Genomic DNA, 63,658 nt, shown 5'->3' on the forward strand with positions numbered 1-63,658 from the left:
ATTTTTAAATAGGAAAATGACTGGGAGCAAAGAGTTAAAAAGCCACCCCCCTCTGAATTTCCCTCTCTTCTCGAAATAACAACCCCAGTAAGAATATTTTGGAAAGTGTTTTATAATAATCAGGAAATTATAGATCACATATATTCCATTGTGCTGGAAAGTTGCAGAAAGAGACCCAGACCTATTTTAAATCACTATATGTGATGATGAGAGATGTTCCAAACTCTCTGTAGCTTTGCTTCTTTTACCTCTTCCTCATAATCTCAGCTTTTGATATTTGTTTCCTAAACGCTATCATCCTCAGCAGCTTCAGGGCCTCATGCTGCACAATCTTATATGTGTCTACTCAGATGTAAGTTCCACTATGTTTAGTGGAGCTCTCTGAAGATAGTGGAACTTACTCCCGAGAAAGGGTGCATAGGACCGAAGCCTTTCTCCCTTACATTCCTCTCTTTGATTTATATGACTGTACATGAGCTAGTGTGGTATTGTGTTTCGACTGGAGTAGGATTGGGGAAACACAGCTTCACATCCCCCACTTTGCCATGGAGCCTTGCTGGGTGACTTTGGGCCAGTCACACATACTCCCAGCCTAACCTACCTTGTAGGGTTGTTGTGAGGATGAAACGGACAAGAGGAGAATGGTGCAAGCAGCTTTGGGTTCCCGTTGAGGAGAAATGTGGAGTATAAATGAAGTTAAATAAAGCCATTCTCCTTGACAACCTCTTATGCCTGAAACTCCCTCCTAGAATTCTCTTGTGGGACGTCTCCTTCTTCCTCCTAATCTGTCCTGAAAAAGCCCATAAGTACAGTGTCATGATTAAATATCAGACCAGGATTGGTGAGAACCAAGTTTAAATTGCAACTTGCCATGGAAGTTTGCTGGGTGACCTTGGCCCAGTTATTATCTCCTAACAACCTATTTTACAAGTTTGTTGTGAGGATAAAACGGAGAGTGGAAGAAATATGTACATCCTTCTGAGCTCCTCCATGGAAGGGCAGGTTATCAATGTACTAAATACAAACATCTTTTCCATAAAGCCATTGGCTTAATCTTTCAGTCTTCATTGTCTACAGAAACTAAGCCAAAACACAAGCACAGTCATGCAGACTCATCACCTGTTGCCATTATTTCTCTTCTGCCCTCTTTTCTGCCTGTTGATGGAAGCATCCTAGTAGCAGAAGCTACATTCCCCATAAAGTACTGTGTACATTGGGATAGTCCTGCAGAAATAATCATTAGCAGTTGTCTTCCTAGGCAGTCAAAGTCTCAAAACATTTTCTGGGGGTGGGCAGGTAGAGCCAAATGAGCTCTTTCAGGTTTGACCCATCCTCCCCTTCAAGCTTATCCTTGGCACCCTTTTGTTAGTGCTGCAGTCACTGCCTTTTATTTATCATCTTTTTAGCACTTTCCAAGGTGCCAAGTGCTCTATAGTAATTGCCTGTCTGATCTTCACACTAACAGGTCATTCATATTGTCTGTTTTCGAGATGAGGGACTGAAGCTGAAAAAGAAAATGAGAGCAGCTTGCCCAAAGCATATGCCAAACAGTCATTGCTTCAGCAGAAGCATCAACCCAGTTGCTCTGATACCCGTTAGCCTTCTCCAGCTTCCTTCTGCTCCCTGCATCCTGGGTCTAGAACTGCAAACAGAATGTAGAAATCCTAGGCATTGTGTTGATATACAGGAAATATCCAAAGCAAGAACAGGGCACGGTAATACCTTTATTCAGATTCGTTAAAATATCACAAATCAGTGAACATGCTTTTGCAAGAACTATACATCCTGCTGAATCAAAGGTGAAAAAGAAAGGGAGGGTTTATGCAGCACAACTCTACAGATCATCACTGCAGTCCTAAACAGAGTTACACCCTTCTAAATCCATTGCCTTCAATGATATTAGAATCGTGTAACTCTATTTAGGATCACACATTGGAAGTCTTAAAAGCAAAGCACAGGAAATGTTATGCAGGTTTATAGGTTAGGTTGGGACAGATGCAAAACAAGGGCTGAGATTACACAAATTACAAATTACTACTGGAGAAAAGAAAGCCAGCAATAATTTGGAACTGTCTCTAAAATGAATCATGAGGCAATAACACAGAAGAAAGTGGGGGGGGGGGGGAGCCGTGAAAATCCAGAATCTAGAAGAGTCTAGAAACACAATCTAGGCACCCTGGGGCTGGTTCCCACAGCCTCTGATAACTGTACAGTAGTTTCTGGTGTGCCAAACTGGTACCAGATATATGATTTCAGGGCTAATTACATGTTACAGCAACCACATAGCGGCCATTTAAATTGCTGCCCTTGGTGGCTCCTGTAATGGCACAACCTCCTCCAGCTTCCTTCTGCTCTCTGCATCCTGGGTCTAGACCTGCAAGCAGAATCCAGAAATCCTAGGCACTGTGTGGAACAGTTCACCATATGGTATGACAGGTTTTTTCCCTGATCCTGCAAAAACCCTAAGAAAGGTATTTGCACTGGCAAGGAGAAAACCACTGCCAGCCACATGGTAACTCTCTTTAAAAACCTGCTGTGTGATGACAACGGCAGCCCCAGTGGAAAGCAACCTTCCCAAGTGGCAAGCTTATCATAAACCAAAGAGAATTCCCATCAGCTGATTGGACAAACAGCTCCTGAGGTTCCTCTTGCTCCATCTCAAGCAGCACGGGAAAAGAACTATACTAATAGCAAGAGTAAGGTTTTATTTTTTGCTTGTCTCTGGCTTCAGCACTTCCTGTTGATGAAGGATCATGTCTCCCAGGGTTAATGTTTCTCTCCCCCCACCAGCTCCATTAGTTGATAAGAGCCATAGGGGTTTGCAGAAAGGGGCTGTAAATTTGATTACCCAGCTTCTGTGCTACATTTGCCCTGATGGGGCACATCTCCACCATCAGCCTTATCAGGATATTACCTATAATTTCTATAGTAGTCTTAGTGCTTTACAATGCTTTGTCTTAATCATCCTCATAAACTCTTCCTAAATAGGCCATTCCTATTCCAAATATCAGTCACTAATAGCAGGTGCGGGGGGGGGATAGAAAGTGAACCATAAATAATTGAATAATACGTGGTGAACAATTTTAACCACTGAAATTATTATTGCTTGAAGTGTCCATGCAGTAAACTGCATTTCAGTGCCTCTTTGTCATTCTCTTAAAGCCCCCACCTCTATTTAAAGCTGCAGAAAGAGGTACTTTCAGTTCCTCTTCCACAGTGGTGTAATACTTGTCTCTCTGGAGGTTTGCCAGAGTCCCAGCCTAAGCATATTTTACAAACTGTACAACAGCTTTTCATCTTTGCAAGGTTTGAAAGTCCAAATATATTTTCATCACACCTACAACTCCTCAGTGTACCACATTCTTTGTCATTTTTAATGTGAATTGAAATGTCCCAGAGTTGTCTTTATGTCTAATAATGTGTCCATTGTGTAATTCAGTGCCAGCACAGAATCTGGTACTGGACAAAGAACCAACAGCCTGAGAGAAAGCAGCAAGTTCCTAGACTTTGTGGCTGTGCCGCTCTGTTGATGATGTTGCTGTAAGTGTGCAGACAAACACCTGGTGAAATTTCAGAAGCCAAAAGAGCAGCTGTGTAAGAAGCTTCTTCAGTGGTCTGAGGCTGGAGCGTCACCATCCTGCAGACTCCTGACTCTTCAAGACAAGCATAAAGAGATTAAATTAAGCAAGGCAAGCAAATATAGGCAAATTTGCTTCACATTTCAATTTATACACGTAATGCTGCTCAATTTTCCTGGCACAGAATTTGGGCATTTCTCAGTGCAGTGTGCATGCAGCATTGCCTGCAGATGAACAGAGGTTTGGGCTTTGGCTCTGCAAAGCCACAGCCATGGATGCCTTCTGCAACACACTTGCCTTGTACAAAATAAGCAGTTCTCAAAAGTTCCAGCTTGCCCAGTTCTGCTCTCAGCCTGGGAGGCCTCATGAAAGGAGGCATCTGTATTTTCCAAAACTATCAACTGTCCCTGGCATTAATTAGCCCAGATATTGGCAGTCTCAGTAGGTGGTAAAGAACTGGACAACCCTTCAGGCAGTATCCTCTCTGTGCTCCTTTGGCAGGTGGGTAGATTATACTAGGATCTACTTTGCACTGTGCCAGGGGATTTCTAGCACCTCACTTCTTTTATCAGCAAAGCAGTACTAGACACAGATCTGTCTAATCCTTCTCACTGGATCTAAAATAATTCACTGTAGGGGAATCCACATGCATTCATGACAATGGCTTGGGTTCACTGGAAATGGAAGGGATTTCTGCTTGCATAGTGCAGCATTTTGATCTCCCTTCTCCTGAACCCTGAAATGCTGCTCCAGAGGCACTGGGGAACCCCAGGAACAGGATGAGGGGGGAGTTGGAGGGCAGCTGCAAGAGGGGCAAACTGCCGAAGTCCTCCATGGGATCTAAGCCAAAGACTGCAGCATTGATTTGTGCCTTCCAGGCTTCAAAGAGTTTAGTAAAGAGAGTGTGATCATGACCCCTCAGCACATAACGTTTTTCAATGGCAGCAGTTCACAAGTTCAGCTGAGAGTCAGTCATTGACCAGCCATTGCTGGAGGACATCTCGAGTGACGTGCATGCTTGTGTGAAATAAAAGCTCTCTGAATATTTTGGAAAGACGAGAAAGGGCTGTGACAGAACCTTGTGTGATGCTCGCTGAAGCAGAGGGTCACTGTCCAAGGATGACATACCCAGAGCAGTCCTGCTGTCTAAGTTCGACTTCACACACTGTAATTTCTCTGAATGGAATGGACTCCTCAAAAGGAAAATGAATGAAACTTGCATGTAATCTTGACATGTGCACTTGCAGAAAATAGCGTGGATTTAAGATTTTCATACATTTTGGTCCTTACATGGAATGTGTGCATTTTCCTACACTGAAGTGCTTTTCTGTGCAGGAAGATCTCCACAATGCTCCAATACAGGTGTCTAGGTTGGCAGTGGTGGGCGCTTGGGTGGCATGAGATCCTTCTACCTCAGAGCACAAGGTAGAAGGATGTAGGAGTGGAATGAGGCATAGTAGCCAGGCAAGAACTCCTGGGCATTCAATTAAATTGCTGAACAGTCGGGTTTGAACGGATAAAAGGAAGTACTTCTTCACCTAAAGGGTGATTAACATGTGGAATTCACTGCCACAGGAGATGGTGGTGGCTGCAAGCATAGACAGCTTCAAGAGGGGATTGGATAAACATATGGAGCAGAGTCCATCAGTGGCTATTAGCCACAGGGTATTGATGGAACTCTCTGATTGGGGCAAGTGATGCTCTGTATTCTTGATGCTTATGGGGGGGAGGGGACAGTGGGAGGGCTTCTAGTGTCCTGGCCACACTGATGGATCTCCTGATGGCACCTGGCTTTTTTGGCCACTGTGTGACACAGAGTGTTGGACTGGATGGGCCATTGGCCTGATCCAACATGGCTTCTCTTATGTTCTTATCTATGTATCAGGTGTGACCAGACTGTTTTGCCACATGATGTAGCTCCTGAGGCAGAAAGAGAAGAGTTCCAGATAGCCAGGTTTGCTCTTGTTCCTGCTCTCCTTTTTCCACCCACATCCTTCAACTAAGGAAGTCTGGGAAAACTTCCCAGAGGTGGCAATGCTGCCAACACAACTTCAGATGAATTATTTGGAGGACTGGGGAGGAAGACAGCTAACTACATGGAGGCTAGAAACTGGAAGACAAAGGGAAATGTAGCAGTTCAGGTGCTGGACTTGGAACCAGACAGATGCAGATTCAAACACCTGCTCAGCATTGAAACCCACTCCGAGATAGTCAGTCTCTTTTGGACTCACCTACCCCACAAGGCTGTTGTGAGGATAAAATGGAAAAGGGAATTTGTAGAAGATGGAAAAGGCAGAGCCTGTGAGGAAAGTCTAAAGAATCTGTGGCTTTTTAATTTAGAGAAAAGATTACAAAGGAGAGAACATGACAGAGGTTTATAAAATGTTGTGAGATGGAGATAATGGATAGACAAAACTTTTTCTTTCTCTACTGTAATACCAGAGTTTGGGGGATATCCAATTAAGTTGACGGGCACTAGATTCAGGGAGTACTGGTTCACTCATCAAGTGGCTTTAAGTACATTGTGGAATTCACTGCTAGTCAATGGCAAAGATGTCTTTAAAAGGGGACTAGCCAAGTTCATGAGGGATAGGTCTATCAGTGGCTACTTGCCATGCTGACTAAAGGGAATCTCCTTATCCAAAGGTAGAAAACCTCTGAATACCATGCTAGGTGGCAACATCAGGGAAAGGCCTTAGCTTTTATGCCCTGTTTATTGACCCTCCAGGGTAGCTGGCTGGCTACTGAGAGAAACAGGATGCTAAGACTAGAAGGACCACGAGTCTGATCCAGTAGGGTCACTCTCATATCCTTAACTATGCATACCACAATGAGTTCCTTGGAGGAAGGGTGGGGCAAAAATAGGATAGGGCAGTAAGGATGGGACACTGCCATGGTGGGGGGAGGTGATATTTGCAGGGAAATGCAGCAATATGAGCAGCAGCTTGGGAATAACAGTACCTTTTATACAGTATTTTCAGAGTTCAAAGCAATTCCAGTATATTTTCACAGTAATCATTACAATTGCCCTGTAAAGTAGACCAATACTACTGTCCCCAGAAAGAGATGAAAGATTGAGTTTGTGTATAGCTGAGATTTGAATCAGCAGCTTTCCAGCCACAACTCATTCTCTATGCTGCACCAGTGGGTTTATTGGAAAGGAAGATTCAGGGCAGAGTGAGAAATGGTTGGAGCAGATACAAGTCATAGTAGCCTTCAGCCAAAAATGTCACCATGCAGCTCTTTAGCATAGAAAAACAGAGTGGTGGTTACACTAAGTTATGTATCTGGACTATAGAACTAACTATGATGCAACAAACACATCTGAAAAAGAGATGGTGGTGAAAAATGCCATCAAGTTGCAGCCAATTTATGGCAACCCTGTAGGTTTTTCAAGGCAAGAGATGTTCAGAGGTTTGCTCTCGCCTGCCTCTGCATAGTCCCCCCAAAGCTCCTTGGTGGTCTCCCATCCATGTACCAACCAGAGGAGAGAGAGAGGGAGGGAGAGGGAGAGAGAGAGAGAGGGAGAGGGGGGGAGAGGGAGAGAGAGAGGGGGGGAGGGAGAGAGAGAGAGGGAGAGAGAGAGATATGCCCTCCAAAGCATATGAGGAGATGAGCAGGTGCCAAGAGGCACAGCCACATAACTGAGTCGCCTTCTGCATCAGTCAGTGGGTGGGATGCAGCACCAGGGAAGCGTGTGGATATTGTATGTGATATACAGCATATCATAAATGTGCATTTGTTTGGGGTATTTAGTAGTGAGTTTCACTATGGATATTGCCATGACTTGCATATTATGCTTGTGCATGCATGCTAGGTGGCAACATCAGGATGCCTTGCACTGCAGTTTGGACAATTTCTTTCCTGGCTGAACCCCTAGATTCTGCAAACTAGGCAACAATGGCAAAAGCAAAGGGCTGAGAGGCAGCAGAATACCTGGGTTCTCTCTCTCTCTCTCTCCCCCCCCCTTAGTACCTCAGTATTCTTTCTTAGGCTGGGATATGCCATATCCCATTCAAGGAAAGAAAAGCACCATATCTGACGCAGAACAATTTACCAATACATTTTTAAAAATACATGCGTTTCTCCCTTTTGCTAAATGTGTTCCGAGCTCCATTTTTTATTAAAAAAAGAAAAACAAAAAAGGAGGGGGGGGCTTCTTCTTTCTCGGGTGCAATGGGGAGATCTAGCAGAGCCGCCCCCCAAACCTCTAGATCTCCTAACCTATCCAACCACCACGTTCTGCCCTCACTCCAACCGAGTGAGATCCAACCATCGGCCGATGGAAAACGACCCCACAGAACAGCACAACCCTCAGGCTCTCAAGCGCCGCTCCATCCAACAAGATGGAGGGTGGCTGGCTGCTGGGCACCTTGGTTAAGGCCAGGGTAGGCCTCCCTCCCCTTTTCTCTCCTCTCCTCCCCCTCCCCGGAGCATCTTCTCCCGGCGCGCTGGCTTGGGTGGTTCCCTTTCCCCCTTCCTCCGACTGGGCTGCAATGCGGGGCTCTGGGCCGCGTCCAAGAGAGGAGGAGCCTGCCTGTGACCCCCCCTCCCTCTCGCCCCAACTTGGGCGCCTATAAAGCCGCCTCGCCCGGAGCCGGCGCCTTCTTCTCCCGCCAGAAACTTCTGCTGCCCCCCTTGTGTCTTGCGCTACTCGCTCTCGCCTCTCTCTTTCTCGCTCTCTCTCTCTCTCTCTCGGGCGCCGCAGCCATGAGCCATTCGAGCGGCCTGCGCGCCACCTCGTACCGCCGCACCTTCGGGCCTCCCCCCATGCTGTCGCCGGTGTCGTATCCGTCGTCCCGCTTCGCCTCCTCGTCTTCGGCCACGCGGCTGCTGAGCACGCCTTCGACCGGCGGCGGCGCCTCCTTGCGCTCCTACCGCAGCGGCGCCTCCCTGCTGCGCTCCAGCACCCCGGCCCCGCCGCGGATCGTCTACAGCTCCGAGAAGCTGGACTTCTCCGTGGCCGAGGCGCTGAACCAGGAGTTCCTGGCCACGCGGAGCAACGAGAAGCAGGAGCTGCAGGAGCTCAACGACCGCTTCGCCAGCTTCATCGAGAAAGTGCGCTACTTGGAGACGCAGAACGCCGCCCTGCTGGCCGAGCTGGGCCAGGCCCGCTCCAAGGAGCCCACCCGCGCCGCCGACCTCTTCCAGGACGAGCTCCGCGAGCTCCGCCGCCAGGTGGACGCCCTGGGCAAGGACCGCGACCGCCTCCAGGTCGACAGGGACAACCTGGCCGAGGACTCGGCCGCTCTCAAGCAGAGGTGAGGGGGCGGGGCCGTTAGCCGCAGCAACGCCTGGGCTCCCCGTGCGGGGGTGGGGGTGGGGGGCGATAGGGAGGACAGCCACCCGGGGCGAGCAATGAGTCTGCAACTTTGGTTTCTGCGGTCGATCTGAAGTGCTGGGTGGAGGGGTCATAGGTTCATAGCGGCCAGAGGCTGGCTGGATCCTGACAGATTTGGGTGGGGGGAGTGGGCGGGGAGTTAGAAAAGTCCGTCTGAGCCAGGCTCGGCCCTGTTTAAGCTGAATGCCAAAGTTCCCAGCTCCTGGGAATAAGTGAAACAACCAGGAAGAGGGTATCTCTGAGCATATGCTGAGTGCATTGCAGCATGGATGGACCACTAAACTCGGATCCATTTGGCAGTAGGGAAAAGGACTTCCGGATAAGCTTGAATGCTGGTAATTTTTAGAGACTTGACTAGGATTCTGTCATCTGGAGAAGACTTTTAGCTGATCACAGCGGAGCATGAAGGCTCCTGAGTTGCGGAGAGAGTTGGATCTAAAGGGTTAATGCAGGGTATAGATTTGGGTCCTGGGATTTCAGAGCTGGGGACTGGTGGAAAAATTGGTTCTCTTATTTCAACAACCTTTTGTCCCTTTACATTGTTTAAAGTATTTGAATTTGCCAATGCCTAGTAGCTTCTAGATTTTAGCAGCTGGCAGAGAGAATTTAGGTCAGGGAGAGAGCATAGGGAAAATTCCTTTACAGGGACTGAACCCCACAAGAGGAATGCATATGACTGGCTGATACAGCAGGCCATTTGAGCCCATGTGAGTTCTCTCTCTAATCTAGAAGAGTGTAGAAGGATTGGTCTACTCTTGGGCACAGTAGGAGAGTGCAACATATTCTGAGCTGTAAACAGCTTTTGTTTCTTTATTTGTAGCTTTCTCCAGAATCAAAGCAGAAATTAAGCAAAAAAATCATCATTTCTATCAAATCAAAGGTCCAGAGGTACCTTAAAGATGAACAATGTTGATTCCAGCATAAGGTTTTACAGCTCACTTCATAAGGTGTCTGGAGTGGGCAGTTATATTTATACTTAAAGTTACTAGCATCAGAAAGGCAGGAGTGGGGAGATACCAGTTTGAAACAAGAACCAATGGAAGAGTTCAGACCACTGAAGAGGTGGGGGGGGCCACTCCCAACTGTTGCTAGGTGGACAGAGCAGGGAAGAAGAGATTAAAGCAGATCTAATAAAGGAAGGTGCAATGGAAGACGTGATCAGCAGATCTAATTAGGTCCATTCTACAAAGATAAAGCTGGACTAATTAACAAATGGTGGCTTATGTGGAGCTATTAACTATTTGTTAGTCTATTTTTAATATTGCAGCCCCAGGCTAACATGGCAACTCCTCTGGAATTAGCTACATATGATGACATTTTTAGAAAATCAGAACCAATTTTCTCTTCTTCATTGGGTAAATATTCCAAATGGGTCTAATACAAGTAATGTATTGCTGCTTAGCTATCAGAACAGTTTTTCTTTTGTATTTGAGGCTTAACTTAAATGGGGATGGTGGGAATTTGATGGTGTGGGCTGGGGAGCCTGTTTGTATCCCCAGTTCTGAGAAAGCGTTTAATGGTTGCAAGCACAGAATCTGGGTCTCCTTGTCTCTACCCCCAATGCTGAAAAAGACCTTTAATGTGCGCCTGGGATTCCAGGCATTTATTCCAAATTTTGGAGACTTGAGTTGAAGGCTGGAGGCTCAAGGTTAGGATAGCTGAGACAGCATTTGTGAAACTCATACCCAGACTGCAGAGGTAATTCAGTAGCTTATTTCTGGTCCAAGCTCTGGATGAAAACTGTGGACAGGCAGAAAGGACGAATGGGAATCGTCTGTTGGCGAGCCAGTGGAGGGGTGTCTCATATTTGAAACAGGGAAGCTACTTTGTTTGTAGCACAATACTCAATGAAAGAAGATGACTTTTGGAATTTGAGGAAGGCTGATAGGCATAGCAAAAAAGTAGATTTGCCAATGGATTCTTCAGGGACCAGTGAGAGGGGGAAAAAACTATAGGGGGGACCAATGTTCCCTCTAAGCTGCAGAGTCTTGCGAGCAAAAATTCTACTTTGTGAGCTACTGGCATTAAAGTTGTGAGCTACTGCATAAATTAGTGTATTCTGGGGTCATCCTTCCTGAGCTAAGACAAAAATCTGTGAGTTAGCTCACGTTAACTCAGCTTAGAGGGAACACTGGTGGGGACTGATGTCCACCAATGGAACACCATGTATGTATAAGAGTGGCGTTCTAGAGCCAGCATTTGGATGTAGGAAGGCATGGGACTCTAGTGTCTAAGAATGGGGAATAGTGGCTGGACTGAACCACCAGAAGATAGCAGGAAATGATCAGAGGGATGGTCATCTGGTGATGTTAGGACCCTCCTATAGTTTTGTTATAGCCATGAGATATTGGGGTGGGGCAAGGAGAACAGAGTAACTATGTGAGTTGGTAGTAGAGGAGCAATAGGAGAATGCCATACCAATAATTCCTTCTGTGGAAGGACTATATATCGTGCTGGTAGCACAGTGGTATGACAAAACTGGTGTGAACTAGCAAACATAGGCATGAAGTGGATGTCAAATGGATGCTGCTGGTGTGATGGGGCAGCTGCATTGGCCTCCCTGGGTTGTGTGTGGCGGGGTCCAATTTAGCTTATAATGGAACCATGGTGATGCATGCATCACTACTACTCCAATGCTTTTAGAAAGGAACAAAGTAACAGAAGAGAAAAATGGAGACTGCATTCCCCAAGGCTCTGTGGGGTGGGGTTTGAGTTTCCGCATCCTGGCGTAGCTTATGCTATGGCAGATGGGGGTGGGGGAAGAGAAGAAGGACAAGACACAGACAAGCGTGAGGTCTGAAATCTGGAAGAGAAATGGGCGTGGTCCTTTATGCCTGCACCATGACAGAGCAGCCTCTTCTCCATCCTTTCCTTCTGCATTGGCCAGGGGAGGACTGATGGACAGAAGGTGATGGGAGAAAAAAGGTGTGGCTAAAGGCCATTGTGAAAACATCTTTCTCTAAAAGAATAGAGTATACTAACCCTCCCTGCTCAATAGAAGGCTTTTAATGCAACTGAATTCTGCGAAGTGCTTCCAGCAAAGCCTTTCCAAAATTGCCTTAATTTCTCTGCATTTCCTCTACAAACCAAGTTGTCCAAACTCCATTTATTTTTCTTACTGGTGATTCTCTTAATTTCCACAACACTCATTTTGCTGACAATCTAATATCAGCAACTCCTCTAGGTAGGGGTTTCCATCATCCCTAGTATATATAGGGATGGCCAAACTGTGGCTCTGGAGCCACATGTGGCTCTTTCATACAGATTGTGCAGCTCTGAAAGCACCCACTGCCCCATTGGCCAGCTTGAAGAAGGCATTTTTCTCTTTCAATCACTTCTCCAAGCCAAGTCAGCCAGAAGCTTGGAGAATGCATTTGAAGTTGCTTTCCTTCTACCCACCCCTCCCTTCCATCCTGTGGCTCTCGAACATATGGCACTTATTCTATGTGGCTCTTACATTAAGCAAGTTTGGCCACCCTGGGTATATAGTATGCAGTAAATAAATGCTAGGGAGCTGGATAAGTTTATCTGACATAGTGACCATCTGCTAGGAATTAGGCATGATGCAGGCTAGCAGGGAAAGGCGCCAGCAGGAGTTTCCATCTATGTAACCTGTTTGACTGGTTGTTTCTTCTGGTACAGCTCTTGCAGTCAGAGGGGGATAGAAACAGATCACCTCTCTCTGGCACAGAAAAGGGGGCATTGGAGTGTGCGTGAAAGGCCAGAGCATAATCATAGACAGATGGGGTTACAGCTGGGTCAATGTAGTCAATATGACAGTGAGCTATAATTAGCCCCTACTAGCCCTCTGCTGCTCTCTGCCTCCTGCAGGCTGGACGAGGAGATGCACAAACGGGAAGAAGCTGAAAATAACCTGGTTCTGTTCCGCAAGGTAAGCATACCTGCTGATGGAGCAAAGCAATAGAAGTAGCACTGCTTGGCTCTGTTGTGCTCCCTTCGTGCTTGTGAACATTTTGGCTCCCCAGGCATTCATGCTGCATTGGTGTTTGCAGATGTGCAAGCTCAACAGATGATCTCCAGTTTGTATCCTCTGTCAGTGTTCATGGATAGGCTTTTTGGTGCCATCCTGAGGAATTCTCAAGTCCACCTCTCCAGTGCCATTTTAGGCAATGTATGAGCTGTCCATTGTGCTGAATTAAGGTCCCATCCTCCACCTGCCACTGTGCTGCCTGCTTTCCCTTATTACACATTAAAGGGGAAAGAGAAGGGGTGCTTCTTGTGTTTTTGATTCTGGTTCTATTTCTTCCCCTTCCCATGGCGTTTTAGGATGTGGATGATGCTACTCTTTTCCGCCTGGAGCTGGAGCGCAAGATTGAGTCCCTCATGGATGAGATTGAATTCCTCAAGAAACTTCATGAAGAAGTAAGGAAATACAGGCATGGTCATCATGGCCGAGGGTGGGTGATTGCCTTTCCCATTTATGATTAGAGAGATCCTCCTTTGCCTTGTTGGTGATTCTTGAGAATCCAGCAGAACCCTCTAAAGTTAACCTATCCCACAGGACAGGTGGGACACGTCTCCTGGTTCTTGCTGCCTCATTAAATTGCTTGGGGCTAGGGACTATCTCCGCCATCAGCATCAACTAGAAGAGTGTCAAGGATAGCGTCATAAAATGTTTTAGTTAATTGTTTTAATTCAGGCTTTTAAGGTTAGTTTAATGTTAATTTAATGTTTCTAGTGTAACTGTTTTATTGTTGGTGCACCATTGGTCACCGTATTGTTAGCCGCCCTGAGCCTGCTTCGGCGGGGGAGGGTGGGGTACAAATAAAATTTATTATTATTATTATTATTATTATCTCCTGTACTCACTTAGCAATTACATTTCCCCAATCCAGTGGCTAGTCACTATGACTCTATGTTCCCAGAGGAGCTGTGCGGGGAGAGAGAAGGGTTCTAGAAGAGGCAACAGAATTGGGCACACATTAGAAGTGATGTGGTTGAGTTTGATAGGGAGGGAGGGACTGTGGTGTTTAGATCCCATCCAGAGCTCTTTAATATTCATGAGCCTAAGCCATGTTGCTTGTTTTCCATCTAGTGGTGAAAAATAGTACTGTAGCTACAGCCCCAGCCCCACCCTTGGTCGCAGGAGCAAATTTTATAGGCAGCATTATCATGGTAGGTTTGCAAGCCTGATCCAGCAGAGAAACCTTTTACATGGAGCCAGTTGTCCCTTACATCCATCTGTCTGTTTGATGGTAGGCATGTGCCTTGTGAAGCTGCTGTTTTGACTCTTATGAGCTACTGTAACCACAATGCATAATATCCTTGTATTTATGCATAGTTGGTATACATGCACTTGTGGATATGCTTCTTTGTGTTTTATGCGCCTTGTTTTGTGGGTGTGCTGTTGCAGGTGTGATTGTCACCATGTACATTCATGTTGCTTTGTGGGACTGATGTATTCTTGAACATGTCTGACTTTTCTTGATGGCTGTCTCAACACATGCAGGAGCTGCACGACATGCAAGTGAGCATGCACAGCCAGCAGCAGGTCCAAGTGGAGGTGGAGCAGGCCAAACCGGACCTGACAGCTGCTCTGCGAGATATCCGGACCCAGTACGAGAGCATCGCCGTCAAGAATCTGCAGGAGTCTGAAGAGTGGTACAAATCCAAGGTGCCTGAACTGGGTGCAACGAGACGGGCAGGAGGGTGGGATGGTGCACGTATTCACAGAGAACCAAGATAGTGCAATGGAGAGTGCTGGGTGTGGACCAGAAAGCCTTGGATTTGAATCTATGTGGAACTGAGAAATATACTTGGTGCAACAGAATCTATCTGCTACACAGGATTATTGAAAGGATAACTTGGGGGGTGATCTCATCTACATCTCTCTGCACTCTTTGGAGGAAGGGGAGGATACAAATGTGATAGAAAGGGAGACAGTGCAAGGGTGGACACAGTCAAAGAAATGGGGAGTGGTTTCACCCCAATCCCAGTATTGCAGGGTTATATCTCTGCTGCAGCCCCCCAGAACTCCTACCTCATTCTTCCATTGGACCCACAGTCATTTAGAAGCTTTATGTCAGTATTCAGGAGCTTGTAACCTTTTCCTCTGTTGCTGATACTGGGCAGTCTGCCTTTAAGGGCCATTAAATACATTACTTTTGGGGGGGGTGGGGGGTAGGGAGAACACATAAAAGGTTTCCATGTGCACACCTAAAAGAGTGAATGCAACAAACATGCATTTGAGAGCCCAGCTGATCTACCTGTCAGGGAGACAGGAGTGGCTACAGCCCCCAGTTGAGTCTATATGTTGTGTGCTGGAAGGCAAGAGCAGGCCAGTGGATCTGAGTGGTAGCAGGCAGAAAACTGGGCACCAGAGTCCTGAACGTCTCTCCTGGGAAGCCAGGCACTGTTGTCAGGTGCCTTTACTCACCAGATGAGGGTTTCCTTGTCCTCAAGGGAGCTCCTGGTGGCCAGCTCTTGCGGAAGCTCCACTATCTGGATGGTGAACCTGGATGCTGAGTTGGAGGAAAGTCCTCTGTCTCGTACACACACGTTTGCTTTCTTGTAGAACCGCAGTCACTCTGCACATATCCAAATGGAAAGGTCTGTTATGCAGAAATGAATTAGTAGGGGAACAAGGAGCTGCTACCTAAAACATCTCAGCATGTGTCTTTGTATCACAGATGATCAAAAGTAGAAAACCACATGTTACAAGCATGTGCGTATGTGTATTTATATATGCACATGAGCATGTGTGTGCACCTGGAAGTCACGGCAAGCTCTAGTGACCGACCTCTACTGGGGGCTTGGAGGATATTCATGAAGTTGGGTGATGAAAGCCATCCTCTCGACTGCTGCTATTCCAAGGAGGCCTCCCATCCAAGTACTTGCCAGAGTTGACCCTGCTTAGCTTCTGAGATCTGATGAGACTGGGTTTGCCTGGACTATCCAGGTCAGGGTGTGGTCTTCACATTTTGTTTGCTAAATGAAAAATGGTCTTGGGCAGCTGTGCTTTTGAGCAGAGAAGCAGTGGAAGGGAAGCTGTCGCTTTGCCCATTGACTGCTTCCCAAAAGCAGCTGAGAGGGATATTTTGAATAGAAAAAATGGCTGGCAGAAATTATACAGAGCAGTCCCATGAACACATGAAGGTTCATTATACTGAGTCAGTATGTTGGCCATTGGTCTATCAAGGTCAACATTTTCCATTCTGACTGACAGCAGCTCTGCAGAGTGTCGGGCGTTGTCCCACCACTTATCTGGTTTCAATTGCAGCCTTTCTAGGCTGTTGTTCATTTAACAACAACGTCTAACTGCTCCATTGTATGCATTTGCACATCACAGGGAATTTGCCCTTTTGAGGCTGCTGAGGACTAAATCCAAAGAGGCAGCCTTGTAGGCATCAGACAGGAGGAGGAGGAGGAAGTCTGTTTCAGTGATACACACAGATTTTTACATTCAACTGAGGCAGGAGAGCTCCATAACAGAAGACTGTCAGTGCCATCCTAAACAGAGTTACACCCTTTGAAACCTGTTCCATTGACTTCATTGAACTTAGAAGGGCACAACTCTGCTTAGGATTACACTGTGTGCTGGTCCCCTACTTCCATGAATACATGAAGCTGCTTTATACTCAGAGCCTTGATCCATCAAGGTCATTATTGTCTATTTAGGCTGGCAGCGGCTCTCGAGGGTCTCAGGCAAAGGTCTTTACATTACCTACTGCCTGGTCCTTTAAACTGGAGATGCCAGGGATTGAACCTGGGACCTTCTGCATGCAAAGCAGGTGCTCTGCCACTGAGCCACAGACCCTCCCTCACAAATGATTTAACCCTCCGGTTTCTTGCAGTTTGCTGATTTGTCAGATGCAGCCAATCGGAACCATGAGGCACTTCGCCAGGCCAAGCAGGAGATGAATGAATCTCGGCGCCAAATCCAGAGCCTCACCTGCGAAGTGGATGGACTCAAGGGAACAGTGAGTAGGCCCCAGGTCCTATCCTGAACTTCTTGCCTGGGGCAGCCATGCTTCTTCCTCTTTGTACTAAGCTCCCTGATTTGTATTTCAGGGGACACCATGGGAGCACGCAGGAGCTTTATATAAGTGGTGCAATTAGGGATGCCAGTTTTTAGACTGGTCCGTCTGCTGTTAGACTGTTCCTTTAATATCAGTTTGATCTGTCATTTAGCTCAGAGGCCCCCAACCTTTTTTTCCCTAGGGACCAACCTCAGGGCTGGTTGGCCCACCCCAGCCCCAGAGCCAGTGGCTGTCCCCCACCCTTCCCCGCGGTGCCTCCTCCTCCCCCCGTTTCCTCCTCCCTCCCCTGCCCACCCCCCGCAGCCTTGCCGCCAGCTCCCATGCAGCCTCACCACCTCCTGTTTTTACCACTTTAAGGCCAGGGAAGGGGAAGCACCTTCCAGACTGATCTTCCCCCTTCCCCCGCCAATCAGCTGATCCAATCCGCCAGGAAAACCATGGCAGTGCAGCTGTTTCAGTGGTTGATTGCTGCTGCTGCCACAGTTTCCCCTGCTGATTGGATCAGCTGATCAGCAGGGAGCGGGGGGGGGGGGGGGAGGTCGGCCTGGAAAGCGTTTCATGGTACCTTCCCTGGCCTTAAAGTGGTATAAACAGGGGATGGCGAGGCTGTGCGGGGTGGAGGGGGGGTGGCGGCTGCACGGCCCACCTGGAAACAGGGTATGGACCGGTACTGCTCTGGGGTTTGGGGACCCCTGATTTAGCTCATGCCATGAAAAGCTTCAGCTGCAGATTTCTGTATATCAAACCTCTACTAAAAGAAGAGAACATTTTATTCCTGGCCTGTTGGCAACTAGGGTTACCAGGCCAGTTGGATTAGCAGGCAGGGAGTGGGGCTTACCTTTCCGGGAGGAAGGGGGAAGAAGCAGGAAGTAAATGCAAAGTGCTTATGTCAGGAAGTTACGTAGGCAAGTCAATGATGGGGGAGATGCTCTGGTTTGGGGGCAAAACTCTATGGTTTGAAGCTAATTCTACAACAGAGTTTTGCCCAAAAAATAGAGCATCACCCCTGATGTCACCAATGTGTCTGTGCTACTTTCTGGTTACATGGGCATGTTGCATTTATTTCCTGCTTCTTGCATCTTGAGTGTGTGTGTGTAATTCTGGCCATTATCCCTGCTTTCTGACAGCTCCGAAGCAGGGGGAGGGGCTCCAAACTGAGGGGTCCCCTGCCCCCAACTGGGGATTAGCAACCCTACCAGCAACCTTTGGTGAAACTGGGCTGTCAGCACATGCAGGAGGCCAAGGTTCAACCATGGGTGGGTTCGCAGCACCCATTTTCAGTGTTTGGTTAAAAAGAACTCATGATTATAGGAGGTACAATTGCAGATCCATTGCCTTACCTAGAGGGCTTTTTGCCCTATTTAAGATTCTTTTTTTTTTGTTTTAAAATAACACCCTTCCCTCTAGGCAAGATTCTGTTTAGAATAGGAAATAGAAATTGGTTTTAGACTCAGAAAGAGTCTAGTTGCCCTGCCAAAACAGTCTTCAATGAACTCTGTCCTGTCACCCCCGGCCTGAGGTGGATTTTTTCAAGGCTTTTGTCAACTTTATCTTTAAGCAATCCTGAAACAAATATCCCTTTGGGTACTATGATTGTGTGAGGTAAGGTGTTTAAAGTGGTGGTGGTGGGGGAAATAGACTAATTCTAATAAGGTATTATTTATTTAAGAAAGGAAGAGAGAAAAGATTTTGAACTTTGAAAAAGCTAACTGTTCTTGGTAAACTTCTGTATTTTGGACAGTAATAATTAACACTACAAAAATGCAGAAATGCTTAGGTATGGTGACAGGGTTCTAGAAGTTTCTATTGCTTATGAGGAAATCACTGATTCCTACCTGGAAATATGGCAGTCCCTTCCAGCAAGGAAAAGTGGTCACAGTCTTGCATTGACTCTCAAACCCTGTGTCAGAAACCAGTCTAGACCTCTGATCTGGTAGCTCACCTTCTCCCACTTATTTGGGAATTAGGAGCAGGATTTCAGGGTGTAAAGCTGTGATTTTCAGGTAAAAGTACAGGGTCTCTAATCTACATTTGACACATCTAAGTCACTTGCCACCTCAGAATGAAGCCCTGCTGAGGCAGATGCGGGATCTGGAGGACCAATATGGGGCTGAGATGAACTCCTACCAGGACGCAGTGGGCCGGCTGGAACAGGAGATCCAGCACATGAAGGAAGAGATGGCTCGGCACCTGCGGGAGTACCAGGACCTGCTGAACGTCAAGATGGCCCTTGACATTGAGATCGCCACCTACCGCAAGCTGCTAGAGGGAGAGGAAAGCAGGTGGGTTCCCCAGGCCAGTATTTCCTTTCATCTTTGCATGGTTTGACTTCTTTCCTTTCTGCCAATGCAGAATGGATCAAAAGGAATACTATTAAAAGGAGAGGTGTTAATGGAGTAGGTTGCAGGAGCTTATTTTATTTCTTCTTTGTGTTTCCTACAGGATTGCAGTGCCTGTCCAATCCATGTCGACACTCAGCATCAAAACAACTGGTAAGTCTGTCACTCTGTAGGGTATGACTCAGATTTTGCATCGTCATGGCAACCTCTGGTGACTAATCCCTACTGAGAGCCTGGAGGATATTCAGAGAGGTGGCTGAATAAAGCCTGTCCCTGTCCTCCCAAGTTCTGGTATTCCGAGGAGGTCTTCCATCCAAGCACTTGGTAGAGTTGATCCTACTTAGTTTCTGAGATCTGACGAGTTCGGGCTTGCATGGCCAATCCAGGTCAGGTCTGTGTGCACGTTATTCTGATGCACATTTCTTGCTTCCTGTTAGCCTGTCCCCAACCCAAAGATGATTTTTTGCTGACCTTGCAAAGAGCACATTGGGTGGTTGCTAAGCTCTGCTGCACAGACAATCTGACCTTAGTTTGCTTTCCATGAGGAAAAGCATCTCATCCATCTCATCTCCAGTTCATTCTGAGCTTACCTGCCATCACCCTTCTAAGTTATAGAGAGAAGGGATTGTTTTGAACCTGCTGTGCCCTCTCCCCTAATGGCCTCCCACCCCTGTAGTTTCAGAGCCTGAGCCGGCTGTAGAAACACATACCAGGAAGACAGTTCTGATCAAAACCATTGAGACTCGAGATGGCGAGGTGAGCATATTAATGATTTCCAGTGGGAGATGGGGGCTTTGAAGGTGGTTCTTGAGTATGAACAAAAGTGGCCAGAATATCTACAGAGAAGATCATATCTAGGCCTGGAGCAGGTTTTGCTAGGGTAAAGGAGTATAATTATCTCCTTCCAGATCCTGCTTTCTCCTTTGGTCATTTGGAGTTGTGTGTTCCTTGTGTGCTTTTGGCTGCCTCTGCTCTGTTGTGTAGACTACATGACTGTACTTGTGAGAGGCAGGTTGAGGATAATCTCATGTCTTGTAGTGTGGGATGGAAGTTGGTGGTATTATAGCCCCTTCCAGTCTTAAAACAAGGACTTTGTGCGCTCTGTGCTTCAAAGAAATGGTAACCTGAGTTCTGACCCTGTATAAAATATGCAAGCTATTTTAATTGGCATGTAATAGCTTCTTTTGCATAATTCATTCTTCTTCTGCCAGTAATGGGAAGGAGCTATTCAGGGGACTGAAGCCTGTCTCTGACCACTTAAAGGTATTACCCATATATATCAAACCAGCATTTACAGACTTAAGGATGAGAAAGTTGCTTGTTTTTTCCGAAAAAAAAAAAAATTCAGGGTGTTTAATTTTTCCACTCTCTTCAAAATCCAGTGTGGCACTCTCACAGAAAATCATGGAATATATACAGCCCTATCTGCCATTTTGTGAACAGATTACCATGGCTCATTCTATTCCCAGAAGTCCAAGAGTCTTAATGCTGTGGCCTGTCTGTTTGTCCCTTGCAGGTGGTGACTGAATCCAGAAAAGAGCAGAGAGCGGAGCTAGAAAAGTGATGCTGACCACACCAGACATCTACCCAAGCCACAGAGATGGGCACTAGTAGCCAATGTGCAGAAATCCCAGCAGCAAAACCCCCTGTTCCCCACAAAGCCACACTGGCCTTACTTATAATGATGCTAATACCTCTTACCTCCAATAGCCTTTCCCACACTCTACCAGACTTCCAGAGCCAGCTCTCCCGTTACGTGTGCCTCTAGCTTTCCTAGGGGCAGCCTGGTTGTGATTCCAGCAATAACCACACGTGGGCTGGGAGTGGAGATTTCTTCCTCTGCTCTTCCCTTCCACTGCCTCCTACCTCTTGCCACTCCTAGCCAGCATTGTCCCGAGAGGGGAAGAGCATTACCTTCCCTCAAAGCCATCAGGAATCAATTGGAGTAAGCTCATGATAGGCGCAGTTTTGTGAGATGTGTTTAAAGGCAAATCTGCATGATGACCCAGTTCATAATTTGTCATGGCTAGGAAGGCGGGCAGCTCCGATAAGTGGCAAGTCTATCTAGCACACCGACACAGAAACACCAAAGAAAATCAACAGCCTGATCACTCTGTCCGCTGCCCCAACCACCTACCGGGGGAGCCTCATGGTCAGTTGGCTGTGTTGACCATTAAAACAAACCACTGCATTACAGGGTTTCTCCAAAGTTCTCAGTATAAGAATGTCCTAAAAAGATTATAGTCACTGAAATCTTCCCTAGCACTCCCAAAATTAACACACATACAAAACAAATTAATACATTTAGTTTTTTAAAAAACCTTTTTTGTTAAAATAAGCTTTTCAAAATTAAAAAAAACCACCCAAATAAGTTTATTTTGGGAAGAAATTTCTCCAGTTGGTTCCTGCAAGTTCCATGTATTCTTAAATATACAATCACACTCCCAGTCCTAGAGCTGTTCGTTCAGAAGTGAATCCTACAAGACTGATGGATTTCATGCTAAGTATTGCGTTCTTTGTGCCAGATGTGACCCTTCATGTGAAATGCCTATAGGCTTCTGGTTTATGGACCCAAGGAAAGGCAGATGAGCTATCAATCTCTGGATAGGGAAACAAATGGATGCTATTTTTATATAATCTGGGCTAATGCTGTAATGCCATTCACATCTATAAAGCGAGAACAAAATATTAATCCAACAATTTGGATTTCCTGACAATATTCCATGAAGGTTACTTAATACTAACCCGCAGGAACATTAAATAGAACTTTCTCAAATGCTACTCTATAAAGTTATGGTTTTCATGGATGCTGAAGTTGCTCTCTGTATGAAAAACATTCTTATCAGTTTGCCATCTTATCCGCAGGTCCAGTTTCCCCACAACTGAGCAAAGTGCTCAGACATTCTTCTCTTTCAGCTCTTGTCACTCCAACTATCCCCCTTCATTCTCCACATAGTATTTCATGCATCCTTTCTCTGGCCCCCTTCACTAACCCCCACTGTTTCATGGATGGAGTTGTGGTACTCACAGCCTTACAGGCATGTGCATGGTACATCCTGCAAAGCTGATAGAACAGACAAAGTTGCAGCATCCCCTGCCTTCTAACTTAAATCTCTTAGATCACAGTGGTAGGCAGGAATGGTTGTCACCTGGCAGAGGAAGGGACGTTACTAGAGAGAGGCAGGGCACTGGAATTTCTCACACATGCCCAGTCCTCTTAGAAGCCTTAGGCTGTGGTTGCCAAGTGTCTTTGTAGATGGTCAAGGAATTTCTATGATAAAGGAAGCTCATTGGATCCATGATCAACTACGGATCTCCAGGTCATGACCTTTAGAAGAAGAGGAAGAAGAATTGCAGGTCTATACCCCGCCCTTCTCTCTGAATCAGAGAGCGGCTTACAATCTCCTATATCTTCTCCCCGCCACAACAGGCACCCTGTGAGGCGGGTGGGGCTGAGAGGGCTCTCACAGCAGCTGCCCTTTCAAGGACAACCTCTGCTGGAGCTAATGGCTAACCCAAGGTCATTCCAGCAGGTGTAAGTGGAGGAATGGGGAATCAAACCTGGTTCTCCCAGATAAAAGTCCATGCACTTAACCATTACACCAAACTGGCTCTCTTTATGGTTACTTTATGGTCTCTTTATGGTTCTCTCTCATGGTTACTTTTATCCCCCAGGCATTTTTCCTGCCTTGTTTCTCCACTTCTGATCAGGACCAGCCCTAGACTATCTTAGGGACCATCTTTCCCCACATGTTCCCCAGAGGGTACTCAGATCTGGATGGCAGAATTTACTGTTAATCCCAGGGCCAAGGGAGGCGAGACTGAAGGCTACCAGAGGAAGAGCCTTCTCAGTTGCGGCCCCCCACTGGTGGAACCAACTCCCAGAAGATGTAAGGGCCTTGCAGGACCTTGCCCAGTTCTGCAAGGTCTGTAAAACAGCTCTATTTCGATGCCTTTAGTTAAATTACAGTATAAGTAGATGCCCAGCATCACTGAATTTAATAGTACCAACACTAGCACCAAAATCGTTTTAGAGCATTTGAAATTGTTTTAATTTGTTTTAAGTTTGATCGGCAACGATTATTGTTAATTTTAATTATTTGCTATCTTTTTATGGTCTGGGTTTGACTTGTTAGCTGCCCTGAGCCTGCTTTGGCAGGGAGGGCAGGATATAAATGTGAGAAATAAATAAATAAATAATAAATAATATCTTGCACCCTAGGCAAGGCTAACTTTGCCCCCCCCCCCGATAATCAGTTTTCAAAAACAGATGAATTGTAGCACCCAATTTGGTGCCCCCAGAAGGCCAGCTCCCTAGGCAATCACCTAGTTTGTCTAATGGCAGGGCCAGCCCTGCTTCTGATTATAACTGTGTAGGGGTGTCTGCTTTACTCTCTGAGAATTAGGGTTCTGTGATCACTTAGGCAGGACTGAATGGCAATTCATCCTAGTTCTCTCTCAGGAGAGCCAGTTTGGTGTAGTGGTTAAGTGTGCGGACTCTTATCTGGGAGAACCAGGTTTGATTCCCCACTCCTCCACTTGCACCTGCTGGAATGGCCTTGGGTCAGCCATAGCTCTGGCAGAGGTTGTCCTTGAAAGGGCAGCTGCTGTGAGAGCCCTCTCCAGCCCCACCCACCTCACAGGGTGTCTGTTGTGAGGGAGGAAGGTAAAGGAGATTGTGAGCCGCTCTGAGACTCTTTGGAGTGGAGGGCGGGATATAAATCCAATATCTTCTTCTCTTATCCGCCTCAATCACTTTGCCTAATACTGGCACTATTAAGCTGTTTCTGAAGCTACAGAGTGAGGCTACAGATGGAGAGGAATTATGGAGGTTCCTGTAGTAATTTGCTGCTACCGTGCAGAATGCTTCTGGAGCTCAATAGCAGTCCCTAATCCTGATGCTTCTGAGCACTCAATCTGCAGCATAGGGACTGGTGGTTACAACAGGCTCCCTAAAGTTGTGGCTGTGGGACACAAATCAGGCTGGTTTTTAATCTGCTGAGCTACAAACTTCCTTTTGCAATTCAGCTGAACACTTGATAGGTGTCCAGAGGCACTTATAGGCTCCAGCTGAGCTGCACCGTTATTGCTGTAGCACTGCAATGCGGTCAGGTCTGGTGTCTTCAGGGGATGGCTTGTGCCAGTCTACAACTCACATTATGTACTTGTCAACCCCTTCTCTTGCTTTCTGCCACACACTGCAGTGACGGCAGCTTTAACTCCAGTATGATGAAGGGGCCTCTCTTGATCAGCCATTCTAAGTCAGTTGCTTTGAAACAGTTGTCTTAAGTCGATGTGCAGAACTGTGTGGTTCAGCATCCTGTCTTCAGCAGTGGACATCCAAGCGATTTAGAGTTGAGATTTTCCGTAGGTAACTTGTGGTACAGATGAGACTATTGAACCACAACACCGTTATTTTGTCCCTTTTTAGCTCCTTGTATCAGCTACCTGCAACCTGTTCCTGGGTGCCATGTTCCTTTATGATATTTGTACAGGTGTGATGGTACCATTTCTGGGATTGGACAGCTGCTATGAGCAGCCAGGTATGCAGATCAAGAATGACAGGTTCAAAAACGGGATTTGCTGACCCAAGCCCAATGGGTGTAAGTTCTCTGTCAGTGAAAGATGATGGAAACAAAACAAAAATGGTAGTGAACAGCAACTAGAATGAACAGTCTTTTATGTTACCATTACACTAGTGATACATAGTAATCTGAAATTGACATTTATGTATAATTATATACAATTTGTACCCCATAAAGCTGGTCTTCTGAAGGTAATATATACAGAAAGATACAGCTTCTCAGAAGCACTTTTGTCCTACCTTTGATAGATGAGACAGCAGCACAAACCCAGCAGTGAAGAACAGAGTAGCTGAGACTGAAGCACTTGGTGAGTGGCTGGAGATATTTGCAGTACAATCCTAAAAAGAGGTCTACCCTTCTAACCCAATTAACTTGGTTTAGGATTGCACCATTAACAGCATAAAGTAGTTTCCGGGGAAATCTGGGCATGTGTTCCCCTCACTGTTCAGTTCTGGGTCCACTACTGCCATGAGGAAAGAGCCATGTGGTATGCATTTGGTATTCATATCCATAGCATAAATATTCCTCAACATATGTGGAATTGACACATAGCACGTTTGAAGGTACAGTGCAATCCTGTGCAGTTACTCCAGTCTAAGCCTGCTGATTTCTATAAGTTTGGGATCACACTGTTAGAACACTTCTACCATAGCAGCCAAGAGTCTGAATTACAAACCAGGAGTGCCACAATATACTTCTTGTGACACAAATGCAGAAGCTGCTCTCCCAGCCCCTCACATCCCAATTTGGGGTTAATAATACTTAGCAGGTATGTTGTGAGTCTGACATAACAGATATTAACTACTTTGAACACTAAAACTATATAAATCTGTCATTAGCACTGCTTTAGAAAATTCTTAACAGTACACTGTACTAATAAATAACTGATCCAGAGTTGTCCATGTCCAGTTTTGGGGGATATGAGTAAGAGTGTTAGGATAAAGGCTCTCACTGTTTCCCTTTCATATCTGTCATTTAATGTATGTCTGACCTGATTTTTATCCCATATACTGGCAAGCAGCATACAAGATTCCCTTCCTACTCTGCCCTTTTGTCCTAATGACAACCTTGTGAAGGAGGATTACACAGCGAGAAAGTGAGACTGGCTCCAAATGACCCAGTGACCTTCAGGGGTACAGTGAAGGTTTGAATCTTTATCTCCTCAGTTCACATCCAACGCTTTAGCCACTACAGCACGCTGGTTCTCTTATCCACCACCCCTGGCACTTCTCTGGGGGTAGAATTCCACAGAGTTGCAGACAAAAGTGTCTGCTGGTCACAATCACCTTGTTTGGAGGCTCCCAAAAGTTTGCTCTTCATTTAAAGGGCAACACTGTGATCATAGTTGAGAACCATTTTGATGCTGGGGGGTTTGACGAATAGGGATCCTTGTCCTGGGCTGTGATGCTGATTCCCCTTATTTTTTGTAGCCATGTTGCCCATTTCCCAGATTTAGGCTTGATAAGAATTCCTGGTGCTAACTCCTGCATACAAATGGTTCTCAGAATTCATGCCAGGACCATATCCTAGGGTTTTATTTTTGCCCCTATGCTGATCCACCATCATTCTCACTCTTGTGACATACCAAATACACCCATGCATTCTGGTTCTCCAGGCTCCTTCCTTTGAACAGCTTTGCTTCACTAATGTCTAGCTTGGGGAAAGATGAGGTCATATGCCCAGGTGACAACCCAGTCTGTCCCACCCTCCCATGAAGAAATGGAGTTCATCGAGACTCAGTGGTTGCAGAAGAACTGTTTCTGGAATTTTTTGATCTTCCCTCAATAGTAACAGTTCCTTGATGACACTTGACCATTTGTGTGGAATGGGTCATGCATTGCTTCCAACCAGCCAATAAACACCATACCGAAGAGTCCTCTGTCTTCTGTGAGTTTTTGTTTGTTTCCTACAGAGTTATGTCCAATGCACTATATGGTTTGGTCAAGCTATATTCATACATGCTGCCACCCCCACCCCATTTAGCTTTCTTTAATGAAAATTAGAGAGGCCAGCAAAAAACCCCCCACAACCCTTCAGCTGAATTTTTGCCCTTCACCTGCTGAATTTTTGCACACAGCCACTATAAAAGTCCTAGAAGCAAGGCCAGTTTGGGGGATGCCATAGTGGCAACTACTGAAGGAGACGTTTTGCCTACTGAAATGACATTTTTCTGCATGCTAGCTAAAGCTATAGGGATTTTCCAGTCCTATAGTTATTCCAAGTTGAAGCTGGAGGCATCTGATACTGAATGGGGCTCCTTGCAGACAGATAAGTGATGCCTTTTGGGCTCTTCTGAAGCATCTGCTGCTCCAGTGAGATGGAAGAAAGTCAGGATTGGCTCATTGCTTTGGGAAAGGACTTGGGCACCAGGAAACACATCACAGGGTGCCTCTGGGCATCGCAGGGGAGCAGGGTCACTGGGCCAGATAATGTCATCCAAGACGGCATGGAGTTACTAGTCCACCACTTGCTTCCCCAAAAAGGGATATTTGCAACTGACTGATAAGTGAGATCATCTGGGCCTAGGGAAGGCTTCTTAAAGAGCTCTCTTCAAGATGGTCAGCATCCTCACCTCCTTCAAAGAAACATTTGCTACTTCCTGGACCAAACTGGGCAATCTCTGGCTAGATCATGTCAGCTGTGATAGACAAGAGATGTGGCAGGCTGTTCTCCAAGCAATTTGTTGACATTGTTGGGGTGTACTAAATGAGCAACTGAAACAATATTTTGAAGCTGACCTGCTAAATCTTTGGATAATAAGATTTATAAGAGTAAGGTGCAAAAAGTTGGCTTCACAGTGCTGGCTGGCTCTCTTCTGTTACACTGAACTGGTTAAAAAAAAAACACAGTTCAATGGAGAGGGATCTACATTTCAGTGGTAGAGCAACTGCTCTGCATGCAGACCCCAGGTTCAGTCCCTGCCATCTTACTTTAAGAAACTGCAGAACTGCCAATCTAAACAGATAACACTGACCTGTCTAACTTGGTATAAAGCAGCTTCATACAGAGGAAAATTAAGAGGTGTGTGTCGAATGGAGATCGGTGAAGAGCAATGTGAAGTTGCATCCCCTACACTAAGATGTTGTGAGATCTTGAGAGAACAGGTGTGTTAACAAGAAGGCTTTGGATGAAGAAACTAGGAAGTGCCCGGGGTAACGAGCCACCAACAGCCCCTCTAAGCTAACCCTCAGCCGAGAGACTGAAGGACCAGGTCTCTAGCCCTACTGGGTATTAATTGAGAAGTCAACCCTACAAGGCAGGACACTCACAAGTTGAGTTCCACAAACAAGTACTTGGTAGCTGTAGCCAAATTAAGCCAAAGTATTGGGTTTAGACTGAAGCTCCAAAACCCAAATAATACCACAGTAGTATTAGTGAGATTTATTAAAAGAAATGTGCAAAAGTTCACAAATACAGGAGCAGTGCAAAGTAGGGAAGAAAATAATAAAACTAAATAACTATCCTAGATTACTTACTCAGGCTTAATTTAGTCCTATTACCCAAATGTCAACAGGTCAGACTGAAGGTACAACTAGATAAAGTCCAGATAGAACAAGGCCCAACCAGCAGTCAAAAGGAAGGAAGGTCTGAAGGTCCAAACTGGAATGAATGGTCTTGCTTAGCATAGGGTTGCCAGCTCTGGTTAGGGAAACACGTGGAGGTTTTTTTGGGTGGGGTGGAGTTTGGGGAAAAACCTCAACAGGGTATAATACAGTCCACTCCACACATTTGCTTCAGGGGAACTGATCTCTGTGGTTTGCAGATCACAGATCAGTTGGAATAGCAGGTATCTCCAAGCCTCACATGGAGGCTGACAATTCTACCCAGCCTAATCCTGTTCCATAAATCAGGGGTGGCCAGTGGTAGCTCTCCAGATGTTTTTTGCCTACAACTCCCATCAGCCTCAGCTATTGGCCATGCAGGCTGGGGCTGATGGGAGTTGTAGGCAAAAAACATCTGGAGAGCTACCATGGCCACCCCTGCCATAAGTCATGTGTGTCACTAAGACATGTGACAATGTACCTCTGCAGCTGGTGCATACTCACAATCAAGCAACTAACTTACCACTCCCAGGGGTTCTTGTGCTAATGAGATGGAATGTGAGTGCAAAGCTTCTGCTGGGGCTGTGGCCCTGAAGCACCCAAGCCCATTATCTCACTTGCACCTGTGCCTGGCTCCAACTCATCCCTCATCTCTCTTGAAACTGCAAGTTATCATAACATTAATTTCCCAGAGCAGAGCTTTCAGTAACTTGATTAGGTCTAAAAGCCTACAAAAGGCCAAGTAACAGCTTAACAAGGCCAGTTTCTGGACATCCTTCCCTTACAAAAAGATAAAATAGGGGAACTATCTTCAGATTTCTAAAGTTTTTGGTGTTTTAATGTGTGTGTGTCTGCACCTGGAAGTTATGGTGATCTCTGGTGACTGACCCCTACTGGGACCCTGGAGAATACTCAGAGAGGTAGCTAAATAAATCCTGCCCCTGCCTCCTGACTGCTGGTATTCAAGGAGGTCTCTTGCCCAAGTCCTTGCCAGAGTTGACCTTGCATAGCTTCTAAGATCTGACAAGATCCAGCTTGCCTGGACTATCTGGGTCAGGGCAGATTTTTAACTATTTTGATAAGTTGTGCTGGAGAAATTTTCTAATTAAATAAATAGTACTGAGAAAAAATGTTGGTTAGTTAACAGGGCAGAGTGTCTTTTTGGGACGGGGGAAACCTGCAATCATACTTTCATTCTGCCATGAAACTTGCTGTTTGACTCTGGGTTCACTTCTTCTCAGCCAACCTATTTCTCACGGTTGCTGTAAAGTATAGAGTCACCCACAAACCTAGAGAAAAATGTCCTGTGACCTCCTGTCCCTCTTAGCAGAGGATTAAATTGTAAAAATAGGCAGCTGAAGTTTTTCAAAGCATGGAGGTAAATCACTTGATCTGGCAAGTAAAACTTTATGAAAGAGAGAGGATTTTTCCTCCAGGCAGTTGGCAACCTTATGAATACGGACAAAAATGGAGTTAGGCAGCAGAACCATTATTTTGTGGAGGGGTGAGGTCAAAATATGACAGGAAGGCAACCTGCCCATTTATCCAAACGGTAAACAAGAGTCTTGCGACGCCTTAAAAACTAACAAAATTAGAAGACAGCTCTAGTAAACGAAAACTTACGCGGGAATAAAACATTGCTAGTCTTTAAAACTCCACAAATCTACTGCCAAATTTTGTTTCAAAGGGCTGTCCTCCTACACTCCGTACCACCTAATTTCCGGTTCATTTAACTCGTTCCATGAGACACTTCCGGCCCTCGTCGGTTTCTCTCCCCTCCCATAACGTTCTAGTTCCGCCTACTCACTGAGTCACGTGGGACTGCGAACAGACCAATCAGAGTCTTTTGGTGCTTTATGAACTATCTAGAAAAGCTTTGCCGGATGGCTGGCAGTGGCAAGCAATTGCTTTGGCGGTGGAGGAGGAAAAAGGGATGACCGGGAGCCAGGTGGGAAATAAAGGGGCGACTGGAGGGCCGGTGGCGAAAGGGGCTTGGCTGGTCGCTTGTGGGGTGAGGAGTTGCGAATGGCTAACGAATGTGTTAAGCTTAGGCATTATAAAGAATACGTTGCAGTGTCTTTATGCCTGGCTGCTTAAGGTTGATGGTTGCTTAGTAGGGATGCCAGCCTCCAGGTGGGACCTGGGGATGTCCCCTGCAATTACAGCTCGTCTTCAGACTGCAAAGATCAGTTCCCTTGTAGAAAATGTCTACTTTGGTGGGTGGGTTGTATGGCTCTGTATCCCACTGAGGTTCCTGTTCTCTTCAGGCTCCATCCCCAAATCTCCAGGAGTTTCCCAACCTGGATCTGGCAACCCTATCATCCTGAGTGTAGACTGGGGTGGACTAAGATTTGAAGTGGATGATAGAGATACCCTCACTCAGGGAGGTTCAGCCAGGATTATTTTTTGGTCCATGGGTAATTTTACAGGACGAATGCCTTTCTTGGACAGTTTTTCTCTGCGTTAAGGTAAGAGCTGCCTGGAAAAGAGAAGCTTACATTAACATCCTAAGTGGAGTCTCTTGATGGGTTTAGACAGGCGTGACTCTATTCAAGATTGCACTACTAAGAGGTTTAACAACTTGTTTTTCCTTGCTGTGTGTCTGTGCAACCAGTCACTGAAATTAAGCCGGTGGTGTGTTTTGTTTAGAAGAGAGGCAGAGAGCTTATGAAAAGCATCACTTGCCTTGTTTCTTTGTGATTAGTTATGATAAGGGGCAAAGAAATGATGGTAGTCCTGAAGGCAAGGAAGCATGGCTGCAAGTACTGGACTGGGGTGTGTAATGTCTCCTGTCTTGCAAGTGAAGAGGTGCCTTTAAGGGAAGCAGAGAGTGAAAAGACAGGTCCAGCATCTCCTGTCACTGTGTCCTTGACTTTCTAGGCTGTATTGTTCCTTGCTAGGGCATTTTTGTAGTAGTAGTGAAGCCTCTGGCACCTGTTGCTGACGTGGTACTTTAACATTCTGCCAGCTGAAAGTAATTGTCAGCAATCCACTGTTAGTGATAAACCTGCTTTTTCAGCTGCAGTGAGATTGTAGGTGAAGAAAAATAGAGGTTAAGAGGCAGAATGAGCTATGTGATTAAAGCTGGGAAAACTGCATAGGGTACATTGCGAGGGAGGTCTTTGGTAAGGTCATGGAATAGGGGGCTAGTGCTGTCTCAAAATCATCTGGCCAAGAGACTGAACAAAAGGAAGGAGAGGGTTTTGCTGACAAATGAGAACCTGAAGTAGGATGATGATGGCTGAGGAGCTGAGGTATGGAGGGAGTCATTGAAAGGTTGTGAAAGTGAGACAAACCTTGCAGGCCTCAAGATATTAAAAGCCCATTGTAGGGATGAGTGAGAAAAGTAGTATGGGGAGTGGGCAGTGAGAGCTTCTTGGTAAAGGGGACTGAAATGGAGAGGGCTGAGGGAACACACTAAAAAGCACAGACCTGAGGAAAAAAAAAAGAATGCAGCAGCTGAGGAGAAAATGGAGGCAAAACCTGACAAAGGCCTTGTGGGCTGGGGAGTGTAAAGGGGAAAATAGCCAGATGTGGGATGCTGGAATTCTTTGAGGCTATGAAGTTGTGTGGGGAGAAGGAGTAAGTATGTGCAGCCCCTTCTCAACTTTCTCACTTATGTATTTCTATAGAAGTAATTTAAAAACCTTTGCAGCCTCATTATGGTGAAGGAAACCACACCTGTGTTCTCCTTTCTTTGTAGATTTTTTCCTCCTCCATTATGATCCCATCAGCTACCTGAAGAGATCCTCTTCCCTACATTCACACAGGGCCCTTTCTTTAGACCTAGAGCACCCTCTCTGGAATGTTTGTGTGGTGTTGCCACCCCTTATCCCCACTCTGAAAACCTTTATCAATACCATTTTTTCCATATAGCCTTTTGGCTTAATTTCTCCTTCCCTACCAAGGCATATGTTGTTGCATTTTTCTTTCTAGCTCTGCCAAAATTTAGTTTGCGTGTGAACAAAGCTATGGTCCAGTAAGCTGCTTTGGGCTGGGAGCAGTCTCTTTGCTTATTTTTATTCCACTAAACCATTGAATTAACTGTGCTATATAAGTAACATTTTGAGGTACAAGTCTGGTCGTTAGTTCAGAAAGACTTTGGAGGCCTTGCTCTGCACACCATTGTGCCTGCTTTGAACCGAACTCCAGTTCCATAAAGGTGCTTGGGGTAATCAGTGTTTATATCCTGCAAGTCAGGATTCTAAACTACAGTTTAATTCTTTTTTAAAGTTCTGATCCATGGGAGAGTAAATGACGTCAGATTCATTTGGATACCTGTGTTGGTACCAGTGTTCTCTCGAAGCTGAGTTAGCATGAGCTAGCTCACAGATTTGTAGCCTCCAGTTCACACATTTTTGTCTTAGCTCAGGAAGGATGACTCCAGAGCACAATTATTTATGCAGTAGCTCACAATTTTAATGGCAGTAGCTCACAAAGTAGAATTTTTGCTCACAAGGCTCGGCAGCTTAGAGGGAACATTGGTTGGTACATCATGAGAACCAGAGTTGGTTCTCACAAGAAGGGAGAAATTTGCAGGTACAAGAAATGACTAATATTTTTGCCATCGTGTGACTTGGCATGAAGTCTGAATGCAACGCAGGTTTTTGACATCAGCTTTGACATAATTAATTTAGGCTTTCCGCTGTAGAGTTCTTGGCCTGTCTCTTAACTATCCTGGCTATTAAATGTTTAGATCTTCTTTCCACCTCTTTATTCTAAATTTCTAGTTTTTTTAAATATCTTGCTTTCTTAAATTGGTGCGCTGCTGCCCTTACATGTGTATATTTGTACTGATGCTGTTAGGCATCAGGCTGGTAGGCTGTTTGTACTGATGCTGTTAGGCATCCTATTGTAGTGCTAGTATTTTTTAAAATTGTGTTTAATAATTTTTTTGTGATCCATTTAGGGAGCTTTCAGCTTGAGAGTACATCCTAAAAATGGGTTAACAAAATAAAATAGGGCCTTGCTGTCTTGGAGCCTAGACCTAAAAGCATTAAAAAGGCAATTCCCCCTTCTGCCCCAAATTGATTTCTACTAGGTAGCCAGTGCTCTGGTCTCATCAGATCTCACAACTAAGCAGGGTTGGTCCTGATAAGTACTTGGATGGGAGACCACCTAGGATGTACACGGTCACTATGCAGAGGCAGTCAATGGTAAGCCACCACAGATAGTCTCTTGCATAAGTTGGCTATGACTTGAAGGTACTTTCAGTGCCAGCCAGCCAGCCAGCTTGAGCACTCCAGGTGGGTAGCCGTGTTGGTCTGAAGCAGCAGAACAAAGTTAGTTTTACCTATAAGATCAACCTTTAGGCACCTGGTTCAAGGTATGAGCTTTCATGTCCCGATGTCACTTTATATTGTTCTAAATATTATACCAATATATTGTTCTTTAGAGGTGTAATGTTTGTTCTTGGATGAGTTGGATGAGATCCCCACCCTAGAAGAGACTGTTAAAGCCATCAAGCAACTGAAAAGTGGCAAAGCAGCGGGAGTTGATGGAATCCCACCAGAGATCTGGAAGCATGGGGGCACAGTACTACATAGCACACTTCACAAAGTACTTGTCACCTGCTGGGAACAAGGCAAACTACCACAGGACTTTCGCGATGCAATCATCATCACTCTACACAAGAACAAAGGGGGAAAGTCAGACTGCTCCAACTACCGGGGGATAACCCTGCTTTCCATCGCAGGCAAAATCCTTGCCAGAATACTCCTGAACAGACTGGTGCCCACCATTGCAGAAGAACTCCTCCCAGAGAGCCAGTGCGGCTTCAGAGCTAACGGGAGCACCACCGACATGGTATTTGTTCTCAGGCAGCTCCAAGAGAAATGCAGGGAACAGAACGAGGGTCTATATGTGACTTTGTCGACCTTACCAAAGCTTTCGATACCGTTAGCAGGAAAGGCCTGTGGCAAATCTTGGAACGTTTAGGATGTCCCCCAAGGTTCCTCAGCATGATCATCCAGCTACATGAAGACCAGCGAGGCCAAGTCAGACACTGCAACGACCTCTCGGAGCCCTTCCCAATAGGCAGAGGTGTAAAGCAAGGCTGCGTTCTCGCGCCAACTCTCTTTACGATCTTCTTTAGCATGATGATTCAAAGAGCCGCAGTAGATCTAGATGATGACGATGGTGTCTACATCCGCTATCGCACTGATGGCAGCCTGTTCAACCTGAGGCGACTGAAGGCTCACTCCAAGACAATGGAAAAACTTATCCGAGAGCTACTGTTTGCTGGTGATGCTGTACTCGTCTCCCACTTGGTATCAGCTCTGCAGCATATGACGTCCTGCTTTGCAGAGGCTGCCAAGCTATTCAGCCTAGAAGTTAGTCTGAAGAAGACAGAAGTTCTCCACCAGCCTGCAGCCCAGGAAGATTATCACCCTCCCTGCATCACTGTGGGTGAATCAGTTCTGAAGACAGTCCAGCAATTCAGCTACCTGGGGTGCATCATCTCCTCAGATGCCAAGATCGACAAGGAGATCGACAACAGGCTGGCAAAGGCAAACCGTGCATTTGGCCGACTGCACAAAAGAGTGTGGAGCAACAAGCATCTGAAAAAAGGCACAAAGATCAATGTTTACAAAGTGGTTGTGATGATAACCCTCATCTACGGCTTTGAATCGTGGGTTTTATACCGTCATCTCCTGTGACTCCTTGAGCGCTTTCATTAGCGCTGCCTTCGCATCATCCTCAACATCCACTGGAGTGACTTTGTGACCAACACTGAAGTCCTCAAGAGGGCGGAGGATACAAGCATCGAGGCACTGCTGTTGAAGATGCAGCTGCGCTGGGCAGGGCATATTTCTAGGATGGAAAACCACCGCCTTCCCAAGATTGCTCTGTATGGCGAACTTTCCACCGGCCATCGAAATAGAGGGGCACCAAAGAAGAGGTACAAGGACTCCTTGAAGAAATTCCTTGGCACCTGTCGCATCAACCATCACCAGTGGTCTGACCTAGCCTCAGATCGCAAAGCATGGAGGCACACCATCCACCAGGCTGTCTCTTCCTTTGAGAACGCACGCATAGCTGGTCTTGAGGACAAAAGGAGATTGAGGAAGAATCGCACTGCTACAGCACCAACCCCAAATCAGACTTTTCCCTGCAGCCACTGTGGCCGGATGTGCCTGTCCCGCATTGGTCTTGTCAGCCACCAGCGAGCCTGCAGTAGATGTGGACTACTGCACCCTTCTTAAATCTTCGTTCGCGAAGTCAAGCTGAGAGAGAGAGTTTGTTCTTGTATATCAGAGGTGGCCAAACTTGCTTAACATAAGTCACATAGAATAAATGTCAGATGTTTGAGAGCTGGAAGAAAGGAAAATAGATGGGGGGAGGTGGAGGTAGAAAGAAAGCAACTTTAACTTTAAATGCTTTCTCCAAGCCACCGGCTGGCTTGGCGAAGTGATTTAAAGAGAGAAATGCTTTCTTCAAGCCAGCCGGATGGGGCAGTGGGGGCTTCAAGAGCTACATAATATGTGTAAAAGAACCACATATGACTCTGGAACTGCAGTTTGGCCACCCCTGCTATATATTGTGTTGCATTGCAAATACTATTCCAATGTATTAGCCCAAAAAGAGATGCATTAAAATACAGAGGATTCTGTATTTTTTTCTTTTTTTTAGTGAGAATGAGTTTAGCATATGTAATGAGATAAGAAATTGATATCCCTGTTAAGTCCCGGGGGAGGTGTTTGTTCCTTGTAATTCAGCAATTTCCCTTTTCATTCTGTTCCTGAAGTTCCTTTGCAATAAAACAGCTACTTTGAGGTCACCCCACTGAATGTTCTGGGAGAGGGAAGTGTTCTCCTGCAGGTTGATTGCTGTTAGTCATAGCCACTAGGTGGCAGTGTTGGCCCTCTACTACTCATACTGCTATTTAGTTTTATTGAATAGGAAGTGAAATTATAAGTATCTTAAAGTGCACGTCACTCATTTTAAAAGAGAAACCATTTAATGAGAGTCACCTGCCTAGTGTTTCCCCAAATCTCCCAATGGCAAAATTGGAGGAAAACCCTGGATGGGTAAAAAAACCCCACACACACTTTTCTGAATGCTTCCATCTCTTTCCCCTCAACCACCCCAGATTTAGAATCAGGATGCTGTTGTCCATATTTGTTTGCTTCTCCTTTCATACCTTAAAGACAAGATGAGACCTGGTGCAGCTGCTAAGCATCCCCCTGCCCCCCTATAATGGGGCCTTGCTTCATAGGTCTTAAGTTAGGTCTTAAGGCAAAGGCTGGTGGTACAGGAGCTGCTTATTTCCCCTAGAAATTCATCTGTCATGTGTACTGGTGGGGGTTGCAATCTAAATAACTGGTTGCGTGAAGACTAGTACACTTAATCAACCTGACCTGGATGGCCCAGGCTAGCCTGCTCTTGACAGATCTCAGAAGCTAAGCAGGGTTGGTCCTTGTTATACTTGGGTGGGAAGTCCAGAATGTCCATGCAGAGGCAGGCAATGGCAAGCCACCTCTGAACGTCTTTTGCCTTGAAAACCCTATGAGGTTGCCATAGGTAGCCTGCAACTTGATGTTGCTTTCCACTGCCACATTTTCGATCAAAGGGTACCAAACCCTTGGGGGGAACAGGTTGTATGCCTTCTGTGCTTACCATGAACCATTACTGCTTTTTTTTCTTTTTAAATTGCATGGTCACAGAATCCCTATTTCTTATGTGTACAGATATTGGCAGAGGATTCTATTGTGAGAGTGAGACAGCGGTTCTAAATGGCCTTGACTGGGAAGGAAAACATACAAGGGGTCTTGCCCCTTCCAGGGGAATATGTGGAGCTGGGGCCGAAAGAGAGTCCCTTGATCACCACCAGCAGCAAGATCCCGGTTCTCTTTAAAAGCCGGCTTCCCTCAGAGCTGAAGCAATTGCAGCAGGTGAGTGAAATGGTGACCTTCTGGCTTGGGCCTGGCTGTTCTATCATGGCATGGCTGTATGGCACCAGCAGCATCTCCGTCATGCATTTTCAAAAAAAGAAAAAGAAAGGAATTTCTGGTTTTCGTGGTCGGTAATAAGAGCTTATAATCTGCCTGCCTAGCGTCTGCTGAAGACTGGGGGATGGACCTGTATACCAGATTTACTGCCTTTAAAAGGCTTGACATGTCTCCCTGCATTTATCTAGTGATTTCTGTGCTTTCTAGAACCTAGTTATGCAGGATGTTTTGCCATGGGCTATGTCTGGGCTCCCCATACTTATAGTCAATGTGAGTTCCTGCTTGGATCTCAGTTCGCAAGTGTGTGAGGGCCCTATTCAGACAGGGATTGTGGCATGTAGGAGAAAAGGGACTTCAGCTTTCCTCTGGATTGTTTTCCCAGCTTGAATGCCTCCAGAGGTTGCTGTTTGCTGCAGTAAGGAAACCTGTGTGCACCCCAGTCAGTACACAGATCAGCTCCCAGTAGAGCAAATTGCATTCCTTTGAGACCTTTTCTCCTATGTACCATGGTCCCAGTCTGAATTGGGGCTCCCACATACTTGGGATTGAGTTCCCAATTAAAGTCTAAATGAAAAATCCTTACAGTGGGCCTGGGGAGGATGTGTGGGAAAGCTTAGCTTGTAGTTAAGCTCCTAAACTCAGTCCCAATTGTCTCATCCCCATTTGCCTAAATTTGGTTGTTCAGGCACATAATCTGAGCACAGAGGGCTGCCAGCTTTGTTTTTAGAGAGCCTCCTTAAATTGGTTTGTTCAAGATTTGTATATATATTGTAACTCTTTTGTTATGGAATTAATGCTGTAAACTCTTGACTGCTGCATGACACTATTTTATAGGCTTATATTCCACCTTTTCCCATAGCCGGGCTCAAGGCGGATTACAACATATAATAATAACAATAAAAACCTACAGAACAAAGTTAAAACACCACATTAAAATTAAACAGTTAAAACAATAAATAAAATATAATACCAGTGAAAAGGGCACAGAATATTAAGTAACCAGTTATAGGCCCACATTTAAATGATGGCAATAGCAATAAGGTAAGATAGCGCTGTGGTAAGGTACAGTGTCATTACAGGGGCACAATGTCCCCACAAAGGAGGGCAAATGATGTAATGGTACGTCCACTGTCTCAACCATAAGCCCGGCGGAATAGCTCTGTCTTGCAGGCCCTACGAAATGGTAGTAGTTCAGGTAGAGCCTGGATCTCCATGGGCAGCTGATTCCACCAGGCAGGGGCCAGGGCTGAAAAGGCCCTGGCAGAGGTGAGTTGGACAGCCTTAGGGCCAGGGATGGTCAGGGGGTGTTGCGTAGCTGATTGCAACGACCTCTGGGGTGTGTAAGGGGAAAGGCGGTCCCTCAGGTATGTTGGTCCCAGACCGCATAAGGCTTTAAATGTCAGTACCAAAACCTTGGAAGCGGATCCTGTACTCAATAGGTAGTCAGTGCAGCCGGCACAGCACTGGCTGAATGCTTGCCCATAAAGGCAATGCAGTTAACAGCTGTGCTGCCGCATTCTGCGCTAGCTGGAGTTTTCGGATCAGCCGCAAAGGTATGCCTGCATAGAGCGAGTTACAGTAATCCAGCCTGGAAGTGACGGTTGCATGGATCACAGTAGCTAAATCCTGGGGGAACAGGTAGGGCGCCAGCTGTCTGGCCTGACGAAGATGGTGAAAGGCAGATCAAGTAACTGCTGTGATCTGGGCCTCCATGGTAAGTGAGGCATCCAGTATCACTCCCAGACTCCTCACCTTCTGAGCCGGTGCAAGGGGTGCACTGTCCAGGGTTGGGAGTCGGAGGCCCAACTCTAGTCCCCCACGGTTCAGGTACAGGACCTCTGTCTTGGTTGGATTGAGCTTCAGCCAGCTTTGTCATAACCATCCAGCCACAGCTTCCAAAGCTCCGGTCAGATGATCCAGAGCAGTGTCTGAATGGCCGTCCATCAGCAGATAGAGCTGGGTGTCATCTGCATATTGGTGACAACCCAAAGCCTCGAGCAATCGGGGCAAGGGAGCGCATATAGATCATTGGCGAGAGAATAGCTCCTTGCAGTGCACCACGCTCAAGTGGGTGTCACAAAGAGGTCTGCTCACCAAGAGCCACCCTTTGTCCCCGACCATGGAGAAAGGAGGAAAACCACTGTAAGGCAGTCCCCTGAACTCCTATGTTGGCAAGGTGGTGGGTCATGAGATCGTAGTCGACCGTGTCAAATGCTGCTGAAAGAGCTAATAATAGCAGCAGCGCTGACCCGCCTCGGTCCGATGAATGAATTGATACCATACTTCTCGTCTGACAGTATCTGATGAATAAATTGGTGCAGTGCATTTTGACCAGTCTTGTAGCCAAACCTGTCAAAAAGTTCTTGGTTAGGTTAGATTCAATTTATATCCCGCCCTCCCCGCCGGAGCAGGCTTAGGGCGGCTCAGAATTCATGATAAAACAATTCAGGTGCTAATTTCAGTGCAATTTAAAGATGGCATTCAGTGGTGTTCACACAGCAGCTTGCAGAGAGCCGCATTTGCAGGTCCCATCAGTCCAAACAGCCCCATATGCTTCTATTCTTGGCATAAGGCCTGCACTTAGGGAGGGCTGCAGCTTACCTGTTCCTCCAGTGGCAGCTGTTACAAGGTAGGGACCTGTTTGCCACCCACGAGCCCCTCTAGGCAAGGACCTAGCTGATGTTCCTGAAGTGGGGCAAGCACTGCCTTGGGCAGCTGCACTCAAAAGAGCCAGAGGTGGCACGTCAAAGAGTCACAAATGGCTCCTGAGGCACTGATTGAGTGTCTCTGATATACTTGTTCTCTGGTTCAGGAACCTGTTGTTCAGTGCAAGTGGTGCTGTCTATCAACCTAAAGCATTCTGCTTCCTTTGCTTTTATTGCTTACGTTTTCTTCCCTATGGGGACCTGAAGTGGCCTACAACCTTATTCTCTCCTCCTCTTCTTTATCCTTGCAAAAACCACCCTCTGAGGTAGATTAGGCTAGAAGAGTGACTAATCCAAGGTGGGTTTGCACAGCAGAGTGGATTCTGAGTGTGGATCTTCCCAATCCTACTTGGACACTGCAGCACCCTGGCTGTTGCTGAGAACAGGATTATGTCCATTAGGGAACTTGGGAGTCGGGATCTTTGGCAGCTGTGGGCTGTCATGTCCCCTCTCATATCTCAGCTGCCCCTTCCTGATGAGGACATGATCTTGAGACATAAGTCTGGTCTGGGTTGGGTCCTCTTGTTGTATTCTGCAGGCATGCTCATCCGCTGTGAAGACCAAAGGGCTCAAGATGTCCAAGGTGTCTTCTGCTGGGGTTCCAGTCCTGGAACCAGGAGCTGGGTTACTCTCCAAGAGCTGTTCCAGAGAGCCTCTGGGGGAGATGCAGCTGAGCGCATCCGGACATAGGAATGTTTTGGAAGGTGGAAATGCAAATGGCAAAGGTATCAGTCCCTTTATGTTCTTGAAACAGTGAAGCAAGCTGAAATTCGATTAACCATGGCGCACATTTTAATTGTTTCTTTGAAATCTGTAGACTTTGTATTTCCCCCAAAGGAGAGAAGACCCTCCCCTCCCATGGGTTCGAAATTTTCTGACGTAAATCTTTATGTTAAGGCTTCTTGTGGGGGGTGGGGGTCTCTTGTTTGGCTTGATAGCACAGAGCTGGAGAGCTTCCTTTCTTTCTCACCATCCAGTTTTGAGGATGTCTCCAGGCAGGGTTGGGATGAAAATTCTGATTCCTTGGTGTCATCATCTAAGTATCCTGGGTGATCCAGTTGTTGGAGTTTTCCTTACAACTGTCCTTCTGTAGCTCCCTGTGCTGTTCATGTGAGGTCTGAATCTCTCTTGTAGAAGCCAGTGCGGTGGAGTTTGTACCTGATCCAGAAGCCCTTGCCAGCATCCTGTCCAACACAGGGCTGTCTAATCACGTGGTGAGTGCAACCCATAAGCCCAGCCTGGCCCGGCGGGTACCCCTGCGGGAGAAAAGAGCATGCTCAGCCAGCAGCGGGGTAAGTCTCCTCTACACTGACTCCCATCAGTCGGGCTTCCGCCCGGGTCATGGGACGGAGACAGTGCTGGTCGCCCTGGTGGATGATCTCCAGCGGCATCTGGACCGAGGCGGCTCGGCGGTACTGATGCTGTTAGACCTGTCGGCAGCGTTCGACACGGTCGACCATCGGTTGCTGACTTGCCGTCTTGCCGACGTGGGGATTCAGGGGTTGGCTTTACAATGGCTTACCTCTTTCCTCAAAGGTCGGGGACAAAGAGTGGCGATTGGGGGTGAATTGTCCCAGAGATACCCGCTGGATTGCGGGGTCCCTCAGGGAGCGGTTCTATCCCCGATGTTGTTTAACATCTATATGCGCCCTCTTACCCAGATTGCCCGGAGATATGGGCTGGGTTGCCACCAGTACGCTGATGACACCCAGCTCTATCTACTTATGGACGGCCGGCCTGCCTGTGTCCCAGAAAACCTGGACCTGGCATTGCAGGCCGTGTCTAGATGGCTCAGGCTGAGCGGGCTGAAGCTAAATCCGACGAAGACAGAGGTCCTTTGCCTGGGTCGCCGTGGTCCAGGGAGGGAGATTCCCTTACCGGCCCTCGATGGTGTGCCTCTGTCAGCGGCGCACAGGGTTAGGAGCCTGGGGGTGCTACTAGAGCCTACCCTAACTATGGAGGCCCAGATAGCAGCCACTGCCAAGTCCGCATTTTTTCATCTTAGGCGGGCAAGGCAGTTGGCCCCTTTCCTGGAGGGCGACGACCTGGCAACAGTGATCCATGCAACGGTCACCTCGAGGCTGGATTACTGCAATGCCCTCTACATGGGGCTGCCCTTGTGCCAAACCCGGAAGTTGCAGCTAGTGCAGAATGCTGCTGCCCGGCTGTTGTTAGGGCTCCCTAGACGGGAGCACATCCAGCCGGGGCTTCGGGGACTGCACTGGCTGCCGATAACATACCGAGTTCGGTACAAGGTGCTGGTTATGACCTTTAAAGCCCTTTATGGTCTGGGACCTGCCTACCTTAGGGACCGTCTCTCCCCACATGTCCCCCAGAGAGTGCTGAGGTCGGGGTCTCAGAACCTCCTTATAATCCCTGGGCCAAAGGAGGCCCGTCTGAAAGCGACCAGGGACAGGGCCTTCTCGATTGCAGCTCCCTGTTGGTGGAATCAGCTCCCAGAGGAGGTGAGGGCCCTGCGGAACCTTGAACAGTTCCGCAGGGCCTGTAAAACAACCCTCTTCCGGTTGGCATATAATTAACTGTGAGCAGAATGCCTGAATATTAAATCTTAAACATCAGATTACTGAATATTGGAAATTTGAAGGACTGATTTAAGGAATAGTAGCATAGTGTATATCGATGTGAGTTTTATGTATTTTTAGGCTTTTATGTATTTTATTGTATAATTTTAATTGTATTTAAATCGACCTTTGTTAGCTTTTATTGTTGTAAGCCGCCCTGAGCCCACCTCGGTGGGGTAGGGCGGGATATAAATCGAATAAAGTAAAGTAAAGTAAGTACACACATGAGTGCCGTTATGACATTTGTTTGTATTCTGTGTTATAACGTTTGTTAGTCAAGTTGATACGGAGAAGATCAGTGGTCTTCAGTCTATTGGTTGGGACCCTCGAATGGCCTACAAGCCCCCACAGAGCCACTGTTTCTTTGCTGGCTTTGGAAAGACCTGCTTTCAGTGTGTCTAGAGACCAAGGATATTATGCCTGTTGCTCTTTGCTTTTATGCTGAAAAAAGCATCAGGACAGCCTGGCCAAGAAGTCCCTAAGTGGTGGAGCGAGTTCCTCCATGCTTTTGGCTTTATCTGCACTGCGGTACACGTCTCTGGAGTGGGGTTTTTTTTTTTTTGCCCTCAGATTTCTTGGTCCTTTGGTTTTGGCCATAATGCTAGTGAAGTCATAGCTCTGGCTCATTGTCTTTCTGTCACATTGCTCTGATGTCACCTGGCATCTGTTGAATGCTTGCAGATTAAGTGGCTCCTAGGCAGGGTGGGGCCCTGTATCTGGAAATGCTGGAGAATATTATCTCACATGATTCCCTTTTGCCTTAAGGAATGTATGTGTGACAAAGGTAGATGCTGCTGCTGTTACAAAGCGTTCTTGTGCCTGGGCTCTGCCCCGCCCTTGATCCAAGGTTGTCTCCTATAGCATAAGGAATTACAGACAGCTTCCTTGTGTCACTCAGTGGTAAGAATGGCCACCACAATGAACATAGAGGAAGCTGTGCTTACATTTGCTGCGCATGGTCAGGCAACAGTTCACAGAGGAGCTGCAGTGAAGAAGATCTGAAACCATATCTTTACATGAGTGGATTCTCTGTCTTCCACTCCTCCCCTCCAGCCTGGTAGTTAGGAGCAAAGAAACTGGAGGAGGCTCTTCCCCAGAGATGGTGTTTGCATTCAGTGTCTCTGATTTTTCCCTGTAGACAGGCCGAGGCTCCCTGTATGTAGGAGCTACTGCAGCAAATCCTGTCCGCACGCCTCATCTTTCCAGATCATCTTCAAAAGGTACTGGACCCTGGGATTTCTTCTTGGTGTCTGGGGACTGGGTGGGGCTGAATGGTGCCAGAGGCCTCTCCCTGCAGCTTCTTCGGTGTTTTAGCTTGGTTAGAAGTTCCTTAGCTGTTTTGAGGGCTGTGGAAATTGAATTAAAGAATCTTCATCCTCTTTTGTCCCTCTGTCTCTCCTCTCCCCAGCAGATGTGGATCATCCTCAATCCTGTAGTCTGGCCCTGAATGCCCAGCAACTGAAGGCACTGTCTGCGACACTTGGGAACCTTAGGCCTGGGGTGAGTGATGGGTGGTTTGTTATTTGCTGACCAGCAGGTGGCAGTGTTGAGAGAAAAAAATGCTGGGGTTAGGAGGATGACTTTTAAAAGGCTGTAGAACGAAGTAGGAGTCAAGTGCGCTCATAAGACCAACCAAGTTTTATTCAGAATGTAAGCCTTCGTATGCATGCACACTTCTTCAGACGAGGAATCGGGTACAGTGAGCAGAACTACATATAGCTGAACTAAATGTGACAGCAGCCGCAGATTCATCCCATGGCCAGCAGTGCCATTTGAGAAGCAGTTGTAGGTCTTTAAAAATTGCCATGAGGCCTTGATCCAGATTGGGTTTGCAGCAGACCCAGGGGCTCTTCTCCCCCCACACAGCTTTTCATATGCAGAATCTCCCCCTCATGGCAGTTTCAGTCCTTGAAGAGACCTTGCGGAGGGAGGATGACCAGAACTTGTAAGGGCTTGCCAGGTCCTTTAAGGCAAGGATGTTCCACCACACACATGACTTGGCCAATTAGCTGTCTCCCTCCCCCACCATCAGGACTTAGACTGCACTATGATGCCGTATGAGTTTTACGCTTCTGTATATATCATCTGTTTTAAGAGTCTTCTATTTTAATCCTTGATTGATGGATTGGTTTTTCATGTTCATGTAAAATGTTAATCTCTCTGAGCTTGCTTTGCAGGGATAGCCGTATATAAGTTTAGCAAATAATATTAAGAACAGCTACTTCTGGGGGCTGCCATGCATCTGGTCTGGATGGGAGCTCTCAGCATTGGAAAAAAACCCTGTTTCTAAAATGGCATCGGTGGCCATGGGATGGAATGGGCCACTGTTGTGTTTAGTTTGACTTTTAGAGACTGATGCTTTTTTAAAAATTGGGGCTGTTGTTCTCTCTCTACAAGATTCTCCTTGTCCTTAACACCATTTAAGCATAGCAGATTCTCGCCTTTTTCAGCATAACAGTGTCTCCATTACAGTACTAGTTTAGAGTAATTATCTATTTCTGTTGTTGATTCCAAGTTAGTCCTGTGTGGTGGTTCTGCATACGTGTGCTCTGTGTGTGTGTCTTGGATCAACTGCTTTTGTCTCCTTATTTTCCCTGTCTAGGAGGAGCAGATGGGTCAATGTCGCAGTCAGTTATTGCCTAAGGCAGAGGTGGCCAAACTGGCTCAGAAGCCACCTGCAACTCTTTCACACATATTGTGTGGCTCTTGAAGCCCCCCCCCACCTGTTGGCTGGGGTGCTTTCTTTCCACCTCTCCCTCCCTCCATCTATTTTCCTTCCTTCCTTCCCTCCCTTCATGTCTTGTTTAAGAATAAACATCATGGCTCTCAAATACATGATGTTTATTCTGTGTGGCTCTTACATTAAGCAAGTTTGGCCACCGCTAGCCTAAGGCCTCTGACCATAGTGGGTATAACGTGTAAACTGGGTGGAGGCTTGAGAGAAACTGAAGCTTCTGTCAATGTATTTTAAAATATTTCTCCATCCCTTATGCAGGAGTCCTTTTTTTTTTTAAGTGGCTCTCCATGAATCCATCTAAAGATGTGAATATTTGTGGGAGGGGGGGATTCAGGAAGGTTTTATTTTCTTTTTCCCCTGACTAATAACTTCTTCGCACTGAGAAACTCCCATGGAATACTTTCTATCTAGGAATGAATGACATCCTTTTAATGATGACATTTTGCTTTTTCAGAATGTTTAGTATGTTTGCATTTAAAAATCCATCTACAGCATTAGGTAATGATGATTCTTGAGTGTAGGGAACATATGTAAAATATTTTCAAGCATATGTTTAAATGTGCCTAATTTTGTCTCCAATGAATACTATATGTGATAATACACTATTGAATTATTCAATAGTGTGAAAACTGAGTCTTGTTTTGTTATTTTTAGCTTTTTATTTCTGTTGGCAAAAACTAAGATATGGTAGTTAAGGCAGCATAAGGTTATAGCAGTTTGCAGATCTCTAGTATTGGGAGTATTTTCAGTTTTGCTTACAGAAAATGAAGGCCATGTTACTATTTCTTGCTTAAATATGATGGTTTTTACAAGCTACACAAGTTTATAAAGCCTGCATTTTATACTGTTAAAGCAGCAATGTAAGTACTGTGTGCATTTAAATCCTGTGCCCCATTTGAGTTTTCCAGAAAGTTCTTCCACAACTTCAAAATTTCCAGAAGTTTTACATCTCTAACCACAAACTTCATCTCCAGTGATGGTGAAATTTGGGGATAGTTGTGCCTGTGCTAATGGCCCCAAGTCTGTTTGATACCCCTTTGTCCAGTCAGCAGACTTCTCTCTGGGACTGCCTTGCTGTCCCACCTGGGCTGGTGCATGCTTGTTAGCTGCAGTCCCTTGCTTCCCTGACTGTCTGACTTCTGCATCAGGTGGAGGCAAAGGACCACCAACTCATGGAGAACCTGCAAGCAGGCAAATGTAAAGATTCAGCAGCCAGGTCCAAGACAGAATGCCTGAACAGCACCACTGAGGCCGGTAATACAAAGCAAAGGTGAGAAGAGCTGAATGATGAACTGGTGGGAGGGGACTATTTGAATTCACAATTCATATTGTGGCCTGTTATCCTGCTTTTCAAACTCTTGGTGGTGGAGGAGAATCCCCATCTGATTTCTAGCTTGCCTTTTTTTATTGCTTTCCAATTCTTTACAATCTAGGGTATCTGAGCCAACGTGCATAGGATTGTTTTCCAGATGGATGTATTCATTACTGGTGGAAGTTGGGTGGATCTCATAAAGTGTTTCTGTAGGCATAAGGCAGAGCATGACTTTCTCACTGTCTCCATCCATTCCAAAATGCCTCCAGGGAATGCCTCTGCTCCCTAATGTATTGCAGCATAAAATAATACTTGAGGCTAGTTCTTACTCAGACCTTTCCCCTCCACCCCGTCCTGTTTTGTAATTGTGTGTTGCTGTCTACTCTCAAATAGCAACTCGGCTGGCAGTAAGGAAACCACAGGAAGCTCATGGACAGGTGAGTAGCAGTGATTTTTTAATCTGCTGATTAGGTTCATGATCCACCATATTTGCTGGGTGTAGACTCTTGACACAAAGAGGTGCTTGTGGATATCAATAAACAAAATTGATTGTTAGAGCTTAATGTGCATTTGAGTAACACTGAGATGAAGCTTGTTTTCTCTTTTTTTAAAAAAACCCCTGAAGATTTTGTTCTATTACCATCCAATTTCTGCTTTAGAAAAGATCTTGAGCCTTCCATGAAGCATGCAGACAGAGTGCCCTTCAGTAACCCTTTAAATGCTGTCTTTGGAATGCAGCTCTTGATTCTGTTTGGTGCAGAGCATGAATCACTTAGCTAACGGTCATCCTTGCTAACTTCATCTCTTGATGTTCCAGAAGAAGATTTTGTGCCAGATCCAGCCGCCAAAGCCAGCATCTTATTGAACATTGGACTGAGCCATTCAGCCCTTGGGGCTGGCAACAAGCTGAGTCTGGCCAGGCGGGTTCCAGTGAAAGATGCCCGAAAGGCGCCTGTTTGTGGCAACGGCAGGGTGAGTACTGTTCAGTGACAGAGATCTGGATATCTGTACATTATCTCTGGATATTTGTAAACCATCACTTTGACACAGAGAGAACTCTGCAGCCTTCTGTGTTACACCTCTGAGGATGCCAGTCATAGCTGCTGGCAAAATGTCAAGTTCCACAATGCCAAGACCACGGCCACACAGCCTGGAAAATCTACAACTACTACTCTCTAGGTGTGCTCTTGTGGTCACCTCTTGTGGTCTGTACTCAGGCTGAGCTCAAGACCTGTTCTAGATTTCTGCAATGCAGGCATATCATCTCCCTCATCTGCTTTCTACGGTCTGATGGGTGACTAAGTAGGCTAAGAGCTGAGGCAGCCATAAACTGAGGATCCATAACCAGTGGGTACAGGAACTGACTTAAAGGTGGCAGCTAGCTTGACACAGCTATGGCATCAGCTAGTTTCTTGGGATGGAGCACTCCTACAAAGTCCTTTCTAACAGGCTGGTTGAGTAGGAGGAACTTGGAATGCCAGTGCAGAGCATGGCTTCCTTTTAGTGACTGAAGTCACTGATACAGGACAGTGTAATGGAGCTTTTGCAGTGGAGAGGGGCGTTTGGGCAACTTTGTCTAGAGAAATCTCCAGGTGGTTTCCAGTCATCAGCTCACAGATCATGTAAAACTGATGGCTGATGAGTGTTAGGAGCATCCCTTTAGAAGTCTTTTAAAGTATCTTAGGTAAGAGGAGAGGAGGAGGGGTCCATGAGAATCATTTGGGGGATGACTGTCTGGAACCCACCCACCCCCAGCCATCCAAACTGCCCCCTTGTAAGTTTGTGCAGGCCATTTTTGGCCATGGATTACCAAAAAGACAAATAAGTGGATTCTAGATCAAATCTAGCCTGCATTCTCCCTAGAAGTTAAAACAACCAAAATGAGGCTATTGTACTTTGTTCACATTAGAACATAAGAGAAGCCATGTTGGATCAGGCCAGTGGCCCATCCATTCCAACACTCTGTGTCACACAGTGGCCAAAAATACCAGATGCCATCAGGAGGTCCATCATTGGGGCCAGAAGCCCTCCACTAGAAGCACATTAGGAGAAGATGAGCGTCATTGGAAAAGACAATAAAGCTAGGAAAAATTGAAGGCAGCAAGAAAAAGAGGAAGACCCATCATGAGATGGATTGCCACACAAAGGAAGCCACGGGCCCTCAGCAAGACCTGAGTAAGGCTGTTTATGACAGGATGTTTTGGAGGTCATTAATTCATAATTGCTGCAAGTCAACTTACAAGTGTATACACACACACACGGTTTCTTAATCTTTTTCCCCTTTGTCTCCCTTTAATTTTAAGGTTCCCTGTTTATTGTAGCGTGTTCAGTCCTTTTCATGTGGTGGCTTGGATTTTTAAAATCTGTTCATTTTACAAGATCATTTTTTCTGCAGATCTGAGGAGTTGTCTCCCCACCCTCACCCCCCTATAAAAACCTCTGCCTTGTCTGTAGGTGGCGTAGTCTTACCGCTTTTGCGATTTGGCACAAGGGCCAGACATTTTGTAGGTACAGCGATGCTGTGGTTGGTACACCCCCTCCCCCACTGCCACTGTTTTCTGGGCATGCCAGCCTCTTTTCACTGCCCCCGTACCAAGTGCCTTCCTAAACAGCTGTTACTTACTGAAAAGCTGTAATGCAGTGGTGGTTGTCAAAAAAGTGTACAAAAAAGATGCATCATAAGGTGATGAATCATAAAGCATAAAAGCTCATAAGACAGGGATGGTGGCTCAGTGGTAGAGCATCTGCTTGAGAAGCAGAAGGTCCCAGGTTCAATCCCCGGCATCTCCAAAAAAGGGTCCAGGCAAATAGGTGTGAAAAACCTCAGCTTGAGACCCTGGAGAGCCGCTGCCAGTCTGAGAAGACAATACTGACTTTGATGGACCAAGGGTCTGATTCAGTAGAAGGCAGCTTCATATGTTCATATGTTCATATGACAGACAAGCAGAGAAGAAATGGGATTTCTCATGAGCCTAGCCTCAGAGACCTGTCTTAGGAAAGGGTTTGGGGGAACTTTCTGGGGCGTGGTTTGCTGCTATGGCAGCGGGAAGTACTGATGACTTGTTTTCCCTACCCTTTCTAGGGTGAAAATGCATCCCTTCCAGGGTGTGCTTCCCCAACAGCAAAGTTTGGCCGTGTGTCCTGTCGTTCCACTCAGGGCCTTAAAGGTACAGCTAAGAGGAGTTACTTTGTGAATTTAAGGAGGGTGTGTGTGTGCTTTATTCTTAGGAGATGTACTGAGGGCTGCCCTGGTATATAAAGGGGGGGGGGGGGAATGGCTGCTCACTGAGATTTTCTGACTTCTCTCCTTTTCACCTTGCAGGTCTTAAGGAGTTGGGGGCTTTTGGAGCACAGCTGCCCGTCACACCTGGCAACAGATGTTCTGTGGTGGATTATTCGCCAAGTGGTCTAGCCAGGAGGGTTCCCATTGTGCAATCACAATCCTCGGTTTGTGCCCAGGAAAGGAGATGGGTGGCAGTGGCTTGGCACTACCAGCCACACTCAAACTGAGGTTGCAGCGTGGGCAGGAGAAGGGTTTCGACCAGTGTTCTAAGATGAATTAGCGTGAGCTAGCTCACAGATTTTTAGCCTCCAGCTCACACATTTTTGTCTTAGCTCTGAAAAAATGGCCCCAGAGCACAATAATTTATGCAGTAGCTCATAACTTTAATACCAGTTTGCTCACAAGACTCTCTGCAGCTTAGAGGGATCAATGGTTTTGACCTCCCCGCCATTTGATTTCCTGACTCAAAATGGCTTCAGTTGGAAGGGTTACTTGCCCTGTTGGGGGGCTACACATGTAGTTTATTAGTATATGTGCAGCTCCCTCCAGCAGGATCGACCGTTATTGTGATCATTTTGGGTTGGGGAAAATGTGGGGGTGATGTGGTGGAGGTTGACATCCCTTCTTTCCCCACCCTGAGTCATGATCCTTATCCAAATCAAGCCCCCATAGAGTTGGGGAGGTGAGTTCCTAGAATCATAATGTGAGACTGGTGTTCTGAAATTTGGGTTTCATACTGTGAAAAAATTGCAATGTCTAGAAGAGATATTTGTGTAGGTTATGGATCCATGTCATGTCCATATTTTTGGGTCCTCTAAAACTGGCATATGAGCTTCTGATAGGCTATGGCTGGAGCTACTATATCCCCAAGACTTTACTGCCCATGGCTTAAGAGTTTGGCAGTCATAGATACTCATCTGGTGAAGGTAGTTTGCTAGAGTGCAGTTTGTTTTGTTCTTGAAGCATTCTTGTTGCAACACGCCCCACTCCCCACCCCAAAAAAACAACAACAACCAGGTGGTGCTCTGAATACTTTCTCCTTTTTGGTTCAGCATTTCAGCCCTTGGAGGTATAACCGTGCGCTTCTCTCTTCTTGCCCTGCTAAGCGGTCAGGTATCCGGTGCCTGACAGAAACACCACAGGTGGGTTTGTGGAGGGACCACAGACGTTTGGGTGACCAAGTCCTCCTTTGCCAAAAAGCATTTAAAAGACCCAGTCCTTCTGTTGCTTTGTGACTGCAGGAAGTGGGTGTTGTGTGATCTGTAGGTTAAGGGAGAACTTCTGTATTCTGAGGTCTTTGGTTCCCCCTCGAATGTATGGATTTCTTTAAGTTGGGTGGCATGACTTGCGGGGTGGGGGGGAGGTTAGAGTTTATAATAGTCACCATGATGGGGTCGGACCAATTATCTCATTTGACATGATGTTGTGAAGAAACCCTGACTCTGTCTTGCCATGAGCAGGTCAGTATGCAAAAATTAATAGCCATATCTCATTCTTGTTTATATACTCTGAGAGTCTGAGATGTGGTGGCTTGCAAAACCAAAAATCTATTTTCCATATGTAGTAGGTTTTTTTTTTTTTTTTGCAGTATAAGAAGTCACACAAATTGTGTTGGGAACTCTTCCTGCTGTTGACTTCGAGGCCATAGATGTATCAGTTTTGATGCTGTATGAGCATAGCACCAAACAGGCTCCCAGAACTTGTTTCTTGTTACATTAACTTAAAGAATATTTGATGGTAGGATTTAAGAAGGAATCTTCAGCTGTGAGCAAGTTGGGCCTTCTTAGCTCTAGACAGGCAAGGTTGTAAAAACTGTTGCCAGAGGCTCTCTTGCTTACGGTACCAAGTTAACATTGGAACGAAATTTTTTTTACCCATGTTGTCTTGTACGTTTCAGACTTGTACTTGGACGGGTGGGGTCACCCCACACTGTACGGGCACTGTCAGCTCCAAAAAAGATGGCAGTTCTGTGCACTGGGTGAGTGTCCAGATGGGGCTGGAGGAATGCTTTCAAAATTGCTTGTCTTTGTGGCTTTGAATGTTGGCTGGTTGTGCTGTCTGAGCTTCCATCTAAGAATGCCTTTTATAAAACTTCTTAGTGACGATTAACTTTTTTGGTAGCCCTGCTACGACAAGCACAAGCCAAAAAAGTTGTGGGAGTTATTCGCTGCAAAATTAGAAGTGAAAAGCAGACCTCAACACACTGATACTCAGACAGATCTGGCAGCAGCCCAAATACTCAGACTTTTTTCCACAGCATGTCTTGGCCAGTCACTTTCAGTTGTGGGTGTGATTTGTTGGATCTTCTTCCATGTACACTGAGGGGTGTCTCTAGCATTATGCTTGCAAGCTGCAAAATGTGGGGACCCTAGGGAACTGAGGTAAGAAGACTGTGGAACATCTTCCATCTCTTCCCCTGCTCATTTTCTGCAAATCCTTGAGAATGTATACTTAATGCATTCATGGAAAAGGATTCTGACATTTGTTAATTTCAAAAAACTTAATAAAAGTGAGCATTAAGAAACAAACGTACCCCATCTGCAGAAGTCAGTGGGCCCAAAACAGACTTTCTGTTGATAAATCATTGTGCAGTTCACAATTTCTGGTCATTGTAGTTTAAAATGAATTGTAGAGATGAATTTTTGCAAAATTCTGACCTGGTATAGCCCGAAGGCTGTCATAAACTGTATTTATTTCTCTTATGCCCTCGTTTTCTTCCCTAATGGGGGCCCTATGCAACATGTTGTTCTTCTCCTGTTTCACCCTCACAACAGCCCTGTGAGGCAGGGTAGATTGACTGTGCAGTTGGCCCAAGAATCACATAAGCAGGCTTCCCTGGTAGAGTGGGAGGTGGTGGTGGTTTTCAGATTCTAGCCTAGCCCTCTAACCACTGTATCACACTGGCACTCTAATTGGCACCTCAATAGTGTAGCCTCCATCCTTACTCTTGTTGAGATCAGCAGGCAATGTCCAGGCAGGGAAGATGTTTTGCTTTCTCCCCCATCCTCATTTAATTTAATTTTTCTATTTATACCCCGTCCTATCCTGCAAGTGGGCTCTGTCCTGCAAGAAGGCAGCTTACAAGGTTAAAAACTTTGCAACAACATTAAATAAACCATATCCAAACAAAACAATATCATAATTACAGGATTATCAAATTAAATGAAAACCAGGATCCACGTCATTGGCTACCAGTCATAAAACTACATATAGGCTGGTTGTATTCGGCATAATTTACGCACCTAGATAGAAAGGCGCTGGGGGAAGCGATGACTTCAGGGGACACCCGCTGGATCAATTAAAGGCTAGTGGAAGAGCTCCATCTTACTTAGATAAGTCCCGCAGGGCCTGGATCTCCAGTGGGAACTCATTCCACCAGGTAGGGGCCTGGACTGAAAAAGGCCCTGGCCCTCGTTGAAGCCAGTCGGGTATCCCTAGGCCCAGGGATCATGAGAAGATGTTGTGCAACTGACCTCAGAGCCCGGGGGTGGGGCGCAGCTCATATGCGGAGAGGCGGTCCTGAAGATATGCATGTCCTGTTTGCGATGACTGTTTAATGGGCTCATAAACTGTATGGTCTGTGACCTGGTCATCAGTCTGACCTCTTCCTCTCCCTTTAGGAGACAATTGCAGTGCGTCTCTTTAATGATGGTCTAGAGGCATCAGCAAAGAAAGTGTCTGCCTCTCGTGTCATCCCCTCGGACATGGGGAAACACCAGGTATGAATGGAAGGCTTGGTTGGGTAGCAGGGAATTATTCTCTTCTGGTGGAAATTGGCCCCCAGCAGAAGAAATTAAGTAGCTGCCAATCCAACCCTTTTCTGCCGGGGTTCTCTTCCAGCAAGCTTGTTGGGTAGCTTGAATCCATAAGCAAAGAACCATTGCTGGTAGGAGTGAGTAGGATGGGTTGGTGAAAGTTCTTGACTCTGCAGTGAGGTGGGAGCAGAAGAATGGGTCTAGAACGGGGGTGACCAAACTTGCTTAACATAAAAGCCACATAGAATAAAGGTCAGATGTTTGAGAGCTGCAAGACATGAACATCAGATGTCTGAGAGCTGCAAGACAGGCAGGCAAATGGATTGGGGGGGGAGGGAATGGCTGAAAGAAAGCAACGTTAACTTTAATTGCATTCTCCAAATGGCTGACAGTATGGAGAATTGATTTAAAAAGACAAATGTCTTCTCCAAGCCATCTGATGGAACAGTGGGGGCTTGAGAGCTGCATAATATGTGTGAAAAAGCCACGTGTGGCTCTCAAGTCAGAATACTGGTCTAGACAGTGAAGCATAGAGTTGTAGTGGGAGGACATTACTAGAGTAGTGTATTGTCTGCAAAACAAGCTCTGGACTTGGCACAGCACGTGGCACTAGACAGGGTAATTTGTCCATGTCTGATTTGCTGGTCTTCTCAGTTTTTGTTTTCATGCTAACCATTGGCCATAATGGAATTCCTTGCAAAATAACCTGGGCCTTTATATTTATTTTGCTCCTTACAATGGAAAGACAGTAGAGTACCCAGAACTAGTTGGTGACTGTTCACAATGTGAAACTCTACAAAGACTTCACAAGATTTCTATGGTGCTGGAGTATAGGATGCTGAATTGAGTAAGGTTTGCATTCACTGGTTAAGAAGTTAGCCCTTTTGAAATCACTTTCCTTGGCCCTTCAATAACCAAGGAAGACGTTCTGTCTGTAACTTATGCGTAAGAATGGGAAGTTTAAGATGCACAAGGTTTTGTGTTATCTCCTATGCTACAAAAGCACAAGAGGGCAGAGCCAGGCTAGGCTAAACCAGCTGTTTAAGCTTACCAGGGAAGTTTCCAGAGGGCTTCAGCCAGGAACAAGCAGAACTGTGCTGCAGTATCTCTGCCAGCAATGCAGGAGTCTCTTGGCTCAAGCTCTTCAGTGGTGTCTGCACACCCATTGCTTCCTCCTGCATTGCCGCAAGAGTTGCTGGGTGACTTGATGTCCATTGTGACTGTTGTTAGCTGTCCTGATCCTGTTTGGGGAGGGCGGGATACAAGTGCAGTAAATAAATTGTGGGCACTGTTGTCCAGGTGTTCCCTGAGTGGCTCATACTGTGCTGGAAAAACTGAAAAAGAACCTGCTTGAATGTTGTCATTTCAACATGGCAAACTACAGCCCAGCTTTGCTAATATTCATGAAGACCATATCACCTTGAGTGAAAGTGCATACAATCTAAATTCTTAAAATTTGGTTTGGCTAAATGTGTCCTAGAGGACCAAGAATTTTGAGGGAGACTGCATAACTGCACCATATTTCATTAAGGGATTAAATCCTGGTACAAAATCAACTGACGATGCAGAAAGGAGAGGTGTGCTTCTTCCAAGCAAGCCCGTTCAGCCTTCTGGGCTGCAGAAGAGAAACTTTGCAACATCCTCTCCTTGGGGTCCTGTTCCGTCCTGTGACTTTTCTCCTTCACTTCAGCCCTTGCTTAAAAGCTTCCTGATCTGAAAACTGCTAGGAAAGAAGAATCATTTATGCAAACTATAGTAAATATTCCTAGTTGAAGGCATGTGGAGAGAGTTAGAGGCTCAGAAAGACTGCGTGGTTAAGGCCTGAGATTCATAGTAGGCAGACAATGCATAATTGCAAGGTGTCAGTTTGGTGTAGTGGTTAAGTGTGTGGACTCTTATCTGGAAGAACTAGCCTTGGGTTAGCCATAGCTATCTCAAGATTTGTCCTTGAAAGGGCAGCTGCTTTGAGAGCCCACAGGGTGTCTGAGGGGGGAGAAGATCTAGGAGATTGTAAGCCGCTCTGAGTGTGGAGTATAAATCTGCAGTTGTCTTCTTCTTGTAGCAAGGGAATAATAATTATTGTGTGCCATCAAATGCAGCCAACTCATGGCCACCCTAAGATCATGGGGTTTTCAAGGTAAGAGATGAGCAGAGCTGGTTTGCCATTGCCTTCCCTTGCGTAGCAGTCCTAGTTTTCCTTGGTGGTCTCCCATCCAAGTACCGACTGTGGCTGACCCTGCCTAGCTTCCAAGTTCTAATGAGCTCGGGCTAGTTCAGCAAGCAAAGCTAAGCCCAATGTTGGATTAAGCCGCTCTCTTTGCCATTTTGCTTCCAGCGTATTGAGTTCCTTGCTCGGCTCCTGCAGCAGGAAGTTGATGGTGGCATTGACGAGGTGACCCCCTCCCTGGAAGAACTACACAAACTGTTGCTGGTTCACTGCTCACCCACTTTGGAGGCCCCCGAGCCTGACCTCGTCACCACGCCTTCACAGGAGATCACCCCAGAGCTTGGCGAGCGGGCAGCTGTCTCTGCTGCTCCTGTAGCACCTGTACCCGACACGACGTTCCCCACTGCAGACTCGCAGCCTGTTTGTTCTACCCCCTTTGTATGCTCTCTTGGGCCTTCATCCGGTGCCAACAGTACAGGTAAGACTGGTTGGGTTGCCTGGCATCCCTGTGCCCTGGAAGAGTCACAGGAAGATATAAGGGAAGGCTGGAGTGTTCTCCTCCGTGACCCACATGGAACGTAGTCCAGAATTTTCCTCCCCAAGAAGCTTTGTTACTCTCTCTTCGTGGTGCCAAAGAAGGGCTGAACATATTGCAATTCCACCCAAATAAAGCTGCAGAGATCTCTAGCAGGAGCATCAGGCCTTCCCTGCAGGCAAGTATTATACACACACACACATAACTTTAGTGATACAAGAGGTCCACCATCTTGGAGAGTGTGAAGTGGATGACTTCTCCCCGTTACGTGGTGTTTAACCTTCAGTCTGGGAGATTCAGTCTGCTTTGCCATGAAGTTCACTAGGTGGAAGCCCTGAGCCAGGTAGTTACCTCCTAATCTGTTGAAATAGTAAATAGCCTGGGACCTATAAGAATGCAATTCATTGAACAATATAAAATGCATAATTCACTCCGTTGCATATAAAATTCTACGGTTAGTATACTTAGGAAATTTAGAAACCCTAATGTTAGTAGTCAGACCCCTCCCCTTGCTGAGAAACAGTTAATAACTAGAAAACCATAAACGTCCCTCCTCAGATATTATCTCAAATATAAGTGCAATACACTGCCAGGCCCCAAACGACACAAAAATGGATGCCAGCCAGAAACAAGCCTGGGTTTGTAGTATGGAAGTGTGAGTCAGAGCTGCTAACTAGCTAACGTCCTCCTCCCCATCCTGATGAGATACATAATTTAGGACAGTGGGTCTCCCAAGAACTCACTGCCTCATGGTGGACTAATCTTGTCTATGCCCAGCCTCGCTTCTCCTCACCCATTCACCCTAATTAAGCAACATTTCACCAGACTTGGTTGCTTTTCCCATCCAATACTTATAGGGTCATCAAGCACCATTTTACACATATAGTTCACCTCAGATAAAGCCATCAAACTGTTCCAAAATCATTGTCTGTCTCTGAAAAACACATCAAGTTATTGTTTTTGGGGCTGATACATCAGCTTGCCCCAGGGAGCTTTTTGCCCTATATCTGGATTCCCTAGCCCACCACTATGTGTGTTCTGGGACCCAAACATACATCCCCAAATCTGTTTGGGCCTTCTCTTCCTGTGAAACGCTGGCTATTTTGCTGCTACCTCTGCAGATCTTTTTCTTCGACACTGGTAATTATAGCCTTCCCCAAAAACACTTTCTCCCTTTTCCTCTCTGATTTCCTCTTAGCTAGTTTGCATGTTTAAGAGTGCTTGTGTATGTGTTTTGTCCTTTTCTTTTTCTTTTAATTTTAACCTTTCCAGCTGCCTGGTTTATTTGAGAGTTCTCTTATAAACATTGCTAGGGTTACCGGCATACAAATATTTAGATAAACATGTCTACTGTATACATAGCTAGCATTATCTAATGTGGTAGCTTGCCTTTCATAAAAATTCTCGTAATAGTTCTTAGAAAGCACTTTGTGTGAGTAAGCATTTGACTAATTCCAGGAGAGTGCATCTCACAGGTATTTTTTCAGTGGTCTCCAAAATGTTGAATCTTTCCTGTAAAGCTGAGGGAGAGGTCCCCAGAAGGGAGAGGGGGAGAGAACAGTGCTGTTTTTTCCTGGGTCATCCAATGTAGAGAAAGGACTGCTAAGGCGGTATGGAGATGCACTTGAGGCAAACTAGATGTGCCTCTGACATCAGCACAGCTTGGCTTTCCATCGTGAAGAGTTTACACTTTGCCCTGTTCTGCCTCTAGGAGTTCCTGCTGCCTCTTCCTCTGTGGCCCATTTCAAGCAACGCCTGGAAGATCTGCTGGATGCCCCTCGGCGTTTCCACGAGGACTGCCTGAATGACGAATGTGCCTTCTATACGTCCCGTGTCACCACCTCCACCCAGTCTTCAGGGCCACGGTGCAAGGAGCCTGTAGCGAAACTGCTGGACGCTCAAGATGCTCAGGTAAACTGGAAGCATCTTGATGTTCTCCAGCCCTGTGCAACCAATGGGGCTTTGCTGCTCCAGTGTGGGGAAAGTACAGGTGGATACAGGCAGCCACTTTCTAAGTAGTAATTTGTTGTGATATGCCTTGGAGTTACTTGACAGAATGTTGGAGTGTGCTTTGTCTTAAAATTGGGTTGAAGCTGGTGTTAGAGTGATGTGGAGCTGTCCTAGTAGATGAGGTATGGACTCCTTCATTAGCCCTGTGGTGTGTTTCAAGAAGGTAGACCCAGCAGCCTTGAACACTCCCTCACAATGCCGGAAGCCCATGGTCTTTGTGTGCATGCTCCAGGATAGCGCATCCATACATGTGCCAATGAACCTTTTTTTTTTGCTAATATGCAATCTCAAATCACACACCTTTTTAGCATGATGAAATCATGTTTGAAACTGCCATTTTGAAAGCAAACGTTTGGTGTAGCTCAATGCGCCATGGATATAAAAGCAGGTGCTGCTGTTTGTCTTTCTTATGCTGTGCCACTATGAACTGGTTGCAGGTGAACCGAGTGGGTGTTGGCATGGTGGGGCAATTGAGGTGGGGGAGTCAAAGGCTGGAGATTGAGGAGTATTTTGTTTGGCTCATGGAATGCACTAAGTCATAATGGGAGGGCCAGAACTTCAGGTGTGATGCATGGGCATCCTCCTTTGGTTTGTTGTGGGCCATAATCTTTTTAGAAGAAGATGATGATGATATTGGATTTATACCCCATCCTATACTCTGAATCTCAGAGCTGCTTACAATCTCTTTTACCTCCCCCACCACCACAACAGACACTGTGTGAGGTAGGTGGGGCTGAGAGACCTCTCCCAGAAGATGCCCTTTCAAGGACAGCTCTGGGGAGAGCTAAGGCTGGCCAAGGCCATTCCAGCAGCTGCAAGTGGAGGAGTGGGGAATCAAACCAGGTTCTCCCAGATAAGAGTCCGCGCACTTAACCACTACACCAAAATGGCTCTCTTTTTAGATATGCCGAGAAGAACATGTGTTTGAACCAGTTAATTCTGTCCCCTCACTTACTACTTCTTCATCTCCCCCCAGCACTTTATCCCCATCTCTTCACCTCGGTCTTCATTCCCGGAAACAGAGAGGTCTTCGCTTTTATGATGGTCTGAGTCCTTGCCAACGTGGGACCACCAACACAAGGCCAGCGCACCGAAGTTCATCCATGAAGTGCCTCCTCATCAGCTTGACTTGACAGGTTGAAAGGTTCCCCTGTAGCTGTGCTGCCCTTGGAAGCTCTTTCTCACTTCCAGCAAATCTCTGGGGGACTCCAAATCTCCATGAATTTTTTCCAGAGATCCAGGGACTGAAATGCCGCCTCTTGTCTTGAAAGCATTTGAGGTAAAAATAGTTGTTGGTTGTAATGAGAGAGACTGCCCTTGGAGGAGAGGAGGTAACACACTAATCCTGGGTTAACTCTAACATTATAAAAAGATTTTTTTCCCAAAGTAGACAAATAAAATTTTTAACTGTTATCTGCATAACTGGGTGTGTTATTTGCTAATAAGAACAAAACAGAGTTGATGATCAATGGAGCTGATTGTTTCCTGGCTAATTTGGCCTGATAGAGGCTTCAATAACATGCCACTGTTACAACTGAGCAGTGGATTCTTAAGAACATAAGAGAACCCATGTTGGATCAGGACAATGGCCCATCCAGTCCAACACTGTGTCACAGTGGCCAAAAAATCTTCAGGTGTCATTAGGAGGTCACTAGAAGCCCTCCCAATGTTGCCGCCCCAAGCACCAAGAATACAGAGCATCACGTGCCCCAGACAGAGTTCCATCAATACCCTGTGGCTAATAGCCACTGATGGACCTCTGCTCCATATGTTTATTCAATCCCCTCTTGAAGCCATCTATGCTTGTAGCTGCCGCCACCTCCTGTGGGAGTGAATTCCATGCGTTAATCACCCTTTAGGTAAAGAAGTACCGTACTTCCTTTTATCCATTCTAACCCGACCGCGCAGCAATTTTATTGAGTGTCCACAAGTTCTCGTATTGTGAGAAAGGGAGAAAAGTACTTCTTTGTCTGTCTTCTCTATCCCTTGCATAATCTTGTAAACCTCTATCATGTTGTTCAACTCTTGTGTGTTTGGTGGCCAATAAATTAATGAGAATCCATTGACTTTTACAAAGAATGGGGGGGAACCCTATCCCTTGAATACAGGAAGGAGGTACAAAAAGACAAGCAGGCAAGGAAGACAAGTAGGCAAGACAATAAGATTACGGCACACAGCCTGCAAGCCCTAGACTTGGCAGTGAATTCAGCAAGGCTTTAGTTTTCGTGTGAAGGAAGCAAGGAGCTTAGCTTAGTGGGGCATTGCCCCCTTTTGCCCCAATGAACGGGCCACCCGTGCTTTGTTGCTTCAGTTGAAACTTATAGAAATGTGCCCTTTTCCTAATGGCATCATGGCTCGGAATAGTAGATGCATGTTTTAAATTTTTCTCCACCCCTCAGCTTTGTGCACCCAAGACAAGTGCCTCACTTGCCCTTGCTAGTGGCTCTTTTCCTTTCATATGGGCAGCTGCTTTACACCTGTTTAAAAACAAGGGGAGACACTCAGTGGGTGTGGTTTGTTACTCTTTTTTTTCCTCTTAGATCAAAGAAACTCTGACCAGCACACTTGGCCTTAAGTTACTTAGCAAAGTCTTCTCTTGTGCAAACCTCCTTTCAAATGCACAGCTATTTCATACATGTTATAAACAGAGTTAAAGTTCATGTACCCAAAGGGTGGGATTAAGTCCTGTAAATTGCATGTTCTGATATACAAGCATTTTCTGTGTAGGGAATCTTAGAACATCCTTAAGGGCTGAGCATATTATTATGTGCTTCGTGGGACAAAGCCTTGTCCTCCAAGGATGTGGGGTGCAGAGAGGTAGTCAGAAGGCCTACAGGCAAGACACCAGGTAAGACTGCCTCATGTCAGGGCCAGTTCTCTTCTGCTTGCAGCTGTCGTGCCCGATGCATAGTGATGAATGGTACAGATGTAACTGCTCCATTCAGATACACCCACCTAGCGTCATCTAACCTAAATGAGAATGAATGATTCTCTTTATTCCTCTCTGTGGGTACTCCAAAGGGATGAAAACCTTTGCCGCCACCTTCCCACGCAGGCCTCCAGCTTCCAGACAAAAGCCTGCCTGCTTTCCATCACTTGGCCAAGCGAAGCAAAGTCACAAGCTGGACTCAAGTTAGCCAAAAACAGTGTAGTTCTAGCTTGGTGGAGTAAGTTTTCTGTTCGGTTCAGTATCTTTTGGCATACAGCTGCAGTAAGTTTGCTGTGGCCTGTACCTGTTGCTGATGAGCCAGACCAGGGGTGGCCAAACTGTGGCTTGGGAACCACATGTGGCTCTTTCACACATACTGTGTAGCTCTTGAAGCTCTCACTGCCCTGTTGGCCAGCTTGGAAAGGGCATTTGTTTTTTTTAAATCACTTCTCCAAGCTGAGCCAACCAGTGGTTTAGATAATGCATTTAAAATTGTTTTCTAACCCTTCTCTGTCCTCTCCTCTCCATCTATCTCCCTCCCTCCCTTCCTTGTGGCTCTCAAGCATTTGACATTCTTGTCTTGCAGCACTCAGACATTTGAAGTTTATTCTATGTGGCTCTTACATTAAACAAGTTTGGCCATCCCTGAACCAGACTGTGGAGGGACAAGACCTAAAAGTTGGGAATGGCCTCTTCCCATCAGGATTGCTGCTTCCAAGACTTTTTTTTCTGGAAAAAGAGGTGCCAGAACTCTCGAAGGAAGTGTGGGAGGAAACACCTGGGTGCCCCTAATGAATTTTTAATCATCTTTTGGAGAATTTTGTTTCCACAAAGAGGTTCCAGAACTCCATTATGCTGCGTTTCCCCAAGGGGGAAAAAACCCTGGCTGCTTCAAGGGTTTCAAAAGACACATTTGAGAGCCTAAGAAATGGATGTCTTGCATAAGGCAGAGTAATGGAGTGGTTATCAAAATACCCTGTCTTTGTTAAGCATGAAAATTACCTTTTTTTGCTCGTCGGTACAGTGTACCTCTCTTTTTTTATGAATAATGTTGAATGAGAAACAATTCCTCAAAATGCAAAAGTCTAATAGCTTCGTTATCAGTTGCAATTCAGCAGTCTTTCTAATCTCCCTTTGCCATTCTTTTGTAAGAGAACTGTTGCTCTTGGGTCAGCAACTTAAAGTCCTGGAAGGTTAAAACGAACCCCCACTGGTTTTTGAAGGTTGTAGTTTCTAATGTCAGACTTATGTCCATTCATACTTTGTTGAAGGGACCGGCCTGTTTGTCCAGTATAGAGGGTGGAAGGGCATTGCTGACACATGATGGCATAAATCACATTAGAAGATGAGCAGGAGTAGGAACCTGAGATGGTTTGGCTGATGTTGCTGGGTCCACTGATGGTGTTGCTAGGATAAGAGCCTAGCATAAGAGCAAAGTTGGCATCTTGGTTTGTTGCAGGCCTTAGTATCAGTACCATGCCTAAGTTCCAGTTCAGTGTAGTGGTTAAGAGTGCAGACCGTAATCTGGAAGAACTGGTTTTGATTCCCCACTCCTCTACATGTAGAAGAAGAAGAATCACAGATTTATACCCCGCCCTTCTCTTTGAATCAGAGACGAGCAGGAGTAGGAACCTGAGATGGTTTGGCTGATGTTGCTGGGTCCACTGATGGTGTTGCTAGGATAAGAGCCTAGCATAAGAGCAAAGTTGGCATCTTGGTTTGTTGCAGGCCTTAGTATCAGTACCATGCCTAAGTTCCAGTTCAGTGTAGTGGTTAAGAGTGCAGACCGTAATCTGGAAGAACTGGTTTTGATTCCCCACTCCTCTACATGTAGAAGAAGAAGAATCACAGATTTATACCCCGCCCTTCTCTTTGAATCAGAGACGAGCAGCTTACAATCTCCTTTATCATCTTCCCCCACAGCAGACACCCTGTGAGGTGGGTGGGGCTGAGAGAGCTTTCACAGAAGCTGCCCTTTCAAGGACAACTCTTGTGAGAGCTATGGCTAACCCAAGGCCATTCCAGCAGTTGCGAGGAGTGGGGAATCAAACCTGGTTCTCCCAGATAAGAGTCCATGCACTTAACCACTACACCAAACTGGCTCTCTGCAGCTGCTGTGTGACCTTGGGCAAGCCACAGTTCTCTCAGAGCTGTTCTCTCAAGAGCAGTTCTCTGAGAGCTCTGAGCCCCACCTACCTCACGGTATCTGTTGTGGGGAGAGGAAGGGAAGAAGCTTGTAAGCCACTCTGAGTGAAGGGCAGGGTATAAATCCAGTTTCGTTGTCTTAATGTTAAGTAGTTTATCATT

At 46.2% G+C, this 63,658-nt stretch overlaps 2 protein-coding genes and 1 non-coding gene across 4 annotated transcripts; 2 read left to right on the forward strand and 1 right to left on the reverse strand.

The window, feature by feature from the left end:
• The first annotated feature begins 8,262 nt into the window (after positions 1-8,262).
• Positions 8,263-21,357, forward strand: PRPH (peripherin). 2 transcript variants are annotated; one of them, XM_060252942.1, is made up of 9 exons: positions 8,263-8,839; positions 12,751-12,811; positions 13,207-13,302; positions 14,390-14,554; positions 16,734-16,859; positions 18,981-19,201; positions 19,362-19,411; positions 19,935-20,014; positions 20,775-21,357. In XM_060252942.1, the coding sequence occupies exons 1-9, from the start codon at positions 8,289-8,291 to the stop codon at positions 20,820-20,822; spliced, it is 1,398 nt and encodes a 465-aa protein (XP_060108925.1). In that variant the 5' UTR covers positions 8,263-8,288; the 3' UTR covers positions 20,823-21,357. The 2 variants fall into 2 exon arrangements, with proteins under 2 accessions (XP_060108925.1, XP_060108926.1); XM_060252943.1 differs by lacking the exon at positions 19,935-20,014 and having other exon boundaries at positions 20,775-20,912.
• Positions 16,625-16,699, reverse strand: TRNAA-UGC (transfer RNA alanine (anticodon UGC)). Its single transcript has one exon. It is a non-coding gene; the product is annotated as a tRNA-Ala (tRNA).
• Positions 21,358-30,280: 8,923 nt separating the features above from the next.
• TROAP (trophinin associated protein) lies at positions 30,281-59,835 on the forward strand. Its single transcript, XM_060252343.1, has 17 exons — positions 30,281-30,396; positions 37,076-37,279; positions 40,580-40,766; positions 41,176-41,333; positions 43,762-43,843; positions 44,035-44,123; positions 46,509-46,630; positions 47,066-47,109; positions 47,490-47,644; positions 49,755-49,839; positions 49,995-50,119; positions 51,008-51,097; positions 51,853-51,933; positions 53,576-53,674; positions 56,046-56,355; positions 58,124-58,323; positions 59,399-59,835. The coding sequence occupies exons 2-17, from the start codon at positions 37,121-37,123 to the stop codon at positions 59,462-59,464; spliced, it is 2,052 nt and encodes a 683-aa protein (XP_060108326.1). The 5' UTR covers positions 30,281-30,396; positions 37,076-37,120; the 3' UTR covers positions 59,465-59,835.
• The last annotated feature ends 3,823 nt before the right edge of the window (positions 59,836-63,658 follow it).

Source organism: Heteronotia binoei, chromosome 13 (genome assembly GCF_032191835.1).
Source record: "Heteronotia binoei isolate CCM8104 ecotype False Entrance Well chromosome 13, APGP_CSIRO_Hbin_v1, whole genome shotgun sequence".
Taxonomy (NCBI): domain Eukaryota; kingdom Metazoa; phylum Chordata; class Lepidosauria; order Squamata; family Gekkonidae; genus Heteronotia; species Heteronotia binoei.

Excerpts from the sequence above, each read along its gene's own strand:
- PRPH (XM_060252942.1), top strand. The coding sequence starts at position 8,289 with ATGAGCCATTCGAGCGGCCTGCGCGCCACCTCGTACCGCCGCACCTTC. Across the intron at positions 16,860-18,980 it reads TGGATGGACTCAAGGGAACA|AATGAAGCCCTGCTGAGGCA; the intron begins GTGAGTAGGCCC and ends TTGCCACCTCAG. Across the intron at positions 20,015-20,774 it reads TTGAGACTCGAGATGGCGAG|GTGGTGACTGAATCCAGAAA; the intron begins GTGAGCATATTA and ends TGTCCCTTGCAG.
- TROAP (XM_060252343.1), top strand. The coding sequence starts at position 37,121 with ATGGCCTTGACTGGGAAGGAAAACATACAAGGGGTCTTGCCCCTTCCA. Across the intron at positions 49,840-49,994 it reads TTCCACTCAGGGCCTTAAAG|GTCTTAAGGAGTTGGGGGCT; the intron begins GTACAGCTAAGA and ends TTCACCTTGCAG. Across the intron at positions 51,934-53,575 it reads ATGGCAGTTCTGTGCACTGG|GAGACAATTGCAGTGCGTCT; the intron begins GTGAGTGTCCAG and ends CTCTCCCTTTAG.